Here is a 72,089-nt window from a genome sequence, read left to right as displayed (position 1 = left end):
GTGGTTAAAATTATGGTATAAAATTGCCCCGGTTCCAACCCTGGCCAAATGTCCTAGCACCTGTGCAGCCTTACGCATCTTTCTGAGCCTCAGTATTCTCAACGGTAGATGGAGGAGACTAGTACTAACCGTATAGGCTGTCCTAAGGATGGAAAGAGAGGACGTCCAGGAGATACTCTCTAGGCTATTCGGTACATAGCAAGCGCTCATTAAATGCCTGCTTACACAGTTTACTTATTCATTTAAGCATTGAACAGAGTATACATTCATATGCTCCAAGATTCAAAAACTTCCACAAGATCCCATCTCCAACACCAGCTACCACCAATTTCTCTTCCCTGAAGGCACTAATTTTTATCAGGTTTTTTCTCGTATACTTTCAGAGATATTTTACGCAAATGGAAGCAAATATATATAGGTTTATATTCTGCTTCTCCTCTTTTTGTACAACTGGTTGCATATAATATCTGCTATCCTAAAACTTCTTTTTTATTTTTATTTATTTATTTATTTTTAGGAAGAATGGCCCTAGATAACATCTGTTTCTGATGCTCCTCTTTTTGCTTAAGGAAGATTGTCGCTGAGTTAACATCTACGCCAGTCTTCCTCTATTTTGTGTGGGATGCTCCCACAGCATGGCTTGACGAATGGTGCTAGGTCTGTGCCCAGGATCCAAAGCTGTGAATTCCCAGCTGCTGAAGTGGAACATGCAAACTTAACCACAAAGCCACCAGCCAACCCCCTAGAAGTTATTTTTTAAATAATATGTCTTGCTTATCATTTTATGACAGTATATGAAGAGGTTCATCATTTCATAAGATACTCTATTGTATTCTAAGTATTTCATTTTATTGATATCAAATTGTACTAACTTATTAACTAGTCCCCTAGGCCTTTAGGTAGTTTTCAATACTTTGTTACTAAAATCAATGTGCAGTAGCCAACCTTGTATGTAGGTCATTTCATACACATGTGATATCTATAGAAAAATTCCTAGAAGTAGAATTTCTGGAGAAATAGGTATTGATGTTTGTAATTTTGATAGATTTTGCCATGTTACCTTCTATAGATATCATACAATTAAAACTCCTTCTAGCAATATATCCAAGTTCCTGCTATTCCTCTCCTTCATCAGTATCTTGTCATATTCTTTGATCTTTGCCAACGTATTAGTGAAAAATGATACCTCAGTGTATGCTTATTATATTTCTCTTATGAGTGAAATCGTGAGTTTTTTTCATGCACTTATATAGTAGGCAGAATTCTAAAGATATCCCTCTAACATTTTCATTCTTATCATGAAGATAATCTGATGAAACACTAATTTAGGTGCTGTTGCGAAAGGATGTTACAGATGTAATTAAAGTTACTAATCAGCTGACTTTCAAAAAGGGAGATTACCCTGGCTTATCTGGTTTGGCCCAATTTAGTGACACAAGTCCTTGAAAAAAGAAGAGGAAGGCTGACAGTCATTCAGAGAGATATAGCAAAAGAGGGAGGCAGGACAAATGAGGTAGAAGGCGGGGGGGAAAGGGGTCAGAGAGATTCAAAGCCTAAAGACTTGACCCACCATTATTGGCTTTGAAAATGGAGGAAAAGGGGGGCTGGCCCCGTGGCCGAGTGGTTAAGTTCGCGCGCTCCGCTGCAGGCAGCCCAGTGTTTCATTGGTTCGAGTCCTGGCCGCCGACATGGCACTGCTCATTGGACCACACTGAGGCGGCGTCCCACATGCCACAACTAGAAGGACCCACTACGAAGAACATACAACTATGTACCAGGGGGTTTGGGGAGAAAAAGGAAAAAATAAAACCTTTAGAAAAAAAAAAAGAAAATGGAGGAAAAGGGCACAAGCCAAGAAATATAGGTGGTCTCTGGATGCTGAGAGCCACCCCTAGCTCAGTCCTATGAACGTGTGGAGCTGAATTCTGACAACCTTTGTTTGGAGGCTCCAGAACCGTACAGTAAAAAGGGTGAATTCTGTGAATTTAATGTATGTCAATTTTACCTCAATAAAAGGAAAACAGAGAAACAATGAAATATATTTTTGAGTTTGCAAGTGATAAATTTTTTTTATGACATTCAAGGCAGGAAGTAAAAGACACGGATTTTTCTATCTTTCAAATGCAAGGCCATTGACAACCAATCAAGTGAAGCTAGGAACAAGCTGGGCATCTGGGAATATCACTCTTGTGAGCTCTTCCTCCGAATCTCCCAGAGAAGGAGCTTCCGCCACTACAGAATGACTGGAGGACTTCATCACAAAGTGACGGGGGTGCGAAGTGAACATATTTAACTGTAGAACCAAGAGGAAAAGATAAAGGTAAATCATGACAGGATAGTATACAAACCTAATGTGCCCTAAGAAAGAAGATATTCTACAACTAATAAAAGTATGAGAAGAAAGAGAATTAATGGAAAGTAGAATTGGCTCTGTGATATTCTCATAGATATTAATAGGGAATATAATGGTAGAACCTGAAGTTCACAAAGCAAGTAGAAGTTAGGAATAAAACCACCCAAACTAAAATTATACCGGTGATTAAAATCAGAGAACGAAAAAAGGAAAGAAGAAAGAGAAGTGAGGGGAAAAGCAGGTATTGCCTAATTTCAATATTACTCATAGTTAAAACTAAATTTCCAAAGAAAGAGGTGACTAGAGGTATTATATAGAATTATTAATAGAGAGGTAACCACTAGAGCAAAAATACATACCTTCTAAATATCAAAAGAAATAAACCGTAGAGAAATGAAACTGCAGAGTAAAAGAAAACTTTATTTGAAAAATAACATGAAATGGTATTGTAGAACTAAGACTAAATCTATCAATCATCTCAATAACGTGAGTTTATTGCATATCTTAAAAGGAAAATTTTTTTCAGTTTGGCTAACAAGGCAATATCCAGCTAAAGGCTCTCTAAAGAGATACACTTAAAGAAATTTAGATGGTTACAGGGCCAGCCTAGTGGCATAGTGATTAAGTTCACGTGCTCCACTTTGGCAGCCTGGGGTTCACTGGTTTGGATCTGGGGCGCAGACCTACACACAGCTCATCAAGCCATGCTGTGGCAGCGTCCCACATAGAAGAACTAGAAGGACTTACAACTAGGATATACAACTATGTACTAGGGCTTTGGGGAGGAAAAAACAAGAGAGGAAGATTGGCAATAGATGTTAGCTCAGGGTCAATCTTCCTCACCAAAAAACATATCTTAAAAAAAAATTTTTTTAATAAAAAAAGAAATTTAGTGATTAAAATGAAAAGGATTGGCAAAGAAATAGCAGGCAAATGTAAGTACAAAGAAAACATGAGTCATGATGTTAATAACAGATAAAATACAATTCAGGCCAAAAAAAGCAGCTTTCTTGTGGAGCATTACGCCAATTCTAAATGTAGAATGAAGTCTTCTCTTATTTCAGAATTTAACTATTTGGGAAGAATTCAAATCTGTAAGAGGGAAGCAGAATGACTAAATGAATCCCTGTGCAGTCGTCTCTCAGCTTCAGCAATTATCAAAATTCTGTCATTTTTATCTTGTCTGTACTTACACCCACTCTCCAACACCCACTTGATTATTCATTATTATTGATTGTCTTTGTTTTTAGTTAAATGTACATACATTTAAATTCACAAATCTTGACCACATAGTTTTGCCAAATAGATACACTTCTTTAACCCACAACCGATCAAAATATATTACTATCACTCCAGAATGTTCTCTTCTGTCTTTTTCAATCAGTGTCCCTCCCACCCCCTAGAGGCAATGACTATTTCAATTTTTTTAATATAGTTAGGTTTGCCTGTTCTTGAATTTCACATAAATCAAATCACACAGTATATATTTTAGATCCGGCTTCTTTTACTCATCATATCGTCTGTGATATTTCATTTATGACATTGGACATGTCAGTAATTTGTTCCAAAAGTCAAAAGATGGTTTAGTATCTTTCTACAGAATAAATAGTCTTTGTTTAGCCTTTCTTCTGTGAATGTATATTTGGATTGTTTCAAGTTTTGGGTTATTGCGAAAAAAGCTGGTGTAAATATTCTACAAAAATATTCTTTTAATGGACATGTGTTTTCATTTCTGTTGGATAAATATCTAGAAGTAGAATTTCTGTGTCTGAGATACACGTGTTCATCTTTATAAGAACCTACCAAGTCTTTTTCCAAAGTGGTTGGATCATTTGCATTCCCACCGTTGCTGTCTGAGAGCCAGGACGCTCCACATCCTCCCAAGATTTAGAATTGTCAGCCTTTTCATTTTAGCCATCCTGTGTGTGCAGTGGTATGTGATTGAGATTTTAACTTTTATTTTCCTGATAACTAATAATTCTGAGCACTTTTTCATATGCCAGATTAAAAATTATTTTTACTTATTTGTTTTGTATACAACTATATTTTTTCTTCGGTCCTCCAATCACACTATCGATCAGATCTTCCAAATTTATCTTCATGTCTGTTTCTACTTTTTTATTACACTTCTTTCCGAAGTTCTACTAACTCATATTTTACATCTTTTTCTTTTATTGGCATGGTTTCCTGAGACTATTTCATCTCTTCTTTGTGTACTTATTTCACAAAGGCAAAATACTTCAATATCTTTTTTAATGATGGCAAAATACCTGGTCTCGATTTTAATACATTCCATGAAAACAATTTTCTTGTGAGAGTTTAATCTCTGTTTTGGTTTTTTTTATCAATTATTTTTTGGGTTATACTTTGAGTACTTAAATTTGAAGTTATTGTGTATTTTCTGTACCATTTCTTTGTAGAAGTTCATGAGGGGAAACCAGAATTTGCCTCAATTTTCCTTAGACTTAGGATTTTGGGTGAAAGTTTCTTTGCTCTATACTTTTCGTGAGCCGATGGGGATGGTAGCTGTGGCATCTTCCACAATAAGATAATATACATGTTCTCTTTTGCCTCCAGGAAGACAGACTCCTTCTTTCAACTATAGTGCACCATTCAGTTTCCCTCTACTTCTTAAAACAAAACTGGAATTACGTGAGTTTGTGGTGTTGATGTGTACACCCACTTCTGATGCTGCGAACAGCTGATTAGATTTTTACTCAGAAAGTGGCTCCAGAAAAATACTCTGATGTTCTGAGATCTGTGGCTTCCATGTTCTCTGTCACGCTCCTGTTCCTTTGCCACTGCTTTGGAAACCCCTCCCCTACTCTAAAACTTGGGGTTCCAGTTGTCTCCTGATTTTGCTGAAAGGGTATTTTGTATTATTGTTCCAATGATTCTAAGAAACAAGAGGGAGATGGCTAAGTCTAAGCTGTCATCTTCAAACTGGCAGTAGTATTTTTTTAAGACTTCTTTTCGCTATATAAAAATCCCGTGTCCCTATCTGTGCTCTTTCTCCCTAGTTATTTGATTTTCTCGCAATTGTAGTTATGTTTTCAAATGTTGCTAGTTCATGAAGCTGAGAAGTCTAAACAACCCTGGTAAGATGATCTGTAGGATTCTTTCCAGTTTTAATTTTTAATTTTCTCCATAGTGGGGACTATCTGCTTCCCTTCCCATCACTACTGGGGATAAATGAATACAAGCTACCATTTGTCATAACAAAGATGCTTTCCGAGGGCAGAGCTGTGGCTTGGTGAAGAATTCCTTCTGCTTGGCTCCTAAAGGCTCAAAGGCCTGGCAGAATCTATAGTCAAGAGACAGTGTTGCTATTGTTCATCTGATACAATTCCTGGCAAGAGCTTAGCTGTATGAAGCAGCAGAACAGAGCTTCTTCACCAGTGGCCACAAAAACTGCCAGAGCTTTCAATTCTTTCACTAGTCCTATATGAATATTTGGGGAAAGTGAATGAGTGTATGTGTTTGTGTGCTGATGGTCACTGGGGAGCCACTCTTCCTTTGATACTAGATTTTACAGATTCACATAAAGAATGAGTTATGTATTTTAACATGTTCAATATTTTAAAAATCAATATTGACAAGCATCATTTGACAAAGGGATTTATTTGTGAGCGGCTTCAAATGGCAAACTTCCCCAGTGCATTTCAAATGAGTTGATTTATCCCTCCCTAGAATTTTACCAGCAAAAATTTAAGTACCTACCAGGTGTGAACTGTGTGGTACACCCACATGTATATTTAGGTACCTGCAGTACCTAGGAACCCAACTAGTATTGTATCCACAACTTACCATTTGATAGAAGCCAAGTTACTTTTGACTTGAGCGAAGAAGAACAATGAGAACATGTCGTAAAGAGCTGCCTTCCTTAGCTCTCTAGTGATCTCATCAATGACTGCAGTGAATAAACAATCCAGGAGGAGTGCACGCCTCTTGATAAATGGACAGTGTCATATAAAAAGATGCTTAAGGAAGGATGGTGCTGTGCTGCTCGTGTCATCAGCAACACGTTCCTGAAACTACAAAAGATGCCAGATGATCTTAGTTATGCTAAGCATCCGGAAACTAGATGCTCCTATTTCATCTGATACTCAGGTATTCTGCAAGACTGACCCACAGTAAGCAAATTCTGGAAGGATTTATCTACAAGCTTGTCCCCAAATTTGCCAGTATACAATAGATACTGTACCTTTCCAGAGACCAGAATACCAATATCTGCTTCCCTGGGCATCTCTTTCAGAGTATCAAGGGAGAGTCAAGGAAAAGAAAATTTTACTTGCTGAGAAGTTACTATGTTTCCAGAACTTTTACATGTGTGATCTCATTGATTCCTCAAGCAATTAAAACAACTTGGAGCAGACTCCAGTTAGTATGTGTTAAAAGGCCCAGGTTGTCTCTATTCTACCAACATCTCAAGAGAAATAGAGCTAGTCATCAGAAGGTTTGAGGTCAACACAGGAACAGAGCAAAAGGATACAGATGATCTTGAGGGCTGATTCAACCAAGATGTCTATGAAATCACAGCGCCTTGCTCTATGTCTTAAGCTGTTGTAATCAATATTATCAGTTTTGCAACACACTCACCTATCCACCATTTCACCCAGGTTTCCTAGATGTAATATAAGATTGTTCTGGCCAAATGTACACTTTTTTAAAAAAATCAAATCTTCTCCCTTGTAATCTACACCATTTTTGCCATTTTTGCCATGTTTACACTATCTCACCTACGCAACCATCCCTGATGCCTAAAGGTAGGTCCAAGGTAACTGTCCCTTTTTTCCATAGCTGCAAGGCTAATGGAGTTCTCTCTCCCAAGAATTTGAAATCTTGTTTTTTTTAATTTGTGACTTTTTTCTTAAAGATTGGCACCTGAGCTAACATCTGTTGCCAATCTTTTTTTTTTTTCTTTTCTTCTTCTCCCCAAAGCCCCCCAGCACATAGTTGTATATTCTAGATGTAGGTCCTTCTGGTTGTGCAATGTGGGATGCTGCCTCAGCATGGCCTGATGAGTGGCACCATGTCCATGCCCAGGATCTGAACTGGCGAAACTCCGGGCCAGCGAAACCCTGGGCCGCTGAAGCCAAGTGCGAGAACTTAACCAGTCGGGCACGGGGATGGCCCCCAAGAATTTGAAATCTTGACTAGAAGAGCAACAACTAATTCGTCTTAACACCAGCTCTCTAGAGAAAAGTGTTACAATCTCCCATTGCTGAGACCTTCTGGACTATATTAGTTTATACTCTTCCAGAGATTTAGTTCAGTATTTGCTTGAATGAGCTATCCAAGCTTGCTTCCAGTACATCCCTTTTTTTTGTGGTTTAAGTTAGTCTGCATCTATTTTAATTACTTGCAATCAAATTCATCTAAAACAATACATCCACTAATTCTTGATATGGTTTTCTATCCTGCTAAGTGAAGCTGAACAACAGAAAGGAAACTTCTTTTCCCCTTCCTTTCCCTCCCTTAAAGCCTCGAGTCTAGAGTTAGTCCTGAGCCTCAGTTCTCTTGGTCCTAAGCCTCATTTACTCTGCCCTCTATTGTGTCTCAAGGACCAAATGTCCCTCCCAAGGAGAAGACCCTAACCCCCGCAAAAGCAGCTTTGATGGTGCTGCCTCTTTAATATTGCTCGCAGTTGGAAAGGCCCTAGGGCAAGAAGAAGCTTTTATAACCCCTACCTGCCTCCTCACAGGAGGTTCAGCTCCCTCAGGCTCTGTTTTGGCTTAGACAGGAATAAAAATGGTGACACCATATTATCCCTTCCGGCTCTTTGCATTTCTTTGACAGCTTCATTATACGGCATTAAAGGGGGTCTTGCCTGTGGAGGAAGGTTTAAGGATGGAAGAGTACAGACAATATTATTCAATTGTTTCCCAGTCCTTTAAAAACATCAATCACCTCATCATCATGTCATGCCCAACATGCAACAGCACTGAGACACTAAGATATATACGGGCCATAGCCCACGGCATTCAAAAGGCCCCTGTTCTTCACATTATATTGGTTTGATAGGCTTTCATTCCAGATTGTGACTTCTCCCCTGACTTCTCTGTGGATACCCACTCTAAAGTCTAGGCACTGGCACCTTTGCTCTCTCTAGCTCTTGGCTCTGGTTTCCTCTCCACTGATGCCATTTCCAGACATTTCTTCTCTTATGGCGGTGAAACGGCTACCCTAAGCTTCAGGTTTATATTCGCATAGTTAATGACCAGCACAAAGAAGCATTCTCTGGTATCAGTAGGTTGACCCAAATCTTGTGCTTGAAATTCATTGTCCCAAGTAGGGTCCTATGTCCATCTTTGAGCCAATCACTGTTGCTAATGTCACAGAATATGTCCAATATCACATCACCTTCCCAGAAGTGGGATTAGAGTCAGCTCAATCTAAATCATATGATCCGAGTGGGGGATATTGCCACCAAAAGAAGGGAAATAGATGCTAGGTAGGTCAAAAGAAAAAAATCGATCAAGTGGTGGTGGTGGGGGAACAGTTGGGGAGCATTCTTTGTGTTAGGGGAAAAAGAATGTTCTTGATGCATAAGTTGAATTCTGAGGATGTTAACCCTTGGAAGCATTGTTTGCCACGGTGGTCAAAATGTTTTTTATTAATAATATGTCTATGTGTGTATGTGCATCTAAGTATGTATATGTAACCAATTATATATATGTTGTATGTACACATACATTATATGTATAATATACATTAGATGTAAACATAGACATGCATAAAATGTCTATGGCTTATTTCAGTAATAAATTCATCTTCTACTTCATTCCTGTAGTGCAGGACTTGTACATCTCTTAAGCAAGTGGTTAAATTTTAGTCCATTGTCATAACATCATGTCTTAAGTATTTTTTTACCTGGTCTAAGAAACCATCACCAGATATAGCAGCATTTTTATTGTTTACATGAGCTGTGTTTCAAATACGTACAAATAAGGTATACACTCAATCATGTACTATACACAAACACAAATGTACAGATGTATATTTACATACTCTAAATATCAATGTGTGATAGATGCACATGTGTATGTATGTATGCATATATGTCTTTTAGGTATGTGTGTGTAGTCAAAAAAATCAAATTATAGAGTAATTACTTGGGGGGAAATGTTTGGTGTTTCTTTTCCATATGGGAAGCATTTGCAAACCATTGCTAAATCATCCTCCCAACTTCAACTCTCAACGTTTTGTTTACCTGGAGCTAAACAGATTGTCAAGAATCTACCAGACGTATGTCCATGCTCTAGTTAACTTGCTTCACAGTCATTCATTCTCTAACACGTCAAGCAATCCTGAGATATTTTTGGGATCACTACTTCTGACAAATCAAACTCTATTTCAGCTTTTGTGTCATTTATTCCCAGGAAGGAGAAAGCACATTTTCCCCAGAGGCAAGGAAAGATGGTTTCATTTCTTTCTTCTGCCGGGAAGAATTCTATTCACCTCGTCTCTCTTCTCATAAAGCTATAGAGCTATTGAGCTGAGCTCCTCCACCTTCAAAGCTGATTCTTGAATCTCAGTTTTGACAGGAAGCTTTCTTTGAGGGGCATCTGTAATTCCCACATGACCAGACATTACTCGCTTCACAGAGACACCCCTTCATAGCTCTTCCTGAGCTCAGTCGGCTGCCCCGGAACCAAGATGTTAGGAATTGCTCAAGGGCTTAACTCTGCTCTTTTTTCTGGCCAATGCTTACTCCTCAGTCATGAAATCATGGCTCAGTAGATATTCATCAAAAAGAAACTTAAGTCAAAGGACAAAAAAGTGAGGTTTTGTAATCTTGCTGTCCTTCCAGTCTTTTTTAGCCTAGTGTGTTACCCTTAGGATCCCTATTCACTCCAATATTTCTCAAAAGTTTGTTTTCCTCTAAGGAATAAGATAATGGCCCAATTTCTGATGCTGAGCCAAGTTAGGACTTTGAAGGTAAAGGACACCAGCTACATAGATTTTCTTTCCCCTCTGGAGCGTGGAGACATACCTTTCTCCTTTTGCTTTCCCCAGCCCCATGAGCCAAAGAGGAAGAGTGAAGCAAACTTGTGCCAAGTCCCATAAGGGGTCTCCTAGAGTTGATTTCTTTCTTTCTTTCATTTTTTTTTTTTTTTTTTTTTTTGGTGAGGAAGATGTGCCCCGAGCTTACAGAAAGATTGCCTTGGCAATCTTCCTCTTTTTGCTTGAGCTAACACTCTGCCAGTCTTCCTCTATTTTGTATGTGGGATGCTGCCACAGCATGGCCTATATGTGGAGTAGGTCCATGCCAGGATCGGAACCCATGAACACAGGCCATTGAAATGGAGCATGTGGAAATTTAACCACCTGGCCACCGGGCTGGCCCCGGAGTTGATTCTATCCTGATCTCTTCCAGGAGATGATTTTACTTAATCTGAATATTACTTTCAATTGCAAGTCTTCAGCCCTGGCTTGTTGTGTGTTCATGGGCTCTGATGCTAGCCAGGAAAGTCTTGTCAAGTCAAGTCATATTGCTGCAGTAGAGGGCACATTACCTTGAGCGCCTGCATGCACACAATGAGCCCTTCTGCTCTAACACTAGGGGAGTCAATTTAACACTTTCCTCCTTCAAGCTCCTGTAAGTCCCTCCAACCAAAAAGGAACAGCCTATAAGGAAGCTGTGGCGGCTTTTAACCATCAGCTTTAAATCTAATCTTTCAAAATTCAGAAAGGAAAGAAAAACTGCAATGATCACGATCATTTCAGATTAATGAACAGAATGAATTTAAATAAAGAAAAAGTTACCTGGAATAGAATATTTAGCTAACTCCACCTAAAATGATTTTGGGTTCAGTTTTTCCTCACATCTGGTCAGCGTAGAAGTTTTACAATAAGGACAGGGTAGGGAGAATTGATAAAATTTTCTGGGCAAATTATTTTTACATTCTCTTAACGTCATAGAGACAAAAATTCATTACTCTAAGTATAGAATTTACTTCTTAATAGTTTACATTTAAAATATTTACATTCCTGGGGCCAGCCCCATGGCTGAGTGGTTAAGTTCGTGTGTTCCGCTTCAGCGGCCCAGAGTTTCGCTGATTCAGATCCTGGGCCAGGAGCTAGCACCCCTCATCAAGCTATGGTGAGGCAGCATTCCGCGAGGCAGGACTAGGAGGACCTACATACAGAATATGCAACTGTGTGCTGAGGGGCTTTGGAGAAAAGAAGAAAAAAGAAAAAAAAAAAAAAGATAGGCAACAGATGTAAGCTCAAGGCTAATTAAAAAAAAAACTTACATTCTTAATTTTAGCTGAAGAAAAATGGGTAGATATATACATAATATCTACTAAAATGTTTATACATATAGATATATGTATTTAATGTATTTTCTATAGAAATATTGTAATGTTCAAATTCAACAAGCATTAATGATATTAAGAACTTGTGTTCTGCATGGCACTGCTGGAGGTAGAATGCATAATCCAACATGGCCTTATTATTGAAAATGATAAGAAACAAATGATAGCAAACTGGTAACAACAGCAACATTTATGACTTCTAGTATCACCACTATTTGAATCGGGTTTTACAATATTCACAGACCTATGCACTTAAACTTTAGAAAAACTCAGTGAAAAGAAATAGGGTTGGTGCTGGTTTTTTTGTCTGTTTTTTTTTTTTTACTGAAGACCATTGGTCCTGAGCTAACATCTGTGCCAATCTTCCTCTATTTTGTATGTGGGATGCCATCACAGCATGGCTTGATGAGTGGTATATAGGTCTGTCCACAGGGTACGAACCTGCAAACCCTGGGCCGCCAAAGCAAAGCATGAGAACTTATCCACTACACCACTGGGCTGTATTGTTAACTCCACTCTACAGATGTGGAAGCTAGATTGATTTGCCCAAGGCCATGTGGTTAGGCAGTGGTGGAGCCAAGATGCAAAAACATACTTTTTGAAAGGAGATCCTATGCTTTTTTCCATCATAGCACACAACTGTTCAAATAACAGTGGAAGGTCAAGGTTGTCAAATGCTTAAAAAGACACTAACAAGTGCTATAGCTATTTGGAGGTGAGAAAAAGTCGCTGTGGGCTGAATGGGTAAAGGAGATATGCAACATGTGAAGATATCTTCACCGTCAAGGGCTGGCCCTGCACTTGCATGACCCGAACAGGGAGTACCACTGGCCCAGAATGAGGGGTAGATTTGGAAAGAATAAGAAGAGAAAGAATATCCTGGGTGGAAAACATACACAAAGCAGGGAAACTTGTGGGGAGGAGGTAAACCAGCTTAAATAGAATAGAAGATTTAAATAGGGAAGATAAGGGTCCAAATAGTGGAAGATCGAGTTGAAAATATAAATTCAGGTCAGATTGTACTAGGTCTTGAATACAGGATGTAGAAGAGGAGAAATTTCCCTCTATCTCCCTAAGTTCAGTAGCTGGGTCTACGAAATAAACTGACAATAGCCAGACTGATGGGAGAAAAAGTATAAAAATTTATTAATCTTTAATATTATGTGCATAGGGGCTTCGTAGGGAAAAAAAGCCAACACCCCCTGAAAATGGTGAAATTTGCAAGTTTATATACCATCTTAATAGGGGAAAAGGAGAGGAGATATAGGCAATTTAAGAGAGAGTAAATGATATCTAAGAAAGACGAATAGACCCTTGGAAGAATCGATGAGAGGTATGATAGTTTGTGACAAAGTTTGCCTGGGTGTAGTGTTGACTTCCACTCTCCTCTTCTGTGATCAGTAAATCTTCTCTGGTTGATGAAACTCCTGGGGAGGGGATTTGATGACAATTGAGTTCCTTTTGGAGGAATTTTTAGGGAGATAAGAGGAGTTAAGAGAAAGCCTCTCCTTGCCTCTGCTGTTTTTCAAGAGCCTTCAGCTCAAAATACTCAATCCACCAAAGCAGCATATTTGGGATAGCATGTTCTGAATATCTTCAAGGCGAAGGAGATTTTCTACCATTCTGGAAATATTCTATATCTGCCCTGCACAGTATGGTAGCCACTAGCCACACATGACTATCGAGCACTTGAAATGTGGCCAGTGCAACTAAGGAACTGAATTTTAAATTGTATTTAATTTTAATTAATTTAAATTTAAATGACCGCATGCAATTAATAGCTTCTGTATTAGCACAGCTTATAGGCCTTTCTCAGAGGAGAGTCACTAAAAATTTTTCAATGGTGAGTGGTCAAATGAAGATTGTGTTTTAGGATGTTAAAATGACTGTTCCAGATTTCCTCCCGGAGACATGGAGAATAGTTTGTTTGAGATTATTGATATCAATTCAGATTTGAATGAGCAAAGGCCTCGAACAGAAGAGATGACAATAAAAGTGGAAACAGGGGAAATTATGAAGGAGCGGTTTCTAGGACATGAGTGCTTACCAGACGTGAGACACCAGTTTTCCTTTTTCAGTGCCTGAGAGACAATGAGATAATTGAAAAAGAAAATAGGTTAATAAGTACAGTCTGCTGGTTTTGAGGTAACGACAATTTGATCTTTTTAAAGCATCCTCATAGGATGCAGGGGAGAATTTATTAAATGTCAATGAAAACAGCGTATCAACTCTAGAATGCTTTAGAAATGCAAGATATTGAACTTAAAGAAACTGGCTGGACCTGTCCAGGAGACATTTCCTGGTAAAAGTTGGTAAGGAGCAGAGCTAACATCTAATCTAGACTTTGTTTACTTCGAGTAGAGTGCTCGTTTATTGAACCACTGTTGTCTATATTCTGAAAGAACTTGAGGGAAAAAAGAAAAGGAAAAAAGAAGAGGAGACCTTACAAGGGAAGGGAGCCCAGCTCACAATCAGTGGACTGATATTTCTTGAGGCTGTGGCTTTTATACCATAGTCTTCATCAATTAGTTTTCAGGGCCATGACTCAGTGATTTTTAGGCTTATTTCCTGTGGTATTACATTCAGATAGCATTGGTTGAAGAATGGCTTTGTACCAGGCACTGGTATAGCGACAGAAAATGATTCTCTGTCCTAAAGAAATCTAGTCTTATTGAGACTGGAGGCAGGACCGCAAATCACTGTACTGCAATAGAGAATGTGTTGAGCTACATCATTCTTCTTGAGTTTAAAGGAGGAAGGGAGAGATGACAATTCATGAAGGATATCGAGAATGGATTTATGGAGAAAATGATAATTTTACAAGTTGGCGCAAAGGGAAAGTTGGAGCACTTTGAGACCTAGACAAGGCATCAAGGATGTTCCTACCACTAGGTTAATCGTGAGCCCCACTATTGCAGTGGAACTGTGAAGTGGATTTGAGGAAATTTAGTCTTTTTTAGATGTTTAAGCCCGTAGTGTATGTTGGAGGTCATATTGTGAAGCTTAGGTATATTAATTCAACAAACATTTATTGAACATCTGCTAAATACTGGTTAGTCTCTTGAGTTTTGAGGGAAGCCACGATGAGTAAGACAGACAAGTTCTCTACCATCATGAAGCTTACGTTTTAGTAGGAAAGATACAGTAAACAAAAAAATTATACAAACAATTAGTTTTAGTTGTGGGAAGTTCCTTTAGGAAAAGAAAAATGATGTTTAATTGTATAACAGAGAAGCCTGGCATCTTCTTAGGAGTCAAAGAAGGCTTTTCTTGGTTACATTTAAGCTGAGACCAGAAAGAAATGCAGGCATTCGTTTATATATGGGCCAGCTGTTGGAACCTCCGTGGATTTTGAAAGCTTGTACTGGGCAGGGTTCAAATTGCTGTAGCCTGAAAAAAACTTAAACTTTGGGTCAAAGGTGCTTTGACTTTAGTGAGTGACCTCAGACCATGGTAGCTTTGTCCACAGGCCAATGGGATGGGTCTAAAGAGGCAGAGACCTTAAAGAAATGGCCATTAACCAAAGGCATTCGACCACAGCAAAGGCACTTGGGCTCTGTCAGAAGGGCTCGGGTGGTGAAGGTGTATACACGAGGCTCAGTGAAGGTCTGAGGACTTTGTAGATGGTGTCAGAACCAAGCAGACCCTGGGAAACTGTTGACTGTTTTAGCTGCCACAGGCATTGACTATACAGGCACAGTATGACCTGGCACTGTAAGCCAGACTGAGGTGTACAGAGATGCCACCTAGTCTCAACACACTTTTTCTTCTTCTAAGGTACAGCTAGATCTCATTTCCAGTCTTCCTTGTAGTTAGCTATGTCCATGTGATTGAGTTTTAGCCAAGAGAATATGAATGGAAATGATGGTGGGCCATTTTCAGGCCTGGCTCATGTAAACCTTCCTTATGTCATTCTCTCTGCTTCATTCCCCTCTGCTAGCTTAGTCAGATGAACAAAGTGACCTTGGAAACCACCTAGTGAAACTGATGGGGCTAAAGGGGAAATTAAAATGAAGAGGTAACACGTATGTTGCATCTTGCCTCCCCGAAATAGTAAATGCTTCAGATTTAATTTAACCTCATACTGGTGGATTTCCTCCAGCTGAGACTAAGTCAATAGGCTATGGATTGTAGGCAGATTAGTCTCACTGGCACCCTAATGAGGTTAAAACAAGCAGAATTTCTCCATCTACCCTTTTCTTCACTCAAATACCGAAGAGTTTATATTTTCATTCAAATACCAAAAAGTTCATGCCAATTTTTTAATACTACTGAGTACCGGGTTTATAATTCTGCCAGGAGCAAAACTGTTCTAAGAGGTGGGGACCGCATTTTTTGAAAAAAATTAATTGATGTGATGTCAGTGCTGTAATAACTTTGGATGTCTGGAGTCCATCACTATGAGGTAAAAAATTAAAACCACAATAAGATATCACTATATACCTAAAAATGACTGTCAAACATTGGCACGGGTACAGAGCAACCGGAACTCTCAAATATTGCCATGGGGGTATAAAATGATACATGTACTTTGGAAAATTTTTTGATAGTTTCTTATAAAATTAAATATTCTTTTATCCTATAACCTAGGAATTCTACTCCTAGATATTTATCCAAGAAAAATGAAGTTATATCCACAAAACTCTTTGTACAGTAATATCCAGAGTGGCTTCATTCATAACATTCAAGAAACTGGAAACAGCTCAGGTATCCATCTACAGGAGAATGGATTTTTTTTAAAAAACTGTGGCACATTCATCAGTAGAATACCACTCAGTGATAAAAAGGAATGTACTATTGATATACAAAACAACAGAGATGAATTTCAAAAACACTCCTAGTGAAAGAAACCAGACACTAAAAAGTGCATACTTGATTCTATGTCTATGCATTTCCAGATCAGGCAAAACTGATGTGTGCTGGGAGAAATTAAAACGACTGATTTTGAGGACAAAAATTCACTGGAAAATGGCACAAGGGAACCTTCTGGAGTGACAAAACATACTCTACTTCTTAATAGAGGTGTGGCAAGTACATTTGTCAAAACTAATTGAACTGCACAGTTAAGATCTGTGCATTTCACTGTTAGTAAATTATGCCTCAATAAAAACATAAATAATACATTTTTTTAAAATGAAGTGTAAAATTCTGAGCTTGGAAAGTACAGTAACCATTCTAGCAACAATAGCCTTGGCTCGAACTGCTCAAGGAGCCTCGGCCCTGGACAGGCATCGAGAACGTCTCTAGCAGAGGCTGGGAAGAATAGGAAATGCTGAGAAAGAGTTTTGACTCTTCTTCCTGTGAACTTGTAGTTCATGTGGAATTTTATTTTGAATTTAATGCCATTGATTGTTAGAATTCAGCTTGAAATTTCATTTAATGTTTAACTTCTGTCTGGGAATTCGATAATGCCTGGGAGTTATACTCATATTTGGGACTTCTATAGATTGTTGTGATTAAGTTTTTTTGGAGAATCTTTATGTTTTTTATTACATAAATATCTTAATGTCGTCTTTCAATTTTATTGAAGAAGCTCTGACAAGCTATGTTGGACAATATGGCTGGACATGATTTGGGATAGACAAAAGAATAGGGAGTAAAATTTCAGCCTCAAGTACACAGCCTTCTGATCAAACTTTACGCCACCTACAAAAGTCCCAGGAGGATACTCAAAGTGGGGAGACTTTCCATGGTCCACAACTGTGATGAGTGGCATAAGGATTATTTTGAGCTAAAGGCGCTTGAAAAAAGTGGGTGCAAGAAGAATGCTCTGATCTCCCTTTTTTTCTTGAGAGCAGGAGCTAAAACTCCCACGTGAAAGATGCTCTCCCTATTCCAGGAGGGGAGAAAAATTCTTATCACCAGAGATGACATGTCAAGGCCAAGAGAATTCTAGACAAATAGACCTTGTTAAAATAATTTTTATCTTCCTTTAGTCTCCTCATATATTTTAGTTACTTTTCCACAATTGCCTCTCTTTGTTCAACTTAGTATATAAGCATTTAGGTTTTGCCACTTCTTTGGGTCTTCATTTTCCTATGGGGGCTCCCATGTACATATAAAAATCTGTATGCTTTTCTCCTATTAATCTTTCTTATGTCAATTTAATTCTCAGGTCCAGCCAGAGATCCTAAGAGAGTAGAGGTAAAATTTTGCCTCCCTATATGGGCAAGGAATTATGAGATTTAGGTAGCCAGCCCATTGGGTTTCCATGTAAAACTCTTTTTTCAAAGAGTTTTAAGAAATCCTCTTTCTTAACATTTAGCAATAAAAAACTCATTTTTTCCTTCATCGGTAGACTCGTGGCTTGTATCTCAGCTCAGAATTTGGGTAAAGCTGAGAAGTAGATGTTTCTCTAGAGGTGATATTTAAAATCAGAAATACTTAAATTGTCCATGGAAAGAATGAATAGAGAAAGACAAAGAAGACTGAGAAAGAACTCTTAAAGCACATTATTTATAAAGGATCTGAAAAAAGAAAATGAGTTAGTGAATTAAATGGAGAATGAGTGATTGAGAGGTAGGAGAAGCTACAGAAGGGTAGAGAGTTAGAGACAGCAAAACTGAAGCTTTAGGAAAAGGTAGACAGCCAGATTTGATGATGCAAAAGTTTAAGAGGATGACCAATGAGAAAGGCAATCGTGTTTTACAATATGTATTCAATCACAAAATACATGGCAATCTCCAAAAAGTCTTGAAATATACTGTCATTGTTCACTGCTAGAATGTAATCTTTATTAGATTACAAGTTCCTCAAGGGCTCAAGATTGTGCGCTTTTCATTCTGAGTGCCCAGCTCCCATGTGGCATTGAGCAATATATTTGCAGAATAAATGGTCTTATTTTCCTCACCACAATCTTGAGTCGATACTTTCCCTATTTTTATTTCAAAGCTAAAGAAGCAAAATACATGGCTGGGATCATCAATTTAAGTTAACGGCAGAGCCAAACTCCCGATCATTTGGTACTATGCTGTGTTCAGTGGCAGTGAGAGACTCAAATGTCACCTCCCCCACCTCCTTCATGTCTTTGTTCAAATGTCAATTGCTCAACAAGGCCAACCTTGACCATTCTATTCTAAACTACGCTTCCTTCTCTGATCATTCACCCTGTTCTATTGCTATGCACAGCAATTATTACACTCTAATATGTCATAGAATTAACTTATTTGTTGCATTTTTAGTTTACTCTTAATTCAGGATATGAGCAGAGGAGAGTTTTTTTTGTGCCTTGTTCACAGATATGTTCTCGATGCTTTAAAGAGTGACTGGCACTGAGTAGACATTTAAAATTATTTGTTGAATGAATTAAAAGTTACAGCTCTTTGGAAGTACAAGAAAATAAAACAAAACACACTTTTTTAATCACAAAATTTAATTGAGTTTTAGAAAATAAGGAACTCTAGCTTGTTTCACTTTTCAATATTTAATATCCCTGAACCCAATCAATGAGCAAAAAATTAATAGTACTGCCACTTCATTGTAAGTTACGTAGCACACTGAGCTATTCGGCAGAAAATGACTCTAAAATATAATATATGTTAACATATGTAAAGTGGATAGTGACTGATTTTGAAAACATTATTCATACATGTGTGACTTTAATTAGGGAGCTATAATAGATACATTATGAATTTTCATGAAGAAAAAAGCCAGCATCTGGACTTCAGATTCTACACAAAGAGAAAGCTGGGCCTCTTCCCCCTATTTCAGAGCCCAGGAAACCTAAATTTCCGTCAGTTAGAATTTCCTCAGAAATAGTAAAATAAAACCTTAAAACTGTGAGGTCAATAAGCTTTCACCACCAATTTTTAGATTGGTGACTCAAAGCTTATAAAGAAGGACCAAAATTCTGGATTTTTTATTTTCTCACATACTATAATATGAAAATATTTCAATAAATCTCTAAGTTCTTGTTTTGTACATGTGTTTTTTAGAGGTATACATTTGTCACAAGTTTGTTTATCTGAGATTTTTATCGTTTTTGTTTTTTCTTCTAAAATATTATCAGCTTTAAATCTTCCTAGATTTGGTCTCTTTAACAATATCAACAAAAACACTCCTTCAAGAAATGCTTTTCTCCAAAATTCATTTGGGAGAATTTGAGATATTTGAAAGGATTATAATTCTATACTAAACCCTCATAAAGAATTTTCTTTCACATATAAATAGATTTCACCATCTTGGAAATGCATATGAAAACAGTAACTCTTTTTAATTCACTAAAATATCCACTTAGCTCTGAGAGCACTTAAACTATCTTACCTAATATAATAATTACTCGATGTCTTGTAATTGTTTCTTTAATTTATCATCTCTCCAAGAATGTTGAAATCTCCTAGAAGACAATAAAGTACTGAAATAATTTATTCCTACTCTCTTCTATCACTAAACAAAATAGGCATTAAAAAATATTTGATTGATTCAACAATTGGAAATTAATTTAAATGCTATCCATTCAATGCACATAGCTATACATCCTTGTACAAAATATGAGGCATTATCACTCTTTAAGCCAAGTAAATAAATAATTGTTCTAAGAAGTTAAAAATTTGATTTTTTCCTTTTTCTGGTAAATATTAAATAATTCAATTCTGCTTTTTTGTGAAATTACTGAATGAATATCTGTGACTTTGATCATTCAAAGTCATATATATTTATACATACATGCATATACATATGCACACAATATGTATCTCCAATTATTTGCTCTGCTCTGTGTTAGATAGCTTAGCACATGTTTTCTTTTCTATTCCTTATCACACTTCTTAAAAGCATCATTGTCTTTACATTATGGATGAGAAAGCTGAGGCTTAGAGAAGTATAATTAATGGTTTAAGGTCTTATTGGCAATAAAAATCAAAGTTGATATTTAAATGCAGATCTTTAGAAGACAAATTCAATTATCTTTCCAAAGTAACACAGCTGTCTCATTACCTACACATTCTCTGTTCAAACAAACAGCTACTATCAGTGTATCTTAAGTGTGTACGTAACATACTAGTGCCTCTTATATAGGACAGAATACCCTCTGAACATAAGTAGGCATCTCTAAATGGATACACAGTAACTCCAGTACAGATAGTGGATTGGTTTTCTTGCCTTGATGTTATATATCTGCACTGAGTAAAAGGGAGTTGCATTTTGGCCCTTTCCAAAGTGCCTTCCACTTGGGACAGAAAAACAGTGATCGTTTATATGACAGGAGGGATCAGATAATCTTAATTCATCATCCACTCCTTTGCATTTGCTTTTAACGGTTTTCTTCCCTCGAGCTACAGATAGTAACATTTATATTTATTGCTTGGCAATACAAAATATTATCTCATAGTCTAAGTTCATCTCTATACTATTTTTCAATATTGTTATGGGTTAGGCATATGATATTCAAATATTTACTGAATAAAGACCGTGTGATGATTTTCTCTCAAACTGAGACTGCCAGGCCAGTTGATGGGCTTCATCCAAACCACTGTGAATTACATTGCTGATTTCAAATGATTTTCCCTCTGTGCTGTTCAAGTACAGGTTCCCTTTGGTTCTTTGGCAGCTCTGATTTTATTGCATCTTCAGAGATTAGGAAATCAAGTTGAATGCTCAGTTTAGTATATTCACTCCCTAAGCAGCCTCCACAACAAATGCCAAAGTTTAAAAATTAGTAAACCCCTCCATACAAAGCAGGATTTATGACAGAAAACTCTAGAATTTCTGTTAATTATTACAAATTACATGGAAAATTCCCTCTGCTGGGTTTTTTCTTTTTGTGACTATAAAGGCCACTGATGTACGGATGCATCTTTCTGGTTAGGCTCATAGTCTTTGATCCATCATCTTCAATTTTGAGACAGCTAGCCCTGAGGGTCTGGTTTACATCGCTGAAATAAGACAATGGCTCTAATCTGCAATCTTCTATTTTGTTACAACCATTTGAAGACCAATTTCAATTTTGACTTGCCTATTTTCCCTTCTCTCTCAGTACAAAGCTGTTTTGATTACAGGAGGGGTGGAGGTGATGGAGGTGAGAGTGGTGATGGTGGTGGAGGTAACGTTGGAGCTGATGATGGTGATGGCCTGTGTGTGCATGTGTGTGTGTGTAAAGGAGGTAAGGTGGGTGAGGGGAATTGGAGGCAGCATACATGGAGCGTCTTTGTTAATCTGCTTATAAACCTAACAGATTTTTTAGCTGAAATTTTGCCAATGTTAATTGTACATGCAGAATTCACACTGGGAAAATCTCCTTGGGAAAAAAAAGACGAAGTGCACAGCCGGCCTGTTATGTAAGATGTTTATTTTCATCCAATCCAACCCACCATAGGCAGAATAGAAAATAGGCCAGCGCTTCTGACCAGTGACATCACCTTATCATCAGGAGAAAGCAGGAAAGGCTGATCACCATATTGTTAGCAAAGAGGATAATTTTCTTCCACGATTGTTCTCTTGTGGAAAGCTTCGTTTCTGAAGATAGTCATCTCATCTCCCTTTGATGTTTATTTCTTCAGATTCTGTAATAACAGTGAAGCTAGCTGGATTTCAGTTCCTGTACGATGCACATAAACACTTATTTCCTTACTTTTTCTCCAGGTCTCCAAACTTTAAAAGATTGGATCATTTTAGCAGAACCTTGACCATCCTAAGGAAATTGTGGGGAGAAGTGGGGTGATCATCTTGACGTTCAGTTTTACGGAGTATTTTAGATAGCATTGGGTAATTTGCTCTGCAGAATGCCCCTTTTCTTACACTGCTTTGCTTGTATATTTAAGTCAACGAGCTTCATTTCTATTTTATAAATGCTCAGAATTAAACGCAGTTTTAAAAAATGTGTTTTAAGCAACTCATAATCTCTTTTATAATATAGCTATTGTTGCAAGTTATAAAGAGTGAAGTGGGAGAAATTGTATGTGTGTGAGCATAAGTGCATGTGTTTTTTTCTATTAATTCAAAATTAAAAAGAAACTAAAAACGTGATCCTTTTTATCTTAGAGGTTGATTCTGTTATACTTAGAAAATATATCACAGTAAAACAAACCCTCTGCTTTTGCTTATGACAGCTTTGACAAAATGTCTTCTCTCTGTTAAGGGGCAATTTTTAGGATCATTCTATTATATACACTTTTTAATACTCTGCCTATTCTTGTTTCATTCTCCCTCTAGAGGAAATCGCTGGGTACTACAACTCAAACTTAAAAATCTAATGGACCAGCAGGTCTAACTGAAATACAATCAAGAGAATAATTCCTTGACTTAATTTATATTCAACTTAACTCAGTCCTAGAAGCTATTATCTTAAGTAGCTCTAAGCATTCAGCGTCTTTTCCTTTAAGCCAAATGTCAGCATCTTAAGGGGTCATTTTTCTGAATAGCAAAACCAAAATCTTAACCCTGGTAAAGAGTAGTCTCATTAAGAAAAGTGGATGTACTGAAAAGGTTAGAATTTTAGTGTCTAATGCAATGAGTGGTGTGCATTTTGGATTCTAAGAGTCTGATTATTGTGTTCTGGGATTCACATTGCATCTTTGGGGGCACTGGAGGCTGTTTACTGTTGCATAAATTGGATATAACAATAAAAAGTGGCCCAGTACCCTATAGATATGACAGTCAAATACTAAGATTTGGACAAAAATATCCTCAAATATCCATCTTTCAACTGCAGAAGGGTACAGAAAATAGCTCCCTTCCCTGCTTTCTAGAGCTGTGAGTGGTTTGATCTGAGGAAGCCTAATTTCTCTATCTGTACAATGGGAATAACTACATCTGCCTTCAGCAGTGTGAGGATCACAAATATGTATATACAGCACCCAGCATGTGCCTGACTCAGAGTAAATTCCTTTTCTATTTTTTGTAATACAAATCCTCTGACTCAGGCTGAGAAGTAAAATCATAAAAATTCGCAAAACTTTTCAGGAGATTCTCCTCGTTTCTTGGTATACCCTCTTCTATGCTCTTACTTTAAATTTCAGGGTCACAGCTTGAATTCATCTCCAAGATGTTGCTGCTGTCCTCATGCAGAAATGCCCATGGTGGGAGGGTAGTCGAGAAAGACAGCAATCTGTGATGTCTGTGTCTCAGTGTGGCTGTGTTTGTGGTAGGACATGGAAGGAAAAGGGGAACAGGTGACTCTGTTTTGTCCTAGAAGGAAGTCCAGCATATAAACTTTAAATAGGCAAAATACACAGGCCGGCCGGGTGGTGCAGCGGTTAAGCGTGCACGTTCCACTTCTCAGTGGCCTGGGGTTTGCCGGTTCGGATCCCGGGTGAGGACATGGCACCGCTTGGCAAAAGCCATGCTGTGGTAGGCGTCCCACATATAAAGTAGAGGAAGATGGGCACGAATGTTAGCTCAGGGCCACTCTTCCTCAGCAAAAAGAGGAGGATTGGCAGTAGTTAGCTCAGGGCTAATCTTCCTCAAAAAAAAAAAATAAAGGGGGCTGGCCCCGTGGCCGAGTGGTTAAGTTCACACGCTCTGCTGCAGGCGGCCCCGTGTTTCGTTGGTTCGAATCCTGGGCGAGGACATGGCACTGCTCATCAAATCATGCTGAGGCAGCGTCCCACATGCCACAACTAGAAGCACCCACAACGAAGAATATACAACTTCGTACTGCAGGGCTTTGAGGCGAAAAAGGAAAAAATAAAAATATCTTTAACAAAAAAAGCAAAATACAGTAGGATGTGATCATGTACGTTAGATTTGCATTTTAAAAGCCCAGAAAATTCTTTATGAAACTGTTCGCAAGAAGATGGGATTACGCAGAACTTTGGGAAATGTTTCCTTTTTCTGTACTGTTTGCATGAAAATGTTTCAATAGATAATACACATGGTAAATTTCATAAGGAAGGAAGTAAGGCTTTCCTCCACTGCTGAACTTCCGTATCTTAGTTTCTGTCCCCAAAACAACCACTGTATACATTTTACTTTATCTTCTTAAGATTTTCTATGCATGACACATAAATAAGCATTTATGTGCATATTATTTATATATGTATACAATCGTTTCTTGTTACTCATATTAGTTGTGTTCTATAGAGTCTGCGTGAACCAGAATTAGTGACCACTCCATCCTTCCTTCTGGGGGAAATACGGAGTTAGGTTCCTGTGAGCCTCTGGTGGCATCGTTGTCATCAACTGATCAATGCATAACTTTGTCTTACTTGTGTGTCTGTTTAAAGACATCTTATTTATGATTCATTAACATCAAATTCACAGCCAACAGCACTATGATTCATGCCTGAACAAAGCTTATCTAACACACGTATTTTCTCTGTAAGGCACATCACAGCATTCTTGTGCTTAGGAACACCAGACAGTGCTTCAGCACTGCACTCGGGGGCATTTTAAACGGCAAAATCACCAACAAAAGGCACAAAAATGAGACAGAACAAGCACTAAATAGACCACGAAAAGGACTCTGATTAGAGATGGGGGCAGAAACAAGAAGACAGAGCATCGCCTTGTTTGACCCAGGAAGTTCTGCGAGTATTGATTGTGGGGTTACAAATAAATTATAGCAAGTGGATGAGTCTGTGGATAATAAGGATTGACTGCATATATATATATGTGTGTGTATGTGTGTGTCTTTGTTGTATCTGCATACATATATGTATATCCTTCATCACACATTAGCAATATATTACATTCACTATTCTGAACATTGCTTTATAATATTGCTCAATGTTTAATAGTGCAGACTCTGAAGTTAGACTGGCTGGGATCAAATCCTGACTTTATATTTACCAGCTGTGTGACCTTGAGCAGGTCACCTAACCGCTCTGTGCCCCTGTTAACTCATCTAGAATATGGGAATTATAAGAGTCCTTACTGAAGGGAGTTGTGAGGATCAAATAAGCTACCATGAAAAAACCACATAAGACATGTCTATTTGCTATATCATCATTTAAGAGTATATTTGGGAGGATCATTCCTTATTGGCCCATATAACATGTCCTCACTCTTTTTAAAAACAAAATAGCAATCCACCAGATGGCTACATCCTGTTTTCACCTCCCGCCCCTAGAAAGAATACATTTTGATTCCTTCCTATCCTTTGCTTCAGTAAGAATCTTGGAACATATTTCCGTGTGCACATGTGGAAATCTATCTGCAGGCAAAGGAGTTGTGCATTCTTAATTTTGATGTATATTACCACATTTCTCTCCAGGATTTGTTATAATAATCATGTATAACCAGGGGGGGAAAGCCATTTCCTTTCCATAAAGGGAGAGAAAAGAATGACTCTTAGTTCTTACCTTTTGCTCAAATGCAAAGATAATTTCTTTCCTACATTAAGTTGAATAAATGGCCCCTTCATGGTTTGCTATGTTAGTGTCAGTGATCAGAATGACATTTTATGCCTCTCAATGTTTTAAGTTGACAAAGCACCAAAAGGTTTGCAAATATTTTGCAGACTTTCTATGAATTCTCTCTAAGGCCACCGCTATAGAATATTGTATCAACTCAATAAGATTTTCCCTCCCAGTCAAGTAGGAGTAAAGCTATCATTTCCTCTACTTGATGCTCCTCTTTACATTAGTCAGCCCCCAATAAAGTCACTTGATTATTACATTATTTAGGAAATGAAATAGGAAGAACAGAATAATTGATACATGCTCTGCTTTACGGCTCCAGTGCTGGCAGTAGAAACTTAGAAAAAAATACCAAATCTTGTTTAAAAGGACTTTTTTTTTAAGGCAAAGAGCAGTAAGAGCTTCGACAAAAATAATTCTCACATAATGTAGTCTTCTCGCTTCTTTAATGTTTCCACCTTACTATTGCCTGCTTGCCTCCCAAATCTTTGTAGGACAGACATGATGGAGGTTTTGCTTGCTTTTACAACTTCTTCAGAGCCAATTGTGTTTCACTTCTTTTATTTATTTATTTTTCTTTAGGAACATTCATTAGTCTCTTTAGAAGCAATGACAAAGATATCTGGAATTCTGATTATGGACTGTGGAGACAATAACCACTAAGAAGCGAGCCGAGGTACATTTTCAACAAGGGGAGGATGTCATTGGAAGCTCTCTATGGGACTGGAAAAAGGTTCTAGAAAATTGTCTGAGTCACTCTTATTAGGAGAGTAAGAGAGGAGAGCAGCTGTGCAAAATTAGTACCAGTATCTTCCTACCCTCCATTTTAAACTTTTCAAAAGATTTTTTTCTGGTCAATTCTTCCCGAGAAGGGCAACCTAATCAGACATAATCTTTGCTTTTAGAGGTTACCATGGCGACTGACCAGGACAGCGATCTTCTCTCGGTGTCATAAACACACTTTGTATGGTGCTAAATAACCCTTGTATACCATCAGAGTTTTTCTCTGAGTGATAAAACAAGGAAGGAACGTTGAAATCAGAAATGATATTTCCCCATATGGATTTTTTTCTTTCTTTTTGCCCTTTTTTATCTGTACCATATCTCTTTAAAGTATACATCAAGGCACAGTACTTATTACAGGAAGCAAAAATACAAGGAATCTTTTTTTTTTTAATATGGACCACGATAGTGAAAGATTTACCTACCACTTATGCTCTAAGTGAAAGACAATTTCACTCACTAAGGCTGACAAACAACAGAGACTAGTACAGATAATCAGAAGGCACTGGTGTAGCTAAATGAATAGAAGAGCAGTCCTTAATTGGTGGGGGGATGGGATAGAGGAAATGATGCATACTAATTTTTTTTTAGTTTTTTTAATAGACTTCAATTTTTAGAGCAATTTTATGTTCATAGGAAAATTGAGCAGAAAGCACAGAGTTCCCAAATATCCCCTGCCCCCACACATGCACAGCCTCCCCCACTATCAACATCCCCCCCAGAGTGGTACATTTGTTACAATTGATGAACCTACAATGACACGTCTATATCGCCCAAAGTCCACAGTTTACATTAGTGTTCACTCTTGGTGTTGTACATTCAATGGGTTCGGACAGATGTATGATGACATATATCCACCATTATGGTATCCTACAGAGTATTTTCACTGCCTGAAAAATCCTCTGTGCTCTGCCTGTTCACCCTTTGTGCTCACACCCCCAACGAACAACCACCACTAATCTTTCTACAGTCCCCATAGTTTTGCCTTTTCCAGAATGTCCTCTTGTTGGAATCACAAGTATGTAGCCTTCCCAGATTGGCTTCTTTCACTTAGTAACACGCTCTTTAAGGTTTTAGCATTTTTTTTTTTTTAAATAGAAATTCCATTTTCTTCTTCTGCCATATTGACCATTTCATTTTCCTAAAGCTTCTGATTCTTTGATGCTTATGAGCAAAGAAAAGCTAGTCAAAAAATGCCAAGCACCCAGTGGTTCAGAATTTGAAATCAGACTCTTAGGGGGAAAAAAGAGAACTAGAGGAAATACACAAAAATCACAGAGACGAACAACCAAACAACACTACCAACACTAACACCAACAGAAGACAAGGAGGCGGAGAATGACTGACCTGGAATGCATGAGCCTTAAGAAAGCAGGGGAGAAGGGGTCTGTAACAGTGAGTGAGGACGTGCGTGAAGAGTCCATTAGCAAAACACTACCTTTAAGTTCTGGACCCTCCAAGGCACGATGATGCTCCTGTACAAGGGTTGAGAAGTGGTGAGTGATATCTGCTCCCCCCCCCCCAAATTACCCAGAGAGCCCAGGAAATGTCCAGTGAGCTGTTAACATTCTGTTTACTGGTAGGCTATGACTCAGTACTAGGTGTGAAGTTTTCTCCAATCCCTGATTAAAATTAATTGCCTTCTCCATGCTCCCAAACCTCTTTGTTTATGACTCATGAGGGCAGATTAATCATTTAGGTTTTGCATCACTATTATTTATATTTTATGTCTTCCTTCTTCACTAGACTGCAAATTCCTCTAGGACAGGAATCTTGTTTTTCTTCAACTTTGTGTTATCCAAAGTGCCTTACAGATGGTAAAGGTTCAGTAAACATTGGTTAAATAAAACTGAGTTGGAGTCTCTAGATGTGTGACATGATTTTTCGTCTTTCCCTAACAAGAGGATGTTTATGGATGACAAAGTTCGACTTTGCCAATTTTCCTATTGTCTAACAGAAACATGGCTATGATATATAAAAAAATTGTGGGTGAACATTTTGACATATTATCTTTTTCTCTTCCTGTAACTCCTCCCAAGTCTTTTTGGGTTTTGGTTTACAAAATGTCTAAACACTTGGAAGAAGGAATTTGAAGGGATAGACAGATTATCTTGAAATAAACTAGCACACAAAAAATAACCTCCCACCGAATATCCTTATAAAGAGATCTCTGAGTTGGGGTGGGGGAGAAATAGCAAGCTAAAGAGAGAGGTCTATGTGTCCCAGAAGCAGAGGAAAACTACAGTACAGAGCTGCTGGGAAAGCCACAAGACTCAAGAAAGAAATAGCTGTGAGGCGCATAAGGCAGATGGCCCCATATGCAGTCTGGTAAAAAAATTCCACGCTGGCATCATGGCTCAGAACCGCAGAGAATCCCTGGATCTGAAGGGAACCAGGCAGATGGGATAATGAATGTTCCAGAGAAAATCAGTGTGGACAAACGACTGAAAAGCAGATTGATTTCCCCTCCCCCACCTGCATTCTCCACCCTTCCAACTACACTTCCTGTAATGTCCTGGCACTCAAACTGTAGTCTGACCACAGGGAAGAAATCCTAAAAGTTTAGGAGATTAAGCTTCCCACCAGTGGTGTAATGGGGGTTCTGTGTAAGAAATTAAATTGAATTGTAAAAAATAAGCCAGGCCTGGTCCTGTGGCCGAGTGGCTAAGTTTGTGTGCTCTGCTTTGACAGCCCGGGGTTCACTGGTTCAGATGGGCATGAACCTACACACTGCTCCTTAAGCCATACTGTGGCAGCATCCCACATAGAAGTACTAGAAAGACCTCCAACTGGGATATATGATATATGATTATTAATAGTGCTTTGGGGAGCAAAAAAAAGGAAGATTGGCAACAGATATTAGCTCAGGGCCAATCTTCCTCACCAAAATAAAAATAATAATAAGCTAGTTTGTTACTTAGACAATTATACTTATGGACTGAGATTCACACTTGTGAAGCTCCCTCCATGTATTCCTTGGCAGTCATGAGGAACACCTACAACTCAGAAAGGCATCCCTTACTCTCCCCTCTCTCACTCTGCAGGTAGAACTGTCCACTTTCTCTGTGTGCCCTACTGTAGCACATGCATCATTCATTTATTCATTTACCAAACACTTATTAAATGATATCTGCTACATGCCAGGCACTGTGCTATGTGCTGTCATTCTAAGGGAGGAGATTCATGTTCTCAGTGACCATGAGTACTAATTATAACTGCAGTTTAGATGTGAACTTAATTCCTTCCTGTCTTTCTCACTCTATTATATTAAGGATCATTGAGCCTGACGCTATGTCTTATTTACTCATTGTTGCGTCTCCAGCACCACACATGGGGCCAGGAACCTAGTAGGCATTAAACAGATGTGCTGATATCAAATTTTCCTCTTGCTATCAATGATAAAGTGGAGTCACTTGAGGATTTCTTTTTTAAAAGTTACATTTTTTAATTTAAAAAACTGATGTATGCTTGTAAAATTTAAGCAATACAGAGATGAAAAGCTCAATGATTTCCACATCACCCCTAATTTCTCCACATTAACCAAGTTAGTAAAATGGTCCTACTCTTTTCTCTATCCCTCATACGAAGCTATACAAACATATATAAGAATTTTATTTGCATATTTTACAAAAATGCAACATATATTTTCATAAGGAATATCTATCTGTAGTTTTTTTGTAATGTCTTCAGGAAAGTTTTTAACTACAAATTCAACTTCTTTAATAAATATAGGGCTAATCAGGTTATCTATTTTTTTCTTGAATGAGTTTTGGTAGCTTGTTTGTTTTAAAAGCTTTGGCCATTTTTCTTAGGTGTTGAATGTGTTAGCATAAAATTGTTCTTTATATTTTTGGATAGCCTGATATCCCGTGTAAAATTTGATTGTGGTCCTCAAAAAGTTAACAGTAGAATTATCATATAATCCAGCAATTCCATTTCTGAGAATATACCCAAAAGAACTGAAAGTAGGGTCTTGAAGAGATTTTTGTATATCCATATTCATAGCAGCATTATTCATAACAGCTGAATCATGGAGGCAACCTATGTGTCTATCGACAAACACATGAATAAGCAAAGTATGGTGTATACATACAACAGAATATAGTCAGCCTTAAAAAGAAAGGAAATCCTGACATATGCTACAACGTGGATGAACCTTGAGGACATTACGCTGAGTAAAATGAGCCAGTCACAAAAAAAGACAAATACAGTATGATTCCACTTATATGAGGTCCTTAGAGTAGTCAAAAGTGTAATGACCTGGGGCCAAGGAGAGGGGAGAATGGGAAGTCATTGTTTAATGGGCATGGAATGTTAGTTTTACAAAATGAAAAGAGTTCTGGGGATGGATGGTGGTGGTGGTTGCACAACAATGTGAATGTATTTAATACCACTGAACTATACACTTAAAAATGGTTAAAATGGTGAATTTTATTTTATTTGTATTTTACCAGCATAAAAAATTTTAATTTGATTGTCGACACCTGGGAGCCAGGAACTGTCTTTCTTTTTAAGCTTTGTATCCATAGACCTAGAAAAATGTCTAAAACCATGTAGTATCTTGAGAAGCATCACTAGAAATCAGTAGTCAACAATCTTCAAGACACCAATAGACATCTTCTGTATCAAAAGCCAAATTAAAGCCTAAATCAGAAAAGGTGGTGGTGGGGAGGCAGCAGTGGAAATGAGCTAAATGGAGATGCTCATGGCAATGAGGGCCCTCACTCTTCCAGGGGACAGGTTTAAACTTTTAACTTATTCCTTTTGGGGTGGGAGGTCGTATATATTAACCAGGGATAAATACTTTTCTTCCCAGTAAGACAATCAAACAGTGAGACCAGAAGAACTCTTTTCAGGCTAACAAATCTACCCCACATCAAAAACTGAAATAGCAGAAAGTGTCTGGTGCCTGGAGACATCAAACAGCTCCAAGTTGCGATAAGGAGGCGCATTCCCACAGTGACAGGTGGCTCATGAGGGCAACCTAGGAGAATCCACCGACCGTGTTTGGGCGCAAACATCAGAACTGGATAAACTTCTTTTGGGAGGAGTACGCAGAAAAAATGAAAAACTCCGCAACATAAAGAAGACTAAAAACATAAGACTGAATAATGCAGAAGAGGAACTATAGATGCGTATGCACATATTTACATAGATACATAAATACGTGTATACGTGTGTCTATATGGATATAGATATTCACTAAGGGGAAAAGAATAAGTTTAAAAAATGGTAGTTACTTATTGAGAGATATTGTTCAATAGAGTTCTAAACATTTAATGTACATTACCTTTTATAACACACATGAAAAAGGATGAGATTATTCCCATCTTACAGATGAGAAGACCGAGACAAGACGTAGTAACATGCTCACAGCCATATGGCTTTGCAAATGGCAAAGCCGGGCTTCAAACTCAGGTAGTCTGACTCCAGAGTCTGAGCCCTTAGAGAGTAGAAAAAAATATGCCAAATGCTCTCAATAAAACTCTAAGATGATGGATTATAACAAAAGAATTAAAATGAGATAATATAAAAGGAACTACCTGGAAAAAGAGTTAGTTGAAAAATGGGCAGGCTCTAACAAAGAACTTGACGTTTTATGTGGTTACAAAATGTTATAAGGGCGTTTTAAAGCAGCAGAATTAAAATCAGCCTCAGAACCAATAAACAATAGAGGGGAATTCTCAGAAATATCAAATCAGTGGTAGACAGGAAAAACAAAACTTAAAAGGAAAAAATTTCTCTCTGAGTATGCAAATAAAAGAAAAGATGAAAACCGTAAGAGAGAATTTGTTACCTATAAAAGCTGGAGAATGGAGAATGCAGACGGAACACAGAAATACGTGACCTTTTCCTCCAGACAAACTGAACAGGATGTATACAACCCAGTGTAATTTCAATTTTCGAGTATAAAATTTTTGAGATCCTTTGAGCACTTTGCAAAAAGATTTCTTAGTAAATATCTATTTTGCAGCAAAGGAATTCAAAGTTATGGACAGAGTTTAAAATGGGACTCTAAACATGCATATAATTCAGGTCTGTGTATTTGCAGGAATCATTTTTATGTAGATTTCCGTATATAAAATTTCTATGGATGAAATATGTTCCAGTGACTGTTCTAAAAGCTTTTAATGTACTATCTCATTAAATTCTCACAAAACCCTCCGTTTATGAATGAGGAAGCTGAGAGTAGGAAGGTTAAATAATGTGTCAAGAATGATAGTTAAAGTGGTAGAGTGAGGATTTCAAAGAGACCACATAGTGAGACTCTAAGTCTGCCTTCTGAACACCAGATTAAGATCAGGACCTTTGTTCCAGCTCTATTTGACAAATAGTAACAATACTCAACATAGGCGGGATCTTGTGGCTTTCATAGCACTTCCACATATTTCACCTCATTTAATACTTAGACCATTTTTTTTTTTTTTTTTTGGAGGAACTATTGCTGTCGCTATTTTATGAATAAGGAAATTGAAACCCAGACAAGTTTAAATGACTTTCCTAAGGTTCAGCATCTAGTGAGGGTAGACAAATCAAGCCTACATCTTCTGATATCTCAAATATCACCCCATCCTTTATGCCCCCAATGTCTTTTGTCATAATTCACCAGGAGCTTCCCTAGGCAGCCTAAGTAAGATCAGCAGACTATGTTAGAAAGAGTATTTGAATTGATGCCAGGAGAGTTGGCAATGATCTGATTGGTACAATTGCCCTGCCACAATTTCAGCTCATTATAAAACCACAAAACAGTTTCAGAAATTCAGTCTTGGGATCATGATTAAGAAATTCATCTTTGGAAACTCTAAGAGTAGTCCTTTCTGTAAACTCCTTTCATTTGAACCATCTGGGGAGAATTCAGTTTCCACATGATTCAAACGGACACCAATGTATCAGTCACCTACAGTGTATGCCCATTACGTCCGATGGTACAGAGACACTACTTTTTAGCACAATACTTCTAGCCAAGGGAGCTTTGTATAAGCCTCAAAAGTGCAGAGGAAGGAAGGTGGGAAAGAGGGAGGGAGGCGGGAAGGGAGATAGGGAGGGAGGAAGGAAGGAAGAAAAGATAAAAGGAAGAGAATCAATTTCCTACCCTGGTGGGACCACTGGGGAACTGGAGGTTATAAGCCATTTCTCCATGCCCTTCCTCTGGATGAGAAAGTGTACACACAAGGCAGATTTTTAATAGAAGCAGCTGACTATCCCCTTTATTCTGTCCCTATGGGAACGTCTTTCTTATTCCAAAAGCACTCTTTACTTTTCAGTTCAACATAATTTTTTCACTTCTATTTGATAATTTGAAATGTTAAGATTGTTTTTCAGTAAACTCTCTTATACGCATAATAACCCACTCTGGGGTCTGTGTTGGGGAGTTACACTGGCACACCTTCGGCCTACAGAAGCTCTCTTGTGTATTTCTTTCCTCAGTTGGCTTCCAGCCTGCTTTGTGTTGGCTGCTGAACATACAGAATTGTATGTTATTAATTCCACAGCTTATTTTGAAACTTGCCCCTGGGACCATCTCTTCCATGGCCCTTCAGTCTGAGACGCAAAGCTTTTCGTCTTGAATATTTCTTTATCAAAATGGTTTATATTATCATTATTTTTCCACTTGCCATCCATAACAATATCATCTATCTGAGTTTTTATTAGACTTGCTTGGCCAAAGGATTCTGGGCCAGAGTAATTAAATGAAGCAAACGAAACATTTATTGACGGCAATATGTTATTGAGCGAAGGCAAGCATTTTAGAAGTAAAGATTTTTTTCCCCCACAAGTGACACATTGCCATCTGTTCCTATTTCACACAAATCAGCACTAAGGGAGCAACATGAAAGAGAAAACTAGGTCAACATTTACATTTCAAGTAAGGTTAGATTTTGCTTTGTCAGTTTCTTTGGACTGGGAATCTAGAGGTTAAAAGATTATTTCAGACTTGGGGTAAGTAAACCAGGAAATGGATCCTTCTGGGTAGCCCCATGAAACTGTGAGACTCAAATAGAGGCAAGAAAAATTACAGCAAAGAAGTAATGTTTTGTGTGATCTAAATGTGCCCTTAAATTTATGAGACCAAAAGCAATAGAAAACTCACTTTAACTTATTGTTGAATCTCTGTGTTCAGCCCTTATTTTCTAAGTGTACTTGGTCAAAATGCATGCCTCTAGGTTACATAGTAGCCTGCAAGGTTATCCATCTGACTGGTGGCCTAGAAATATTTCGTACTTAAAAAGATAAGTCCCAAAGCACATGTAATGCCTAAAATATTCTCTCTCTACATTTCTTTCCACAGCAAGGCTAAAATTTTGCAAAATCAGAAGACTGAATTGTGGAGTTTGTGGTCAAGGAAGAACAATAGAATTAGGAAACTTCCTTCATCCTACAAGAATATCTTGGAAGATTCTGTGCCAGGACGAGTTCTTCATGCTAACTCAGCTCTGTGTGTGTGTGCGTTTTGGGGGTGGCACTAAGATAGAACCTTTTTCCTTATTGTTCATTCATAATCCGTTGTATTTCTGTGGTATCTGTTGTTATTTCTCCTCTTTCATTTCTAATTTTATTTATCTAGCTTTCTTTCTTTTTTTCTTTGTAAGTCTGGCTAGAGGTTTGTCGATTTTATTTATCTTCTCAAAGAACCATCTCTTTGTTTCATTGATCCTTTCTCCTGACTTTTTTGTTTCAATAGCATTTATTTCTGCGCTGATTTTTATTATTTCTCTCCTTCTGCTGACCTTGGGTTTTGTTTGTTATTTTTCTAATTTAATTAGGTGCAGTTTTTAGATTGCTTATTTGGTTTTCTTGTTTGTTAACGAGAGCCTGTATTGAAATGAATTTCCCTCTTAACACGGCTTTTGCTGCACCCCATATGAGTTGGTATGCGATTGGAAAAAATGCTTGTTATAATTTCAATCTTCTTAAATCTATTGAGGCTTGCCTTGTCTTCTAACATATGGTCTATTCTTAAGAATGATTTGTGCACACTTAAGAAGAATGTGTATTCTGCTATTTCTAGATGGAGTGTTCTATATATGTCTATTAAGCCCATCTGGTCTAGCTTTTCATTTACTTCCACTGTTTCCTCATTGATTTTCTGTCTGGATGATCTATCCTTTGATGTGAGTGGAGTGTTGAGGTCCTTTACTATTATTGCGTTATTATTAATGTCTTCTTTTAGGTTTGTTAATAGTCACTTTAAGTACTTTGGTGCTCCTGTGTTGGGTGCATATATATTTATAAGTATTATTTATTCTTGATGGAATGTCCCTTTGATTATTATATACTGCCCCTCTTTGTCTCTCTTTACCTGTCTTATCTTGAAGTCTACTTTGTCTAATATAAGTATTGCAACAACAGCTTGCTTTTGTTTGCCATTAGCTTGGAGTATCATATTCCATCCCTTCACTCTGAGCCTGTGTTTGTCATTAGAGCTGAGATGTATTTCCTGGAGATAGCATATTGTTTGGTCCTGTTCTTTAATCCACCTCACCACTCTGTGTCTTTTTATTGGAAAAGTCAATCCATTTATGTTTAGGGTGATTATCGATATATGAGGGCTTAATGTTGCCATTTTAGCACTCGCTTTCCAGTTCCCCTGCATTTCCTTTGTTTCTGGTCTTGCGTATTTTAGTCTACGAATAGAGTTATGTAGTTTTTTATACTGTGTTTCTTCGTTTTCTCCTTATTTATTATTTGTGTCTTTGTTCTGCTTTTTTGTTTAGTGGTTACCCTGAGGTTTGCATTCAAGATCTCGTGTATAAGATAGTCCCCTTTCTGATTGCTTCTAATTTCCTTAGACTAAACCAATTCAATCCCTTTCCTCTTCCCCTCCTAAGTTGTTTTTCTCACATCTTATCCCATCTTGTCTTATGAATTTGTGGTTAAAATGATGAGATTATCCTTGTTTTTGGTGTTTTCCTTCCCTTTGTCTTTAATGCTATACTTGAGTATTTGCTATCCTGCTCTGATTCTGTCTGCCTATTTATCTCTTTACTCCATGCTTTGTAACCCCTTTCTCTCTTTTTTTTTTTTCCAGTATGATGGCCTTCTTGAGGATTTTTTTATTGGGGGGGGGGGCGGTCTCGTGGCTATGAAGTCCCTTAGCTTATGTTGTCTGGGAAAGTTTTTATTTCTCATGATATCTGAAGGATATTTTTGCTGGATAGAGTATTCTCGGCTGAAAGTTTTTGTTCTTCAATGATTTGATTGTGTCATTCCAGTCTCTCTTAGCCTGTGAGGTTTCTGCAGAGAAATCTGCTGAAACCCTGATGGGGGTTCCTTTGTAGGTTATCATCTTCTGGCTTGCTGCTTGTAGTATTCTTTCTTTGTCATTCAATTTTTCCAGTTTCACTACTCTATGCCTTGCAGTAGGTCTTTTTACATTGACATATTTGGGAAATCTTACAGCCTCTTCCACATAGATATCCTTCCCTAGGTTTGGGAAGTTCTCAGCTATTATTTCTTTGAACAAGCTTTCTACTTCATTCTCCTTTCCTACTGGAATACCTCTAATTCTTATGTGCATTTTCTCATTGAGTCGGATATTTCACAGAGACTTTCTTCATTTCTTTTTAGTCTTAGTTCTCTCTCCTCCTCTATCTGGAGCATTTCACCATGTCTATCTTCCATTATGCTCATACCCTCCTCTATGATGTCTGCTCAAGCATTCAGGGAATCCATATTTTGTTTTATTTCTTCCATTGTGTCTTTCATCTCTAATATTTCTGATTGATTCTTCTTTACAGTTTCAATCTCTTTTGTGAAGTAGCTCCTGAACTCATTGGCTTATTTCTCTACATTCTCGTCTACCTTGTTGAGTTTTTTGATGATAGCTGTTTTGAATTCTTTGTCATTTAGATTACATATTTCTGTGTCGTCAGGACTGATTTCCAGCTATTTGTCATTTTGTCTCTGGTCTGGAAATCTAATATAATGTTTGATATTGCTAGTGGTAGTGGCTCTGTTCTTTAGCATCCTGGTGTTATTTTGTTGCAGTTACCACCTAGTGCCACTGGGTGGGGGTCAAGAGCCACATATTCTGAGCACTCAGCCTTTAACCAAAATCCCAGGGGCTGGAGCCACTGTGGTGGGGGTGGGGAGAGGGGTGCTTTCTCCTGCATGCGCTTGGTGTTTTCTCCCTCTTCCCTCACTATCCACTCTCCTGGGGTGTTGGCTTGATAAGATCACCTCCCCCACGAAAGCATTCACCCCAGTAGATGGCTTCCCTCTAGTCTTCAAGGGCCCTTGGGAGTCCTTGATGTTCCTCCAAACAAACGTCCCTTCCCCTCAGAGGCTTCCCGCAGTCCCAGATTGCAGTCTTTAAGGACAGGGAGTGAAGATTTCTCTTACCCCCTTCCACCTCCTCTGAGGGGTGCTCCAGGCTCTCTGCCCTCTGTTGCATGGCTGTGTGAGACTCTCCAACATTTTTGTGTTGTGTTTGGATGTCCTCTGTTGGATTATGGATGTTTTTTATATTGTATATTGGAGGGGAACGTTTTCTGAGGGACCTCACTCTGCCATGGTGCTGACATCACTCCCTTATTGCTCATTCATCGATGGGCCTAACACCTACCTAAGCTTTATCAAAAATCTCCTTCCTTCATTCTGTAAATTTCATTTTTACATGTTTGATTTGGTGTTTATTTTTTGTTTTGTTTTTAGAAGCTTCTTCTTCATGGACCAAACCCATTTCAATGTTTTGCTTAGCATTCCTGATGATATTTGGGGTGGATGTTAGGAAATAGACAATGTAAAATTCATTGTCAGCTGTATATTACTCGCATCCCTGCTAAAATTCTTCAATATCTTCTCATTGCCCTGTGGATTAAATACAAACTGTTTATCTGATGTAAAAGATCTACATGGTCACTCTCTTAAGGCTTTCCCCATTTTAGGATTCTCTTCCTAATTCACTACCTGTGAGTAATTATTCTTCAGTTGTTGAGTGTTGTATTCTAAAATATCAATTAGGTCGATTGTTTAATAGATTTATACTCTTACTGATATTTTGGTCTACTTTTTCTAAAAATTTCTTATAAAGGATTATTAAAATCTCCAACTATGACTGTGGATTTTTCTATTCTCCTATTACTTCTGTCAATTTTTGTTCCATATATTTTGAAGCTCTTTGATTAGGTGCACACACATTTAGAGTTTTTGTGACTTCTTTACTAATTTTACCCTTCTATCACTATGAAATATTGTTTTTTATCTCAGGTAATATTTCTTGTCATGAAGTCTATTTTTTTGTCTGATATTAATTTAGATACACCAGCTTTCTTGCACTTATTGTTGCATCATTTTAATTTCAACCTATCTGTATGTTATGTTTGAAATATGTTTCTGGTAAGCAGCATATAGTTGAGTTTAGTTCTTTTATCCAATGTGGATAAAAAATGAAGTATTTAATCCAGTTAAAATTTTTATGTTTAATTTATTTTTACTTTTTATTTTAAAATACTTTTGGATATATATAAAAGTTACAATGCTACAGAGGGTTCACATATACCCTTTAGTCTTATTCCTCTGTTAACTTACATAAATGCAGTACAATTATCAAAACCAGAAAATCAAAATCAGTAGCATATTATCTATTCAACTATAAACTTTACTTGAATTTCACCAGTTTTTCCCATGATGTTTCCTCTCCTCTTCCAGAAGCTAACTCAAGATCTCATACTGCATTTAATTATCACATCTCTTTGTCTCTTCCAATCTGTGATCATTCCTAAATCTTTCCTTATCTTTCATGACCTTGACACTTTTGATGAGCACTAGTCACTTTGCAAAATATTTGGATTTGTCTGATGTTTTCTCATGATCAGATTGAGATTATGCATTTTTGGGGCAAGAATACCACAGAAGTGATGTGTCCTTCTGAGTGCATGATGTCAGGGGATACAAGACTTTGATCTGTCTTATTGCAGGTGTATTAATCTTGATCACTTGGTAAAAGGGGTGTCTGCTGAGTTTCTGCACTATAAGGCTGTTATATTTCTCTTTGTAATCGATAAATATCCTGGGGGAGATACTTTGAAGTTATGCTAATGTCCTGTTTCTCCTCAAACTTTTGCCCATTAATATAGACATCCATTGGTAGATAGCATATTTCAAACTTGTAAGTACTGCTCTGACACATTATTGGGTAATATGTAATTATGCTAATTTCAAGGGAGGTCAGAACAAGAAAGGCCACTGTGACAGGTATAAGCAGCCATGCCGCTTGAGGTAGATGACCTGGCAGTAACAGGGTAAAAGAGGTATCTATGGCAGAGAAAGATACCAAATGGAGCCCCCGGAGGACCAATGGGAGAATCACTACAGTTATAGAACTAGGCCGTGCCATCTGCAGCAGAGAACTTGTATATTATTTGAAAAACAGCTCATGACATGCTACAGGGCCATGGTAGAAGCTGAGTGCTTGACTATGGAAAAATCAAGTAACTTTCATGTGCTGGTTACTTTGAGACCCACCAAATTGTCAGGTAAGGCAGGCTGATCAGCAATTTATCATAAGATGGATATGGTATATCTCGGATTGGAATTGAGCAGGCCAGAAATTGCAGTAATCTACACGAAGAGGTTGCCCAGATATTTAATTTATGTCACCAGTTGTTGCATGACACCACTCCCTCAGCTCACATCTATGGCTTCATGAACTATGATCAGCTTATAAAGGAGCAAAAAAACCCAGATTGAGTTTGTGAATGGGCCACCTTGAAAATGAGTGCAAGATGGAAATTAGCTGTTCTTGCAACAAAGTTCCAGTCAGGGATGGTCCTGGAAAAGAGTGGTAAAGGGAAATCCTACCAATTGGTAGAGTGTTGTGAAGTGCCCTCTGGCCATCCATTTTATGTGGAGGGAGAAGTGGCTCTATGTAAAAGTATTCATAGACTCATAGGCAGTAATGAATGGCTTAGCTGGTTGATCAAGGATCTATAATGAGTGAGATTAGAAGTTCAGGGAGAAGGAGGTTTGGGGATGAGACATGTGCATGGATTTATGGGAATGGACACAAAGTGTGAACATCATTATATTACCTGTTATTATCATTGTAGAAGAGGCACTAAACAACCAAGTGGAGAGGATGACTCCACCAGTTTATGTCAGCCAGCTTCTGTCCTCAGACATCTCATTGCTAGCAAAACGGGTTCATGAATGTTAGAACCATGGTGGGAGAGACAGAAGCTACGCATTGACTCAACAACCTCGGCTCCGTCTCATCAAGACTGTTCTAACTATTGTTGCTGATGAATGTCTGTTCTGATGAGAACAGAGACCAGAGCAGGGTCTCAACTAGGGTAACTCATTTAAGGAAATCAGCCAGCTACATGTTGGCAAGTGAATTACACCAGACCCCTTCTATCTTAGAAATCACAGTATTCCTATTTCTGTACCAAATTACCAAAATTCTAGGGCCTTAACATAGCACACATTTATTTTCTTACAGTCTAGAGGTCAGAAGCGCAAATGGATCTCCTTGGGCTAAAAATCATGCATGATGATTTACGGCTGTGTTCCTTCCCGAGGCTTTAAGGGAAAACCAATTTTCTTATCTTTTTTCACTTCTAGAGACTACCTACATTCCTTGTCTCATGGTCTCTTCATCTTTAAAGTGAGCAATCACTCTGACTTCTGTTTGCAACATCACATCTCTTTCTCTGACTCTTACTTTGCTGCTTTCTTCTTTCATCTTCTAAGAATCCTTGCATTGCATTGTGCCTATCTGGATAATCTCCCTATTTTAAGATCATTGATTTAATTTTACGTGCAAATTCTCTTTTGCTATGTAAAGTAATATATTCATAGTTGTATTAGTCAGAGTTTTCCAGAGAAACGAAACCAGTAGAATATATAAAAATTTACATATATATATACATATATGAGAAATTAACTCACAGGATCTTGGAGACTGAGAAGTCCTATGATCTGCCATCTGTAAGCTGGAGACCCAGGAAAGCCAGTGATGCAATTCAGTCTGAGAACAAAGGCCTAAGACCCAGGGGAGCCAATGGTCTAATCTCAGTTTGAAAGGAGAAGATGACATGAGATGGCCCAGCTCAACAGTGAGGCAGGAAAAAAAAAAGGGTGAACTCCTCTTTTCTCTGCTTTTTGTTCTATTCAGGCCTTTGATGGGTTGGATGATGCCCACCGACATTGGAGAGGGCAATCTATTTTACCTAGTCGACCAATTCAAATGCTAATCTCATCTAGAAACACCGTCATGGACACGTCCAAAAACAATGTTTAATCTGGGTACCCCATTGCCAGTCAAAGTGACACATAAAATTAACCATTACAAGTCCATCCTTTGTCAATATGGCACCCACATACATCTACCTAAACCAAACAATCTCCAAGAAAAGACAGTAATAAAGTCCTAATTCCACCTAACATGATACAACTATCCTGTGTAACACTGAAATCACAGTAATCTCTTCCCCAGAAGAGGAGATAAAACCCTTGAGTGATGTTTACTCTTCTCCTTGATATCCCATAACTTAAAAACTATGATTCCATGATGCAAAATTAACAATATTTAAATAGTATGACATAAAAGCAATACATACGTCTCATGTTACATGATAAGGGAGTAAGGAAAAAAAAAGAGTTCACTCACAACTGTATTCGTAACAAAATAAGCAGGAAATATTCATAACAATTAGAGTCCTTTCTGTAATTGATCACATGGTCATATTTATTAATTACCTTCTTCTACTACCTATTTCGTATTCCCTTTGCCTTCAACAAGTACCTTAGCTGATCATGGTTCTTACCTGGTGGGGTGGCCCTAAACTTCATTCCTGAAGGGTGTAGGACATTAGTATTTCTGCTTGGATTGAGTTGTAGTTCTCCATTAACCTTAATCATAGGGCATAGTAATATGAAGAGATTCCCTAAGGGCCTGTATTCCAGACATGTTCTTTCTTACCTCCACTGTGGAGTAGTAGCCTAATTTCCCCTTAGTAGTCAGGATCAGCCATCTCCACCAGGACAGCAACTCTGCTTTTTCCCTGTTGAGTCAGAGGCACGAGGAGCCCAAAGTGATTGGGTGGCAGTCTTAACTTCCAGTTTGGTGCAGTCATTATTGTATTTCCTGGTGGAAGCATTCCTCCCTCTGGAGCCAAAACCTCTTGATCAGCACACCATAAAGTCCTGGGAACAGAAAGTAAAAATTTTGTTAGTGGATCACTAGAGGGAATAATAAGTGGTGACACTCTCAAATTCACCCCTTGGTTCCTGGACCTGTGATTCCTGGCTATCGGAGAAATAACATCCTATATTAGACGCTGATTGAGAGCATATACAGCATTCTGGAGAAGCTTCTCCCAGCCCTGCAAGGTACTGTCACCTAGATAGCTCCATAACCGAGTCTTCAAAAGGTTGTTTCACCATTCTATCAAGCCAGCTGCTTCAGGACCATGGGGAACGTGGAACACCAGTGAATTCCACGAGCATGAGCCCACTGCTGCACTTCTTCTGCTGTAAAGTGAGTTCTTTGATCAGAACAGTGCTGTATGGAACACCATGATGGTGGATAAGGCATTCTGTAAGTCCATGGATGGTAATTTTAGCTGAAGCATTACGTGCAGGGAAGGCAAATCCATATCCAAGAGTGTCTATTCCAGTAAGAACAAAATTCTGCCCCTTCCACGAGGGAAGTCATCCAAAGTAATCAACCTGCCATCAGTGGCTGGTTCATCACCCAGGGAACGTTGCTATATCAAGGACTAAGTGCTGGTCTCTGTTGCTGGCAGATTGAGCACTGATCAGTGGCAGTAGCCAGACCAGCTGCAGTGAGTGGAAGTGCATGTTGCTGAGCCCACGCATACCCTCCATCCCTGCCACCATGGCCACTTGGTTTATGAGCCCCTTGGGTGATGACAGGGGTGGCTGGGGAAAAAGACAGATTGGTATCTACAGAACAGATCATTATTTCCACTTGATTATTAAAATCCTCTTGTGCTGAAGTCACCATTTGATGAACATTCACATGGGATACAAATATCTGCACATTTTTTGCCCATTCAGAGAGGTCTATCCATATACATCTTCCCCAAATTTCTTTGTCACCAATTTTCCAATCATGGCTCTTCCAAGTCCCTGACCATGCAACCAAACCATTGGCCATAGCCCATGAATGGTTATGTAATCACACATCTAGCCATTTCTCCTTCCAAGTAAAGTGAACAACCAAGTGCACTGCCCAAAGTTCTGCCCACTGGGAGGATTTCCTTTTACCACTGTCCTTTCAAGAATGTTCCAGAGAGGGGCTGTAGTGCTGTAGCTGTCCACTTTCGAGTGATGTCTCAATATCATGCAGAACCATTTGTACACCAGGCCCAGGTCTTCCCTTCCTCTGTCAACTTTCTGTTATAGGGAACAATAGGGAACTTTCTGTGAGGCCATAGGTGCAGGCTGGGAGAGAGAAGACAATGTAGCAAGAGTGGGGACCATGGACATTTGGACTACTTCTTCACATAACCTACTTGTGCCTTCAGGACCTGCTTGGGTGCAATCACTCACACACACACATACACACACACACACACATATATATATATATATGTATGTATAATGTATATCTGTTTGATGATGGAATGTTGCTCTGCACATCCAACTTATGGCTTGGTGGCTCAGACAACCCCCAGTTCATGATGGGTAGCCCAGATTACCTGGTAGCTTGTTGCCTCATGGTCAAGCATTCGATCTCTATTAAGATCCAAATGCAGGCCAAGAGCTGTTTCTTGAAAGGAAAGTAGTTATCTGCAAATCATGGCAGGGCTTTGCTCCAAAATTCCCAAAACCTGCACTGCAATTTACCTATAAGGGCCTGCCAAGGGCTCCAAACAGCATCTTTATCTGCCACTGACATTTCAAGCACCACTGTGATGGGTCACATGGGCCAAGTGGCAGAGCAGCTTGCACAGCGATATGGATTTGTGGTGGAATCTTCTCTTATTCTGGATCCCACCCAAAACTAGCAGTTTTTTGTATCATTCAGTAAATGGGCCAGATTAATACACCCAAATGAGAAATATGTTGCCTCTAAATCCCAAAGATTCCCATGAGATGTTATGCTTATTTCTTGGTTGTAAGAGAGGCCAGATGCAACAACTTATCCTTCACCTTAGAAGGGATATCTCAACATGGCCACACCACTGGGCCCCTAGAAATTTCACTAAGGTAGAAGACTTCTGAATTTGAGCGGGATTTATTTTCCCTCTCTCACATGCATACATCTTACCAATAAATCTAGGGTAGTTGCTACTTCTTGCTCACTGGGTCTGATTAGCTTAATGTTATCAATGTGATGGACCAGTGTGATGTCTTGTGGAGGGGAAAGGTCATCAAAATTCCTGCTTACTAAACTATGACATGGGGATGGAGAGTTGATATACTCCTGAGGTAGAACAGTGAATGCGCATTGCTGGCCTTGCCAGCTGAAAACAAACTGCTTCTGGTGGGCTTTAGGGACAGGGATGAAGAAAAAGACGTTTGTCAAATCAATAGCTGCACACCAGTTACCATGGAATGTGTTAATTTGTTCAAGCAATAAAACCACAGCTGGTACAGCAGCTGCAGTTGGAGTCACCAACTGACTGAGCTTTTGATAATCCGCTGTAGTTCTCCAAGGCCCATCACTCTTCTACAAGTCAAATAGGGGAATTGAATGAGGATGTATTGAGAATCACAACCCTTGCATCTTTCAGATTCTTGAGGGTGGGACTAATCTATGCAATCCCTCCGGGAATGCAGTACTGCTTTTTGTTTACTATTTCCCTAGGTAGAGGTAGTTCTACTGGCTTCCATTTGGTCTTTCCTACCATAACAGCCCTGACTCCACATGTCAAGGAACCAATGTGGGGCTTCTGTCAGCTGCCGAGTATGCCTATTCCAATTATGCATTTTGGAACTGGAGAAATAACCACAGGATAGTTTTGGGGACCCACTGGGCCCACTCTGAGATGGACGTGAGCTGAAGTTCCGTTGGTCACCTGACCTCCATAAGCCCCTAATCTTGGCCACAGTGACGTTTCGAGTCTCTGGAATTAGAGTCAGTTCAGATCCAGTGTCCAGTAGTCCTGAAAGATATGATTATTTCCTTTTCCTCAATCCAAAGTTACCTCATAAATTGCCACCGGTCCCTTTGGGGAAGACTAGGAGAAGGATTAACAATATAAATTTTGAGTAGTGTACCAGGGCCCTTCCTCAAAGTTATCCAATCATCCGTACATTCAGGTGTTCTGGGTTTGTAAACTGGCTCAAGTCTGGGAATTGATTAAGGGGTTGTGATTCTGGTTTTATAATTCAAGTTAAACTTTTGTTCACTTGATCTAGAACATTTTCTGTTCAAGTAAGAATACAGCAGGCTTTCTATCTATTTCATTTCCAGGAACACCATGATCAATAGCCAATGCCAGTGGTCTGCACAAGTCAGACTAGTCTGATTGTTGCTTTGACCCCGCTGTCCATTGTGGTACCCACTCCCACCTGGCCTTCAGTGGTTAAGTGCCTCCACTTAGCCCCTGCCACCCCAGGATGCAATGGCTCACATTGCATTTAGGTTTCTGAAATCAGTGACTGCAGTTCCCACTGTGAGGTCTGGCCTTCAGAGAAGAACAATCACAGAGCTTTCAAGGATGCTGAGGCTCCCCTCACAAATTTATTCCTAACAGTATTAGTGACAGGTATGTCTTCTGGGCCCTCCCAGCCAGACCAATGACAAATCTGCTCTTTTTTCAGTGACATTAGGAAGAACTAACCAACATTATTATATTTCTTAATTTTCTAAAAATATTTGAAAGCATCATATATGGAATCATCTACCTCCTTACTTTTGTTATAAGTGGTTGATTAGGGGTATTCAATGCAGATAGTTTGCATTTCTCTGTAACAGTTCACACCACGGACTATCAGTGCTCTCTTTACTACTGGAAATAGAGTCATTGATATCTTTGAATCTAATTACATTAGAGGGCCCATTCTAGAAACCCAGAACCAATTTAGAAAACTCATCCTTAAAATTATGTTCCTCTAGAATCACCCTAGGTATCAAAATCTGTATTAGTCAGGGTTCTCCAGAGAAATAGAACCAGTAGGAGATGTGTCTATGTCTATATCTGTATCTAGAGAGAGTGAGAGATTTTCTGGGAATAATTGACTCACATGATTGTGGAGGTGAAGAAGTCCCCAATGGGCTGTCTGCAAGCTGGAGACCCAGGAAAACCAGTGGTATAATTCAGTCTGAGTCCAAAGACCTAAGAACTAGGAGAGCCGATGGTACAAGCTCAGGCTGAGAATAGAAGATATGAGATGTCCCAGCTCAAGCAGTGAGGCAGGAAAAAAGGGGAAGAATTCCTCTTTCTTCCACTCATTCAAATGCTAATCATATCCAGAAATACTCTCACAGACGCACCCAGAAATAATGTTTAATCTGGGTACCCCATGGCCAGTCAAACGGACACATAAAATTAATCATTACAACAGGTTCTGAGGATTAAGATATAGACATCTTTGGGAGTCATTATTTTGCCTTCTGCAATGAGGTTGACACTTCGTCTGTATTTGGCTTTGCTTTTCTTGATTGCACTACTTCAGACAGGACCACTATCCAACAGCTCAGAGTAGCTTATTCATCAACATGGAATTCTGCATAACGTTATTTCAGATCAAGGCACCCACCATACAGCAAAAGAAGTGTGGCCGGGGGCACACAGACATGGAATTCATTCATCCTGCCACATATTGCACTATTCAGAAGCAGAAGCTGCTGGCCTGACAGAGTGATGAAATGAATTCCTGAAGAAGCAACTGAAGCTCCAATTTGGAGATAGCGCAGTGCAAAAATGGGGCTCTCTGCTTCATGGAGCAGTACACATCTCAACCAGCAGCTGTTATATTGTACTATATCACCAACAGATGGAATATGTGGGTCTGGGAAGTAGGAGTGCCAGCACTCACTATCACTTCTTCTCTCTGTTATTTTAAGCTCTATGGGTCTAGAATTTCTAGCTCCCAACGATGAGAGGGTTTCACCAGGGCATGCAGTAAGAATCACAGTAAATCAAAAGTTTTGGCCATTATCTGATTACTTTGGGATCTCCGTGCTGTTACATCAGGAAGCAAAGAAAGGAGTTTCTCTATGCCATTACATCAGGAAGCAAAGAAAGGCGTTGTCATATTGGCATGGGTAATTGACCAAGATCGTTATGAGGGAATGGAAGTGGCAAAGATAATTGCCTACCGCACTTAGGTGATCCACTGGTGGGCTCACGGTATTCCCAGGCCCAGTTATAATTCTCAGTGTATGAGCACATCACCCATGGTGTTTTGGGGCACAGTAAATACGAGCTCAACTTTCTCAGGGATGAAGATCTAACAAAACCCAACAGACCAAGGTATCCAGACCAACAGAAGTTCTAGATGAGGGAAAGGGCCATCAGAATGCATGATGGATGACCAACGTAATGAATAGTATCAGTTATGGCCTAAGGACCAATTGCAGCAGCAGAGTTTGTAGTTTGTCCAAGTAAATTTCCTCGTGAAAGTTTTCCCAGAAATTGTGACCCACAAATAGTTCAAAGAAGCTGTGCCTTGATGGAGTGAACTTAATGTGAAAAGCAAGTAAATCTGAGTGGCAGAAGTGGTGAACCATAATTGACACTGTTGGTACCCCACTCTGATCCCCCTTAACAGCCAGTGTACCCATTCTCTACTGTTGTGTTGACCGATGAGTATCCAGCAAATACTACTTTGTTAGAGATTTGCCTTCAGCCAAATGGGAGCTTGGCCCAAGAGGCACTGTAGACCACTCCCACATCCCTGAAGGCTGAGCTTGGCCCGTGACTGACTGGCATGGAATACAAAAGCTTGCCTCTGTTGTCTCAAAGTGGGAACAATTCTGCAGTGCAATCTTTGTTCCAAACCTTGCCCAGGTGATCAGACTGAAACTAGTCTCCATCTGAGACTTTCTTTTCCCCGTTCTATCGTGCTTCCACCACCTCCTTTCTTCTAATAGTGCTCCCCAATAAATTACTTGAATAAAAATCTATATACTAGCTTCTGAATCTAGGGAACTTGAACTAAGATAATCACCACCAGATCATTTATTTAACAGTATGCATATGTTTATATTTAACATACACACACATAAATATGTGTTAAAAAAATATGTTTATAGATCTTGTATTTCCCACTTACTAATCCTTGAAGGCAAGATATGTTCTTTCTTATTTTCAGTCTTTTTATAGCCTCATGTATAATACTATCAACATAGTAGGCCTTCAATAAACACTTCCGGATGTAAAGGCAAGAACAAGCCAACCGTGTGATGAACTTTTCTCTGCAAAGCACCCCTTCATAACAATTCTGACCTATAGTCTCCATAAGTGAATTTTTAATGTATTTTACAGTTGAAAGTTGGCTGATAGAAGACAAGCACAAAGATATCACACTAAAGCCTCATGGTCTCAATTCCTTAGTGAACAGCATCATTTTTATTGTTGTTTCCAAAATGAGATCATCTTTCTCCTCTGCTTTCACATTAACCAAATTTGTCCAAAGATCTGGCATTAATATCATCAGCCTGGGCTATTGCATGAGTTATGCTAACTGAGTTTTAAAATATAGCCATTAGCATGCTATGGAGGAAGATTTGATCTCATCATGCTATAAATCACTTGTTTTCCTAAGAAGATTGGAAATATGACAGGCAGCTGTGCTTTATCAATGTTTTCATTTGTACATATATCTTTCCCACTTCAAAGTTTGCAGGAGAGAAGTGAGATAATGTGATTAGGTAGCCAAGCATATTCAATGTTCTGAAAAGTAGGTCATTGTTGAGATTAACTGATGGATTAAAAGGATTTAGAAAGGTGGTAAATTTTTGATTTGCATATTTTTCTAAAGAGTCTTGACTCTTGTCAAGTCCCCCCCCCACGTTTTGCAGAGCAGCAAGCCAGAGCACTACATCTAGCAATTTAGTTGTTGCAAATTACTCTTGCCTGTTTTTTTTTTTTGACCTTGAGCAAATTATCAGTATTTCCACACTAGATTTATTTTCCATAATCTATCAACTGCATTGCTTTGGGGGCACTGAAAATGAGACAGGAGAGTGCTAATGTGACAGATGAGGACTGAAATAATTAAATAGTGCTCAGCATAAGGCTACTATATATCTCTTTGACCAAGCATCCTTTGAAAATGCCTTAAATGCCAATTAAATAAAGGCTGCTTAGTGGTGAGCATTGTTCAATGCCACTCTTCCTTTTGGCAATTTTGTTCTCTTCAATGGCACTTTCAAAAAGATAAATTAATAGCCTTCTACTAGATGGGTGAACATAATTTATTCTATTTGGTTCTTTAGTTCATCAGCTAGCACTTTATTGTATGAACAGTACATATTATATACACGTAAAAATTTGAAAAATGATTCCTTTTAAGAATTTGAAGCAAAAAATCGAAATAAATATTCTCCCACTCAGTTGTTCATGCAATCATTCATTCATTTATTCAATAAACCAGCTCATGTTTAATGAAGAGAGAGGCATATAAATAAATGGTTACAATAGAGTGAGTATATGTAATAAGAGTTGTCATGTTCATGATGCACATATGAGAGCACAAAGAAAGGACAACTAACCTGAGGATGATATCAGGAAAGTCTTCCTGGCAGAAAGTATGATGCCAGCAGCTGTGTCTTGGTGAATGAATCACAGTCAGCCAGGCAAATTGTAGGACGAAGAACAGCCTGGGTAAGGTGAGATGCGGTGAAATGAATCAGGAAGAATGATTTCAAGAAGAGAGAAAAACACATATGAAATCAGTGTGGCAGGGCTAGATGAAGACTCCTAGAAGGAAATGCAAAATAACATGTTATTTTTTTTAAATGATACAAGATATACATCCATGCTGAAATTAAAATAACTTCTTTCTAGATTTTCTGAAGGCAAAATTCTGGATATATTCGTCCAAATGAATCTTTTATCATTTGGGGGATGTAGAGTTGGATGGGCGTGGATGTGGATTTCAATTTTCTGGTACCCTATTACTTAGGGGAATAATCTAGCAATGCACCAGGGTAGAAGGCTGCTAGCATGGTGTGGATGTGAAGTGAGCTGAAGTGTTTGGCAGGTCCACATCATGAATCCACTCTGATTGATATGCCAAAGATTTTGACCTTTATGGCTGACAACAGGAAGTCAATAAAAATTTACGAATTATAAGCAGAAAAGAGACATGAGACCTTGATGATATAAAGTCCTGGCCTACTGCTTATTTAATGCTTATTGAGCTCTAAGTCATAGTTAGGAGAGACATGGTTAGGAGAGGACAGAATAAATCATCTAAGTCATTATTTTCATGATCGTATGTCTTAACACAGACAGAGGCTTTTATTTTATTATTTTGAACATAATGTCTTTTCTTTCTCTAATGAAATAGGTTTTTCATTAATACAAAGCATGTCAAGAAGGCAGTTTCCTATTGACGGTCAATAACAATGAATAAATCAAGAAATATTTATTCAGGGTCTACAATGTGCCCAGTACTGTGCTTTCCTATGAGTAAACGGAAGTGAATATATCTGAAAACTAGTTTTAAAGAACTTAATGCAAATATTGTATAAGATAAAACTAAAGCCTGAACCCATGTGGTTTGATTATTTCACTAAATAATTGCTTGATCTTACATTAAGGGACAATTCTGTAATGTTTTTTTTTACAAATCCTACCCAAGCAATTGTAATTTTGATAATATTCAAAACTATTGTTTGTTCTAATAATTTTAAATTTTGAAACACTTACAGCAATCTGAAAACAAACTATATGTATTGCTTATTTGAATCTCCTGATTTTTGATGAATATCATTCAGTACAAACACCACATCATTTGAAAAAAAAATCATATAATTGACCAGTCAAGTTAGTTCTTCACATAAACTGTGGCTGAGAGAGGAGAGTAAAACAGCTCAGTGACACTACTAATGTAAAACCATCAGTACTTAATCACAAAGCCAAATGAAATCAGTCTCAGGGCCCTATTAAATCCATAAACTTCACCATTCACAATTAGAAACTACATATAGAAACTATATATATAGTTACCATACATCCTTTTTAAAACTACAAAAGGCATTCATTCTAGTTATAAAAAGTCAAACAATATAGAAGTGTGTAAGACGACAAGTGAAATTCCTCATCTTCCTTTTTCTCCTGTCCAAATCCCACATCAGAGATGGCCATTGGGTCCTGCTTAGTATGATTCTTACTGTCTTCATTCTCCATATTTACAAACAAGTGCAGGTGCAATATTTTAAGCCAATGAGATCATGCTATGCATTCTTTTCTGTGTCTTGCTTGTATTCACTCAACATTCACTTGAAAAACTTTTCACATCAATGCTAATAGGTATACCTTTTCCCTTACAATGATTGCACAGTATTTACATATTTCTTTATGAATACAAGGTATTTACTTGTATAGACACAGGATACTTTTTAAAATATTTGCTCTTTTGATAAATTCTTATAGCTTTTTATAAGTTGCAAACAGTGCTACAATGATCTGCCTTATATGTATTATATTTAAATTCACAGGTGCAAATATTTCTCTAGGATGAAATTGTAGGGTAAAATCCATACATCCTTTTACTGTTTTAAATGTTGTTAAGCTGAAAAAATATTTCTACCAACAATGTGTGATACATGATGTCACTATTCATTTCCCTACATCGTTGCCAATACTGAGTTTCAAAAAATCTTTAAAATTTTATTTAATTTTATTGACTAAATATGGAATTGCCTTGAAAGAATTGTCTATATGCTACTTTCTTAACTTTCTAGTTAACATTTCTGTTATTCATTGAAATTAAGTGAGTAAAGGCAAGACAAGTGGCAATTGAAAATATTTTGCTAAAACTTCTTCCTCTAAAGTTGTATATAGTTACATACAAAAGACTCTATTATTACATAGAGATCCAGGCCTTCTTCCAAATTATAACGCACAACATATGCTGAAAAATAGTTATATAACTACATATCAGGTATTTCAGTTTTGTACTACAATTTAACTTGAAAAGGAGTCTTTTAGAGTTAATAAAAGTCCTTATCTTTTGTATTGCATAGAAAATCATCATCATACTGTGAACTCATGGACAGCTGCTTGATTAATAAGTCTTACAAGAAGGTTGCTGATTCAAAGAGAAACAGGAGTAGAAATAGAATGGATTTGCCTTCTTTGGAAAGAATTGTTATTGTGAATTTCTACATGTGCTAATGAGTAATATGAAACATTGTACTTTATTCCACAAGTGGGTTCTTATTTTAAAAAAAAAACAACCTTGGTAATATTTTATTTTATTTGAAAACAAGTCAATGTAAAAAGGGAGATCACTGAGACTCCAGGATTTCTCCTCATTAAATCTATCACATTCTGTATGACTGTAGGCTAAGGTCCACAGAGAGCTAGACAAGCAAAGTCGTGTAGAGGTTTCTGCCATAAAATACAGTATTTTGTTATCCTAAAGGAGTTACCTAAATCTTTCTTGGAATAAAATGGTAAAATAATAATAATCATGACCATCATCAGCCCATGATTGAAGCAGAGGCCAAACTCTAACTGATACTCGAGGCCAGGAAAATTTGGATTCTAAATTTCTAAAAGACAAACTACAAAGAAAATCTAGACATGTATAAATGAATTTTAATGTTTATGATTGTTTTTTCCTATTTCTTAAGGTTCTCATGTGTTTTTATTACTTGGTTGTACATGAGCAAGCTAATTTAGCAAAAGCTACACTTAAAAGACAAGAATTTGAAAATCAAATATACGTATGAAAATTCATACGCAAGGTTTTTATGAACGATGCAAATATTCTTAATGGAAAGAGACTATTTCTTTTACAACACAAAAGATGGTTTATACTAGTAATGGTATCCTAACTCAAGAAGCCAAACTCTTGTTCTTTTTTTCTTCTTGTTTTACTTTTTAAAATTATTTTATTGAGGTCATACTGGTTTATAACATTGTGTGAATTTCAGGTGTACATCATTATATTTTGACTTCTGTATAGACAGCATCTTATTCACCACCAAAAGTCTAGTTTCCATCCATCACCACACATACGTGCCTCTTTACCCCTTTCACTCTCCCCCAACCACGTTCCCCTCTGGTAACCACCAATCTGTTTTCTGTATCCATGGAACACTTGTTCTTGACAGTTGTAGTATTCTGCTCTTCAGTGCTATCCAAATAGCCATGGTCAAATTACTAACTCATTTTAGGAATAGGAAACATATACCATTCATTCACACATTTATTCAATACCCATTTGAGAAACTTATTGACTCTTTTTTTTTTTTTTTTTTTGAGGAAGATTTTCCCTGAGCTAATATCCACCGCCAATCCTCCTCTTCTTGCTGAGGCAGACTGGCCCTGAGCCAACATCCATGCCCATCTTCCTCCACTCTATATGTGGGACGCCTACCACAGCATGGCTTGCCAAGCAGTGCCATGTCCGCACCTGGGATCTGAACAGGCAAACCCCCGGCCGCAGAAGAGGAACATGCACACCCAACCACTGCGCTACCAGGTTGGCCCCCTTATTGATTCTTTTCAGTATATTGAAAGTTATTTTAGACAATTTACTCTAGGATCAAACTGTTAAAAATTTCCAAATCTCAAATTTCCCTTCAACTACCTTCCTGGCTTTCATAGCTGTTTTTTGCAGCCTTTCCATCATGATATTCCTTTTTTTTTTTTTTTTTTAAGGATTGGCACCTGAGCTAACAATTTGCCAATCTTTTTTTTTTTTTTTTTTTTTTTTGCTTTTTCTCCCCAAATGCCCCCAGTAGATAGCTGTATACTTTTACTTGTGGGTCCCTCTAGTTGTGGCATATGGGACACTACCTCAGCATGGCCCGATGAGCGGTGCCACGTCTGTGCCCAGGATCCGAACCAGTGAAACCCTAGGCCAACAAAGCGGAGAGCACAAACTTAACCACTCGGCCACAGGGCCAGCCCCTGATATTACTTTTATAAACATTTTACCTGCTAAAAGGCATCCTCCTTATCTGCATCTTCATTAATCTTTCCTTGACCCTAAAGAGACCCCAAGTGCAATCTGTTGGCTTGTAGGACTCTTCACAATGCACGCAGGTCATTCCCACCTCTTTTCAAATCTTATTTCATGGTCACTGTTCTCTTTGCATGATATCCAGCTGCCACAGAGATTAATTGTTGTGTCCCTTGGTTGTAGAATGCTCTAATCCTATTTTAAGGAACAATTTTCATATGTTGATTACTTTAGAAGGACTTTTCTGTTCTAAGATCTGAAATATACTGTATTTAGTGAGTCAGGAGTTTTAAAACAAACCCAAAATATTTTTGAAGAAGAAAAAGAAATGTGGCACAAGTGGACAATGAGTGGTGATTGAAAAGCTTAAAACGTTTTCACTAAAAAAGAATGATGACTGCCATATTGACATAGACGAGTTGATCTTATTTTTTTCTTCTGTTTTGGGCCTTCGTGTTCTCTACCTAATTGGTTAGTGTTAAGGATTTAAAGGGTCCTAAAATTAGGTAATTTCTACTCTGCTACTTACTACTTTGGGCAAAATCTGTTTTTCACCTGTTCGATCAGAATAACACTTTTATGGCCTTTGGGAGGAAAGCTTTGCACGCATTTCCTGGTACATAATAATACTCAGTGGCAGCTAGTAGTATAGTGCCTGACTAAGAACTAACTACCAACAACCTCAGGCTGTTGAGCCGTTTCCCAGGAGTCCAAGGAGGAAAGAAACCAATTCCTGATGCAAAAGAGAAAATGTTTTTAAATCCAGGAGACTATTTATAAATATTTTTTGCTACTTGGTAAATGACTAATAATTCATAAGATAAAAATCCTTGCATTAGCAACTGTTTACGAACACATCCTAAGAAATATAAGAGGCTGTATAAGGAATATCATTGATTTCAGTTTCATTTCTGTAGTGGCAACTGCCTGTGGTGATGTCTGTGTTATTTTATTCAAATGAGGAATTTCAGATTGATATCAGATTCTCATGACATAGTAATTCAAATGTATTGAGAAATAGGAGGAGAATTCAAAATATTCTCATACAAAATGGCATTGGAAAAGACTGAAACACCTTGTCACTAAAGTGTCAAAATGAAAAAACAAAAAAAGTGCAATTGGGAGGATAAATTTTTTAAATAAAATTAGAAATTTATGTAGGGGCATTTCTAATTTGCCTGTAAATTATTTTCTCACTCTTTCCAATGAATTTTATAGTGCTAGAGCAAAGTGTTTTTGCATCTTTATTGACATGATTACACTTATCACATATTGCTTTCTTTTTCAAATTTATTATTTTGAACTGCTGGCTACTTCTGCCTATTTATTCTTTTCTGGCACAGTTAGCAATGAGTCAAGATGGTGTCATTTCACATGCAAGCTCCAACACCATTCCAGGCCCTTTGACCCTTCTTCAAATAGCTAATCCCCTGGAGTGAGGAGGTGGTGGCAGAGATGGCAGTAAATGACAAGGTGCTGAAAATTCTATTGCATTCATTAACTACTTAGCTGTCAAGGTCTTTATTTCTATATGCGACTGCTGAAACTAGTGTGATTTAAACAGACTGCAATATTTTATAAGAAAAAAATTAAGAAGAAGCTGATTCTTGAGAACCATTGTGGCAACACACCTATAAACATTTTCATGACTTTGATTTTTATTCCTACTACCTTTAAAACTAAAACTTCACTTTGGTATTCAATAGTTGTGTAAATTTCCATATCATCCAATAATGCTTTATATTAAATAATCACTGCGGCATTACCTAAAAAACAATTATTCAAAAGGGGTAATTTTCAGTAGGCTTTGTCAAATTTATTCATTGTCCCCTGTGGTAGGCAGAATTCTAAGATGACTTCCAATGACCCTCGATCTTGAATAATCTCTTCTTGAGTGTGGGTGGAAACCGTATAGATTAGCAGATATCATTTCCATAGTTGTGTTATATTATATGTCAAAAGGGATTTCTGCAGAGGTAATGAAGTTCCCGAATCAGTTAGTTTTAAGATAGGGAGGTTGTCCAAGTGGACCTTATCTGATTATGTTAGCTTTTTAAACAAACAAAGACAGAGGAAGTGAGAGATTCAAAGCACAGGAAGGATTCAACGCGCACTTGCTGACTTGAAGATAGAGGAGACCACATAGCAAAGAACGAATGTGGGAGGCCACTACGAGCCGAAAACAGCCCTCGATGACAGCCAGCAAGGAAACAGGGACCTCAGTCTTACAGACGGAAGGAACTGAATTCTACCGACAACGAGAATGAACTTGGAGCCAGACTTCCCCCCAAAGCCTCTAGAAAGGAAACCAGTCCTATAACATGGTGAGTTTAGCTTTGTGATGCACTGAAAAGACAACTAGCTATATCAAGTCCTACTTCTGACCTACAGAACTGTGAAGGGTCATTTTATGTTGATACATTTGCAGGACATACTTTGTTACACAGCAAGAAAAACTAACACTCCCTTTTTCCTCCCCAAAAAGCTTGAGTTAATTCGCACTAAACATTCCAAATTAACTGCTTGTTTTGGATGTTAAAAGTCACCTTTTTTTTTTTTTTTTCAGGTATCATCTATTTTGGGAAGCACTTTTTATTTTAATACCAGCTTTAAATGTGTTAACTTTTAGCTAATGTGGGAAACTTTTCTGAATGTTCCTACACTATTTTATATATTCAAGCCAGGTTTCAAATGTTCATTGATGGGGATGAAGGTAGGAAGACATCTGGGCCGTTAAAATTTCTCTCTGTTAAAAAAATCCAGATTGGAAAAGTAATAAAACTACATAGCTTGCTGAGACACATCGTATTAATACTAAATTTAACTCAGAGGATGAGATGAAAAGCAAACAGAAATGTAATTAAAAGCAATTTAGCTGAGGAGAAATCACAGGGAAGATTGCTCAGATTCGAAAAGGAATTTCATGGAGAATGATGCGTTTGAAGATACTATCTATCTTCTTCTAAACAGAGGAGTTTCCAGAGAGGGGCTCCAGGGGCAAACACTGCTTAATTTACAATACAAGTTCTCCTATTTATCTGATGTAAGGAAAGAATGGTAGACTAGGGCACCAGAGTACCTTCTGGTTTTAGATGAAGAGAAATTAAAGATTAATTCCCTTTTACTACCAAACAGCTAGGACAAGCCCAGGCAATGTGCAGAGCAAAGGTGTAAGAGACTGACTCAGATCTGGCTTGTTGGTTAGCCTTCTCCCAGTTCAATAGCATATGCTTCTATTTTGTAGAAAAGGGGGCAGTGAAAGCATTATTCTTTACAGTTCAGTTTTAATTTAATTTAGGAAAAGAGCTGTGTGGAAGTAGCCTTATGCAAAGGAACAAGCAAATACTTATTTGGGAAACTGTACACTAGTCAAAGTGAGGCACACAGACCTAGAGGATTATTAGATGTTGTCACTAGACCGAAAGAATAACTAAAAATCCATTATAACCACTGGATCTGCTGGGCAGAGTGGATTCCTAAGCATGTTAATTGATGATTTTAAAAAATGGTTGCTGTTTCCAGTTTAAATAAATCAACTTTAGGATCGGATTCTACTTTTGAGCTAGAGATGGAAAGCATCAACCTGCCCAACTCCCTCTTTTGGAGATAGAGAATGAAGCTCCAGGAAATTAAGGACTGCTTTTAAGTGCAAATCTAGGATAAGACCCAGGTCTTCTAAATTCTTACCAGGTTGCTACACCAGCCCCGGTGCCTGGGTGCCCTGGGTAGGGTGAGGGTGGTGGGAGGAAGTGGAAGTTGTCTGGCTTCCAAGAAAGACGTGGGAAGGGAAGAGTCATGTTCCCTTCATTTTTCATTTTCACTTTAAATTTTTATTTTATTCAAATTGGAAAATAAACACAAACCTTTGGCTTGTTTTGTGTAGGAGTTGGGAGTGAGGGAGTCTGAGAGAAAAAAATTGTGAAAAAATAATGGCTGAAAATTTCCAAACTATGATGAAAAATGTGAAGCCACAGTTACAAAAAGCACAAGAAACATGCAGAAAACACCAAAGCATATAATAGTCAAATTGCTTATAAGAGTAATAAAGAGAAAATTCTAAAAGAAGCCAAAGGGAAAAAGACATTATGTAGAGGAACAAAGGTAGGAAATACAGAAGATTTTTCTCAGAAATAAGCAAGTCACAATACAGTGGAGCAAATGAATGTAATTTAATGTACTGAAAGAAAGTATCAAACTAGAATTCTTAACCCAGAAAAAAATAACTTTCAAATATAAAATTGAAATGACCACTTTTTTAGACATGCAAAAGCTGAAAGAATTCAATACTAGAAAACCTGAACTACAAGAAAATATTAAAAAGAAGTCTTTCAAGATGAATTCACTATCTCGAAGAGCTATCTGCTTCCCATGTTCACTGCAGCATTAATCACAACAGCCAAGACATGGAAACAACCTGTGTCTATTGATAGATGAATGGATAAAGAAAAGTGGTACATATACTCAATGGAATGTTATTCAGCCATTAAAAAAGGGAAATCCTACCATTTGTGACAACATGGATGAACCTTGGAGACATTATGCTAAGTGAAATAATTCAGACAGACAAAGACAGATTCTGTATGATCTTATATGTGAAATCTAAATAAAGACAAACGTATAGAAACAAAGATTGGTGGTTGTCAGGGGCTGGATTATGGGAGAAATGGGGAGATATTGATCAAAGGGTGCAAACTTCCAGCTGTCAGATGAATAATTTCTGGGGATCTAATGTACATGGTGACTCAAGTGTCTCTAGCATCAGGAGACAATTTTTAAAGATCTCTACATTCTCTGCTTGTCATCTTACCTTCTTAGCAGCTGCTTTCTGGTTCTTTTCTGTATCTTACTCTGTACATTTGCAATTTAGGAGCTGGCAATTGCCTTCAGGGAAAATTGCCAGGAGAATATTGAGTTCATCTCAACACATTTTACTTCTCTCTAAGATCTTGGCTTTTCAAGACGCTGCCACTTGAGTTTTTCACTGATGCTTGTAGTCTGTTCCTCTATGCGTGTTATCCAACATACATAGTCATTCTCTGTGGGAATGTTAGTTTAAACCAGGTACTTCTCCATGATCATTGGTAGATGTAGCATATACACTTATATATTTTAAGTAATTTCCCTATTTTCCTGCCTTCCTCTCCAAATATAACGTGTAGGACGTGGTGGTGTTAGTGCTTGTGTTAGCTATTCCATTTAGTCTGAAGCAGCGCTGTCCAATACAGCTATCACATGACTCACATACACAACTTTAAAATTTCAATATGCACATTAAAAAAGTAAAAAGTAATAGGTCAAATTACAACTAATAATGTACTTTACTTAATTAAAATTAAATACATTTAAAATATTACCATTTTAACATACATGTCTTCAAAAATCCATTGTATATTTTATATTTATAATTCCCTTTGATTCATCCCAGCCTCATTTCAAATGTTTAAGTGCTAGCCTCACATGACTAATGGCTACCATACTACAAAAAGTAGGTCTAGATGTTGCAGAATATTTGAGGGAGGTGTGAAAGAACCAGAGAACGAATGTACCTTATGTGATAATACCGACTTGAAGACTTGGATTGTCTACCTTGGGAAACAAATGGGTCTCCATTTAGCTATACAAAGAATATTTTCATCATGTTAGGTGGAAAAATTTGCAGATTTTTTTAAGTCCTCAACATCAAATGCTCCTTCCTATTTTAGAGAAATAATAGAAATTATGTGATTCAATAGGAGGTAGGATTCAGCTTCCTTTGACTGAATCCCAAAGGATGAAAACCGCTCTTTCTGCATCCTGAAAGCCAAGATTCAGGTGTATAACTCTGGCTCGGATAATCATATCTGTCTTCCAAGGATTCAGTACATAAAGGACAGAAAAGTAGAGAAAGCTTTAAAATATTCTCATAAGTGGCCTTGAGCGAGGCAGGAAGGAGTCCCAGCAGTGACCTTCGTCTTGCAGTATCATTCTCATAGGACAATTTCTGGGTTGTGAATGTTGCTGTGTTGTTTCCTAGGCTTACTTCGTTCCTGAAGATGTTCAGACCATTACATGAATCCCTGATTCCTAGCAGTTTGTGGACTCGTAATTCTACTTTTTAGTACAACACAGTCATTAAGTGTATAAATTTAGGAGTCAGATGGCCGGAGTTTGAATCCTGGCTTTCCTGGAATCCTTTTTCATTAGTTGCCGGGACATAAGCACATTATTTTATCCTTTCTTTCTCATTTCTTCATCTCTCAAGCAGTGATGATAATCGTACTCACCTCATACGTTATTATAAAGGCTCAATGAAATAAGGAATACACAGTAAGTATACTTATATATACTTACCATGTACTGAATATTTAGCTCCCAGTAACTTAGCTTTTATTATTATTTAAAATATTTATGGAAGGTCTCCTATGTACCAGATATCCATAGAGCATTGCTCCTCATTTTTTCTACCTAAAATTACCCTAATAAAGAAGAATAAAAAAGAATAATTATTGCACATCCCTAGAGTTTTGGGAAGGGTTTATGTGTAGTCTGACAAGGTCACAGCAAGCCTAAAGTATCTGTAGTCTTAGGCTTCATCTTGAATTTTACTCCAACTATATATGTTTCACGTGTGTTTCAAATTATTGACCATTGAGGGATGTGCCATGTTATTTGGTGGCTTTCAGTAGTGTCGAGCACGTAGCCTACCACACCAGTTTAAGAAGTGTGGACAAAATGGTCTAACTTAATACAGGCAATAACCCTGTGATGTGGGCATTACTAGTTCCTTTTTTTTTTGGTGAGTAAGATTGGCCCTGAGCTAACATCCATGCCCAACTTCCTCTACTGTGTATGTGGGATGCTAACAAAGCATGGTTTGATGAGTGGTGTGTAGGTCTGCCCTGAACCTGCCGACCCCAGGCCGCTGAAGCAGAGAGCATGAACTTAACCACTACGCCATGGGTCCAGCCCCACTGTTTCAATTTTTAAGATGAGGAAATTGACTCAGAGAAGTTAAGTATTTTACCTACAATTACACAGCTGGAGTGTGCACAATTATACATTTTACCATGATCATGACTTCCATCTTCCTAGACGAGGACTCCAAACAGTATTTGAAGGGCTTAAACTTGTCCTACAGTTCATAAAAGAGTTCTGCCATTATCTGGAACATCCTTGATATTTGTGGAAAGGTAAGCCAAGCCTCAAGGAATGTGTGTCTCATAAATTCATTGCCTTTCACTGACATCACCACTTTCTTAATCCCTCTTTCATCTTCTCCACTTTTTTCCACTTCTTTTCTCAAGCCTATGACCATAAATATTTCTTTAGCTGTAAACAACCATTATTTAAACAGCTTTCATCGAAAAGAATTCTGGAAATTTACTTTAGGTGAATTTTCAAGGAGAGAATTGTGATTAATCATTTGCGAGAATGACTTCTAAGCTCCTACACTTGCTGTGCCTGCTAAGACAAATAAGTTAGGTTTTGACATGAGGCACTTGTGTTTCCAAATGCCACCCTTAGACTTTTCCAGAGGCTGACTGAGAGACCCAATCCAATGATTTGATAGCTGCGGGGGCAGAACAAACTCCCAGGAATTCAAATCAAAGGCTATATGTCTAAATTACATCTACTAATCGAATATATGCTATTTTTTTCCTTTTCAAGTATTTTGAAAACTAACAGAGGCATTGAAACAGCTATAGAATTTTGCTGATCAAGGCTCCCTCCTACGCCACTTTGACTCCTAACCATGAACATGGGTGAATTCTCTTCTCCCCTCTTTAAATCATCCCCAAAGCTTCTCATTTCACATCCACTTAGATGGTACTCTTTGCTATTTATTTGTGGAAATAATTCATTTTAAACACAAATAATGAACCTTCCTCATTAATGAAAAGTACCTCTGCTGCAGAAATATAACAGTCAGCCAATTTTCTTCACCTGCAGTTTGCCTTTGCATAATAATCGCATCATGAGAAATAAACTGCCGGCTTGATTGCAGCAAAGCTTCAGTTATTAGAAAAACACACCTCCTATCTTTTAGGTAGCACTGATCACTTTCCATTTGCATTTTCTGTAATGGTATTCCAAACTGAGTCCAATACCAGGTGATGAACAATGATGAACAAAAAGTTTTGCCAATTGAGAAGGAACTTGCTCAAACAATTCATTCACCCATTATTTAGAACACATCAAGTTTAAGAAATAAGCAATAAAGGTTTTTTTCTTTTTGGATTAATTTGAAAATCTCCATATATATTCTGTTTCTGAGAGAAATGCACAGGTTAAGTAGGTGATAAAGTAAACTATTGACTCATCAGCTGGAAATCTGAAGTGGTGCCTATATTTGTATGTGAGGGCTACAGGCTTTGAATTACATAACTCGTGCAAGAAGAGAAAAAGTTTATATCCAGATACATGGGCTCTCTAATGCCAATTTTAAAATAGTTGATCAGCAGAAGAAAACATCTGGATAACTGATTAAATGTTTTCCACTTCTAGTGGCCATATCTCTCCCTGAAAGCCAGACCTTTATAATCAATTGCATGCTGGGCATGGAAACTCAGATGTCCTCAGGTTCAAAAGTAAGTTAATCATCATGGGCCTGGCCCTGTGGCCGAGTGGTTCAAGTTCTGCATGCTTCACTTTGGTACCCCAGGTTCTCAAGTTCGGATCCTGGGCATGGACCTACTCCACTCACCAGCCGTGTTGTGTAGGTGTCCCACATACAAAAAAATAGAGGAAGATTGGCACAGATGTTAGCTCAGGGCTAATCTCCCTCAAGCAAAACAAAAAAAAAAAAAGAGGAGGTTTGGCAACAGATGTTAGCTCAGGGCGAATCTTCCTCAGCAAAAGTAAATTAATCATCATATGTATCCTGGACACCTGTATCTCCTCTAATATTGCTATATTCCCTATCTCATGAAAGGATGTCACTATTTGTATAGTGGCTCAAGCCTGAAATTTGATGTTTCTGTCTTTATGACGCCTCACATCTAATTAAGTAACGAGCTCCACAGTAGGTATCTACATTATGAATAACTCACTTACCCATCCACCTTTCTGTGTCTCCACCCAGTGTAGGTCCCTCCCTTAGATCCCGAGGCAGATTCTTAGAAGAGCTCCCAGCCCCTAGAGTTTTTCTTCTACTTCTCCTCCAAACCGTTCTCCACTCCCCCCTCCCCCCACCGGTGATTATTTAAAGATACAAGTCTCTCATTGTTTTATAGCATTACTCTGCTCAAAACCCATTAGGAGGTCCACATTCCCCTCCAGGTAAAAAGAGGGCTTCATAACAAGGTTTATAGGCTTTTTGTGGTTTAGTCTTCAGGAATGTCTTCAGTTGCTTCTTTGGCCACCCAGAGGCCCCTTCCTCCCCTACGTGTCAGATGTGCTATGCTTCCTTGCCTCTGGTGTTTTCTTGTCTATTTCCTTTTCACTGCATCTTATCTTCTTTGCTTGGCTCTTCCTCACCCTTTAGAGGGCATATGCTTTTTCTTTGCGCTTCAATAGCAATATAATTCCCTTATTGCAATACTTGCAACATTGTATAATCTCCGGTTCATTCCTCTGCTTTTCCAACTAAACTGAAAATTCCCAGAGAACAAGAACCATGTCTTTCTTGTTACCTGTTGTATTTCCACATCTAACATCGTGATAGGAACATAGGAAGCATTTAATAAATGTTAAATGAATAATCCAACAATGAATAAATGTTAAGATTTCAGGTAAATAGCTACATTTCTAAAAAAAGAAACAATCTAAAAAAATGTGAAGGCATAAGAAAAGCAAACTGGGAAAATTTGAAAAACAAAAATACATATTTATTAAAAATGAGAAATAGCTGAGAGGTAATGATGAAAATTGTTCCTGATTTTTCCCCCCGTTTCTCACATCAGCCCACATAAGGCCAGGACAAATAATCATTGGATGTTTCACGTCTTTAGTTCAGACCACAGTAAACATATCTGATAATTTTCTATATTAACAGTAATTATATCCCTTTCGCTGGATGCCTGGGGGAGGGAGAATACCCCATTAGCAAGTCGACCTACCCTCTGGATTGCTTCTGTGAGATCAGCAATGAATTTGCAACTAAATATCCCTTCTTTTGTCCAAGGCCAGAACTGGGCTCTTCTTCTGAACCTGGCTTGAAGTTTGCTCCCACTTGACCCCCACTCTTGAGTGTAAATCATTGTCTTGGAACTAATAATAGCTGACATGTCTTAGGCATTACTATACGCCAGGAATTACCTCATTTATTCTTCACAACATCCTGAGAAACAGACATTGTTTATAGAGATGAGGAAACTGAAGCTCAGAGAAATTCAGAAACTTGTTCAATATCAAGCAGTTGTTTTCAGACTATCGTGTCCAACGATGATGGATTCAACCCCGGTACACTACCTCTAGAAAGCTTCCGTTACAATGAAAATATGTCTTATCTGTAAGAAGCATATCGTCATGAAGAATTTGTATTGTGTAATGTGTAAAGTGTAATGGTGTCAGAAATTGGATTACAAATTATAATATGAGTAATATCTTAATGAAAACTTAATTATTTAACTTATCTGGAGTAAAGGGAAAAGGAGAGTCATGCTGCTCACGTTTAGATTTATGTATTGAGTCGACTTTGATTTAAAATGTACTATTTTAAGGAAATTAATTAGAGATAACTCTTGAATTTGTGAGCTGTGTACCAAATCACCCCAAAACTGTTAGTGTCTTAAAAATATGACGATATTATTTCTCACAAGTCTTTGAGCTGGAAGGCTGGTCCTTCTACAAATTGTCCAGGTCTACATTGGTGACATGGCCTTAAATCTTTCAGAGGTCTTCACAAGAGGTCTTGGAGATAAACCCTTGATTTGATCTTTGGCCCCAGGCATTGACTCACCTTGAGAATTTCTTACTGGCCGGCAATACTTAGAATGAAAGACAGTTTTATTTTTCAGTCCAATAAGTCCTGGCCTTTCTATATTTCCTCTAAATTCTGCTTGCCGACAGATGATTCCTTCTTTAACCCATCTCTGCCTTTCCATATCTTGTCGTATACAACTAGAAGAAGCCAAGTGTCACTTTCAACATCCTGTGTAGAGATGGAGATAGCAGGTCTTCAAGTTCATGAGGTACGTTTTCTGACTTTCACATTATTGTGGGCAAGTCTTTTGATAATTTTTTCTCTGCGACATAATATGGGTCAGCCTTTCTCCAGCCTCCAGAATGCCTTGGCCATTTTCCCAGCCTTTCCTAATAGATTTCTTGCTGCCTTTCCAGCCTCCATCTGCCACCAATTTCCAAGCCATTGCCGCATGTTGTAGGTTTTTGAGATGAAAACACCTCACTTCTAAGAGTCTTAATTAGCCAGGGTTCAGTCAAAGAAGCAGAACCCTGAATGATAAGAATTTTTGAATCTTAAGAACCTTTTGAATGTTCAGAATTAATTATTACAAAAGTTAGATCTTACCTAATTTCTGGAGGAGCTGGGGAAGTGCAAGTCTGGAACAGTGACTTGGAGGACGAGCAAAAGCATCTTTAAGCAGTTCTGCTGAAGCACTGGTGCAGGACGACAGGTTGGAGCATACAATAGAGAGCCTGAGAAGCCAGACGAGTCCAGTCACAGAAGTGGGATTAGGAAAGGGACATTTGTAGAGAGAGATATTGGACGTTCTTGCCTCTGTGTAGCTACCACCTCTGGTGGTCCTCAATTAAGCATGTGTTGGTGGTCCTGGGGACATTGTTGGTTAGAACATCCAGCAGTCAAGATGAAGAGCTGGATCTACAGGGATATAGGTCAAGGACAAACAGGAAATCACCAGGAACATCTGCAACTGGCAACTCTCTGTCACTTTATCCAATCATGAAGACCTTCCAAGAGTAATGGCAACTGATTAAATCTCAAATCTCTCCCAGTTTTTTTTTTTTCTGTCTCTCTCATCTTGCCAAGTAAAATCCAATACCATACAGAGAGGGGAATTCTGGAAACATATTTCTCAACTTGACCAACTTGACAATAGAATGATCCAGTACAAGGGGGAATAAAGCTGCTTCTGTTGCTGAAAGAATGAGATCTTTCTATATCCTCACACAGGTCTAGGATTTAAACTATGCTAGGATGCCCAGACAAGGCCAAGGTAATTGTCACGTGTCTAAGTACAAACAGGTGACAACGGTAGAACTCTAGGATGCTAGGACTTTCAGAATGTCAGCGTTAATGCATACATGTCCATGACTAGCTAGGCTAGGATTTGCCTCATAAACATCATATGCAGAGACTCAAGTGGTTAGATCTCTCCTACGTGGTGGATTATACCATCCAAATCTCAATTTGTCTTCTGTCTCATAAGTTTTAGAACAAACCCCCCCAATAGAAAGACTAAATGTCTGTCTAGAATATAGAACTAAATTATAGCTACTGTTTTCTTTTAGTAGTAGTTATATCTTTACTTTATTTACTACTTTAGTACTTTATTTGGTACTTTACTTAGTACTTTATTTGCTACTTTAGTAGTAATATCTTGTACGTAATAAATTTTCAGTATATTTTTTATGAATTCTGAAAAGCTAAGAGAGGAGAGCAAAGATAAGTACAAGCCATAGCCCAAAGAGTCATAACCATGTAGGTGAATCTGTCAGGTTCAAGAAATGAACTAAGGTGGGAGGAAAAGTCAAATGCATTGTGGGGGAGTCAGAATTGGCCACCCCAAAATGTATCTATTTGCCCTGCCTTGATTATTTTTTAAGAACAAAAGACTCTGAAAGAAGTATTGACCTTCCCTCTAAGTGCCTAAAAGAAATTTAAAATAAAGGCCTGCCCCCAGGACAGGCTATCACCGTAGATAACTCTGGGCATCACTAGGCTGTGAGGGTCCTTGCTAAACCCACTCTTATCAAAATTCTGTTTACCAAACATTTGCTTTTCCATCTCCATGTAAATTGCCTTCTTCCCCTTTGAAGCCCCAAACCACCCCCCCCCACATCTTCCTTTGTCTTAAGCTGAAGATGGTATTTAAGGTGAGAGCTTCCACCATTTTGGTGAGTTGCTCAGTTTTCCTGAGCGTCTCCCATGTATACACGTTATAAAGCTTTGTCTGATTTTCTCCTATTATTCTCTGATGTCAATTTAATTCTTAGCCTGGCCAGAAGGACCTAGAGTGGGTAGAGGAAAAGTCGTCCTCCCCTAAAGCATCATTGACAATCTACACATAGGAATAAGGGATCTAGATAAAGCCAGAATGAGTGAGAGAATCTAGAAAGAAACCCTCAAAAAAGACGCATTAAGCTGACACCCATTTTTAAGTAAAACCAGGTGATTCACAGATTCATATAAAGACCCCAAGCTTCTGCCTGCTACTTGATAGCTGTGTGATCTTGGATAGGCAGCTAAACTCCTCTGCACTGCTCTAAGCCTCAGTTTCCTCATTTGTAAGATATAAATAAGAATGGTAACTACCATGTGATTTTTTTGTAAGAATTAATTGTAATAGCACATGAAAAGTGCTTAGTGCAGCATAAAATACCCAGTGAATGGTAACTACTATTATGAGAGGTTGTGTCAAATAACATTAGTGTTTTTCTTAATGTGCTTAAAATATTGTCTGAGTGTAATATTCCAGGTATATTCCAATCATGCTTAGTGCAGTGGAATTAATTCTTTTTAATCTGAGGCTGCAATTCTGTAGAACTACTTTTTACATAAATGGCTAGAAGTGCATGATGGACAATGCTATATATGGGAACGATTCCTTGACGTGTTCATGGTCCATGTCAATTCTATATTTTCACTTTCTCTTTATTATCAACATTTTTATTAAAAATCTGATTGTGACCATGACTAAAAAGATTTGATGGAAGAACTTAATGTCAACAACTAAACATATCAAGAAGAACTTGACTCACGCTTCTAATTTGCCCTTACTTTGTTTTAGCAATGATTTAGAATTTACCTCCTTTTTTATGACTGACTGCGTGCAAGGATCAGAGCTGATAAATAAATGGCAAGCAAGAGGATATATTGGGGTATGTGAGGAAGCCATTTGGTTAAAACTAATTTGGCCTGATCTTGTTTTTCCAAAAGGGGCTGACGTGGCCGTTGAGCATGCATTGTATATCTGCTTTAAGTATTTACTATGTCCCAAAGACAAGAACAATGCCCTTTAAGATAAAGAAAGATGTAACTTCCCCCACATTGGCATTTCCTTAAGGATGAGCATGTCTCCCTAGGCTAGGGCTTCATTGCTGACCTGCTGTGACCACCCAGCTCGAGGCCACAGACCACCTACCTGCTGTGTTCATCAATTGCTGTGTGAATTACTGTGCTAGGCAACCACATGACTATTGTAAAAGGGACATTCCAATTATATGTGATACACACTCTTTGATGGTATATAACCACTCTGTACCCTCCTGCTTGTCTGGAGTGCTCCATTCCTTTGTGAAAGGACTCTCCCAGGTTATATGGTCCTCAGATCTGGCTCATAATAAACTCACCTCAATTTTGATTTATAGATTGGTTATGGATTATTCACGTCAACAGAGCAATACAGTTTTTACCTTTTAAAATCTTTATGCCTGATATGTTCCTTCTATTGGCAGACAAGTGAAGACTATTTAATGTAAGCTGAGCTTGTAAAGACCTTTGAATTGCTCTGAATTACGTGAATGTAGTCCCAGAAAGGAGACTGTGAATGTAGACATCTGTGGGTGTTCCCAGCACATGTTATTTGGAGTCTATTTTTTCCAACCTCTATCTCATCAGCCCTTACACTTGGGCTCAGTGATAACAGCTTTACTGTTCTTTTACTTTTCTGCATGTTCTTGTATTTCTCTTCTTCTCCTTCTCACTTTTTTTTAATAGTGATTATCTAAAGAGCTAAATAGAAATTACCCAGTCTAGTACCAGCTCTTGCCCTAAATAACAAATATTAGTACATCTCAATATCAGTTAAGGTTGCACCATCTTTCAAGATTTACTTAAAATTGCAAGAATCCCTCTTCCTACATGATGAGTCTGGGGTTCTTGGCACGATTGCAGTGGCTGACATTCTCATGGTTGCTTCTGGTGCTGAATTCCTCTTCCTGCTGAACTCTTGGTCCAGTGAGTTCTCACATCCTATATTTGTTCATGACCCTGCCCTGTGCTAAACTAAAGGTGAAATATCCATCTGGGATTTCTCCAAAATGCCATCCACACAAGATATTTGTAGGTGCAGAAGACTTTACCGAGATTTGGGGCAATAGAAGAGTGTTATATAGCAGCAATTATCCCTAAACTATTAATACTGAATATTAGATAGACCTGTTCTTCCCACCAGGAATTTCTCAGTAATCACAGACTTCCAACATCTCTAGCTTCCTACCTAATGTTGCTTTGTTTTCTCTCTCTTTCTCTTCTTCAGAGGCGGTAAGATCCGGTTTTCTGTCCTCTCTTACTTCTTGTTTTCTTTTAAAGTCCTATTAAATTTTTAAACAGAGAAATTTATCTTTTTTTCTTCCAGGATCCTTCCAGAACATGCCCTTAGGGTTCACATATCCAAAGCAGAATATCAAGGTGTTTTCCTAAACAAAGATAGTTTTCTCCCTAAGGAGAACTCTGAACCAGCTGTTAACATTACAATCTTATTTATCCTGCCACCTTTACTTAAAGAATAAATCAGTGGAGGCCTTTTGGGAATTAACTTCTCCATGGAAAGGCATATGTGACATGGCAGAAATATTATCATAATATAATTTTCTTAAAGGTTTTGATTACATTGATAGATGTAATTCAGCTGTCCCAGTGCACAGCACTCTATTAGAGAAAACTAGGTTGACTGTAATAGTAACACCCATTTATATCTACACATCATATGTTCACGCTGTATTCACAAACACTTCTGCTCCCTCCAAACATGGATTGCCATCGTTGTATCAAACTTTCATACCTTTTCCTTTTTGCCCTTAGAGTAAATTCTTTCCTTATTATCCAAATGTATTCATTTGCTTCTACAAACAAGTCAGGTGATCTTCCAAATGATGGACTAATGGATGGGAAATGCAATATTGATGCAAGGAGCGTAGCTACATCCCTGGCCCACGGTAGGAGTCAAGTCAGGTTTCTTGGCTAATTGTGTTTCTGATTGGAGTGGTCAAGAACTCTGATTTTTCTTTAGCAGTTAGGTGTGCCTATGTATGCCAACTGCATTATTGTCCCCAGAGTTGAAATCCAAACTGCTTGGAAACATTTTGGTCACAGTGTTAGTAAACATATCTTGATGGAGAGCCCACTGCAGGCAAAGCATTATGCAAGGAGCTATGAAAGAGATGCCAAAGAGTAAGTAAATCCTGCAATTCTTCTGTTGGAGTGACTTGGATGCAAGAGAAAGTGAGAGCAAGAGTAAAGATTTATGGGAGCTATGCTTACTTGTGTATGCACACATACTTGTGTCACATACGCAAACAAACATATCTGTACTCTTCGGTAACTATAAGTATGATAGCTAATCAGACTTCTGACTCTCTAGCTTAATCTCTTGCCACATCCAAGCAGTAACACTCAACTGCCTGTTGCTCTATTTCTTGCCTTTCTGATGTGCACAAACCATCGACTCTACTCCAAAGCCTTCACGATGATCCATTCTTCTCAGAGTAACTCTCTCCCATCCTTTAATACTTCTTCTTGGACTCAAATCCTCCAAGAAGCCTAGTTGGGGAAATACACTGATATGTCAAGTTAATCCTTGAGTTTTTTTTGTTCCTCTCTTCAGAGTGGGTCAGTCACAACCAGGAGACGTAGGGTTAGATGTTTTAAATGATCTGAAGCTTACTAACCTGGTTAGTGAAAAACCTACACATTTTCCTCCTCACAGCCACCTGGGTTTGTTTTTATAGTTAGCATCCAAAAAGACATCTCTTCTATAACCCTTCCCCAGAGTCTTTCTTACCGATTACAATTCTCCCCAGAACTCACCCTTCAGAGATGCTCCCCTGCAATTACTCAGCTGGCTCAAAGAAAGAAACAGAGAGGCAAGGTTGCATACTCTTGCGAAAGCAGGCTGATCCATGGCTGGATGCAGGACTGAAATAATGAGTTTCTCACCTTTCCCAGGGCATGTCAATTACTGGGGAGGTTCAGAGTCTTCTTTTTTCCGCTTGCTTCCTGCAATGCATCAAAAGGAAAATTGCACTGTGTGGACTCCTCATATCTTCCCTTAAGTTAGCCATTGCTGGAAGTTTGAGGTATGAGATTGGCAAAATGTCCTGGTTTCTTCCCAATGCATCATACTCTTTACTTTGCTTCATTTTAGG

The 72,089-nt window shown here is 38.2% G+C and overlaps 1 long non-coding RNA gene across 1 annotated transcript; it reads right to left on the bottom strand.

The window, feature by feature from the left end:
• Positions 1-42,422: 42,422 nt before the first annotated feature.
• On the bottom strand, positions 42,423-66,881 carry LOC138921177 (uncharacterized). The gene is made up of 3 exons (XR_011433524.1): positions 66,271-66,881; positions 50,392-50,499; positions 42,423-42,902 (listed from the first exon to the last, which is right to left on the bottom strand). It is a non-coding gene; the product is annotated as an uncharacterized lncRNA (long non-coding RNA).
• Between the last annotated feature and the right edge of the window lie 5,208 nt (positions 66,882-72,089).

Source organism: Equus caballus, chromosome 28 (assembly GCF_041296265.1).
Source record: "Equus caballus isolate H_3958 breed thoroughbred chromosome 28, TB-T2T, whole genome shotgun sequence".
Taxonomy (NCBI): domain Eukaryota; kingdom Metazoa; phylum Chordata; class Mammalia; order Perissodactyla; family Equidae; genus Equus; species Equus caballus.
Note: the sequence above shows the minus strand (reverse complement) of the source record. Positions and strands in the feature narration are given on the sequence as shown.